The sequence below is a fragment of the Cryptomeria japonica genome, chromosome 2 (genome assembly GCF_030272615.1).
Source record: "Cryptomeria japonica chromosome 2, Sugi_1.0, whole genome shotgun sequence".
Lineage (NCBI taxonomy): Eukaryota > Viridiplantae > Streptophyta > Pinopsida > Cupressales > Cupressaceae > Cryptomeria > Cryptomeria japonica.
This window is the reverse complement of record NC_081406.1, coordinates 603,293,517-603,365,605: the sequence shown is the minus strand read 5'-3', so window position 1 is coordinate 603,365,605 and position 72,089 is coordinate 603,293,517. Positions and strand designations below refer to the sequence as shown.

General features: G+C 35.3%; 1 pseudogene; it reads left to right on the top strand.

Annotated features, from left to right (window-relative positions):
* Positions 1-13,694: 13,694 nt before the first annotated feature.
* LOC131062967 (2-oxoglutarate-dependent dioxygenase AOP3-like) lies at positions 13,695-70,204 on the top strand (annotated as a pseudogene).
* Positions 70,205-72,089: the final 1,885 nt, after the last annotated feature.

Below are 72,089 nucleotides of genomic sequence, written 5' to 3'. Positions count from 1 at the left end.
ATACCAATATAAATGATGAGCATGTATGTACAATAAAATACTGTAGCGTCCTAAAATTGTGGCACTTGCAATTTTGACTGCATTTGGGTCTTAACGATGGCGGCGCAATGTTGAACCTGAATGGAGACCCCGAAACCTATTTATAACACCAAAAACTGCATTTTTCTGCACCCTGGCCTGATCCCACCTTGCACCCTGCTGTCCCGGGAGGTGGGACCATGGCGCCTAGCACCCTGGTCCTTCAGGACTAGGGCGCCCAGCGCCCTGGTCCCCCAGGACCATGGTGCCCAGCGCCCTGGTCCCTGGCCCTATTTTGGGCCCGGTCTCTTGTGGGCATCGGGTCTTTAAGTTTGCAAATTGGAAAATAATGTTTCCTGGTCGGCCTAAGGTTGAGAAAATCAGTCTCTCAACCCTAATTGACAAGTATATAAACTACTTTTCCTCTCCTAGAAAGGGAGGTAAGAAAAAGGAAGGAAATAAGAAAGAGCAAGACACGGAAACGATATTCAAACATTCAAGCATTCAATCATTCCTTCAAGCAATTGAGCATTCTAAGTCTCCATTCAAGGCTAGGTGTTGCATTCAAGACAAGGATTCAACCATTGAAGAGGAGATCACATACAACATACTACATACATTACACCTTCGCATGTAAGAACACAAACATTCTTACAATAAGGTATCAGTACTTGTTTACATTACAAACATTTACATTTACAACATTCTCATTTCTTGGTTAATTCCAAAACCGGGGTTTGACCTAAAGGCAAACCCCTCATCCCTAACCCCCCAATCATCCTCTCTTTTCTATGTGTAGGTTGCAGGTACGCGGTTGTAATTGAAGATCTGGAATCCTTGTGCAGAGACGAACAGGTCCCCCTTCGTTTCGTGGATTTTTTGGAGGACCGTGTGCACGTCGGGCACCATCGTCCTGTCAACTTTCGCTCAAATTTGCAGAACAGCATCATCTCGACATTTTACTGCTAATTCCAAGTCCGCAGCTTCATCCCATATCCCTATCTCTGTTTATAAGCGAATCTTTCCTACTTTATATGCATTCCTAGTTCAATCATTCTATCTACATTCTTTACAAAAGAGGGTATCCTTGATGTCTTACCCCTTGAAACTCATATAGAATCCAATCTTGCATTGCGTGGGATTGGATCTTGTGGGTTTCAACCCCTCTTTTGAATGTAAAGTCTCCCCTAAGTGAAAACCATCAACCCTAGTGACTCTCCCTTCTCTCTCCTTGGAGTTGGGGAGGGGAGAACAACTAGGGTTCGATTTTTCCGCTTTACATTTTGGTGAACCCGACGTGAACATCCTCATTCTGATTATTCATGGTTAGATCTGAAAATTTTGCTTTCCTAATTATATTTCCATGTTCGATCTTTTGCAAATTTTAGAGGCTAATTGCTTAAAAACCCTAAAATTTTCTTTTTAGTAATTAAACTTGTGAAATGTTTAATTGTCAATGCTTGTTTCAAATCTACCCTTCTATTGCAAATTGTCAATTCATATTTGTGCTTTAATTCTGAAAATTAAGTGGTTAAATGTCAAAACCCTAATTTTTAAGACCTTCTTGATTCAACCTTTGACTGATAATTTCACTAATCAAAACACCTCCAAATCGGCTGTAACTTTGGATTCCGTAATAAAATCACAATATCTTTCATCACTGAAAATTTGGAAAAAAGTTGCGAGGACCGTGTGCACCCCGAGCGCCATCATCCCCGACATTTTTTTCGAAATTTCGAGAGCTAGATCTTACTGTATTTTTCTGCTAAAATCCAGAATTTTGGTTGATTTTATCAATTTTAACACTTTCAAAATTAAAGTCAAAGTTGGTCTAGCGATTGCTTGGATTGAGGCTTCTAATCATTCAAAAATTGTTGAAATTGAAATTTGTATCAAAATTGTGTTTCTTACAGTCCTAAATCTGAAAAGTGTGTTAGCATTCATTCAAAATTTTAGTGTTTTATTAAATTTTTGCAGTTTGTGACTTTTGAAATTAAGTGTTTAATTGCAACAACCTTGATTTCCACTTTCAAATTCGAATTTTGCATGAAATCGGGTCAACTTTTAAATTTCAAAACTTGCATTGCTTTCAGTTTTCCCTCTAAAATCATAAAATTCAAAATTTCAGTTTGCCTCTCTTTTTCAAAATTCAAATTTTGCATTTTTTCAACAATCTTGGTAGGGTTCAATTTTGAGATTGCAACTTTAATTTGGCCTATCTACAGATCGTAAAATCACTCAATTTTTTCAGATTAGCTTTAAAATCATCATAACTTTCATCCTTGAAAATTCGAAAAAAGTTGCGAGGACCGTGTGCACTCCGTTCGCCACGGTCCTGGACATTTTTTCCAAAATTTCAGGAGATTGTCCTGATTGCATTTAACAGCTTAAATCTAGGAGATTGGCTGATTTTATTGAAATTTGCTACCTCTAAAATTCAAAATCTTCTCCCTCTTTAGTGCATGAGTTTTACAACAATAAGCCCTACTTACACTATTCTCGTTAGACGAAGCCTTAGAATTAAGTCTTTCCAAGGTGTAATTACCGAGGAGATGGAACCTAATTTGAATGGCCTTTTTAACGAGGACATGGGTAATTCCTCTAATCCTCTTAATGATGAAGAAGCTCTCCATGAGGTTTCTGTAGAACAACTTTCAAAATTGGATAACCAATTTGATGATTTTCGACAATGGATGTCTCAAGAATACCCCGATAGTCAAGCTCTTCCTTTAATTGAGGGTCTAAAATGTATGGTTCAAAGTGATAAGAATGGAATTGATATTTTGCGTGGTATTGCACACATTGTGGATTCGAATGTGATGCCTATGAAGAGTTGTGCCGAAACTTTAGGTTATACACAACCTCCTACTCAAGTCAATCATTCTATTCCTTTGACAACTCCTATTGCTAGTATACCTACTTTCACATCAAACATAATGACTACTTCAATACAAGACATTCCTCCTATGATCACAAGTCATGGGGGCAATCCCTCTTCTTCAATCAACCCTCTTCCTTCATTCAATCCAACTTCTTCATTCATTCCTTCAATGAGTGTTCCTATTACATCTCCACAAATGAACATGACGCAAGGGGGCAATTCATTTAACCCTTCCATTCCTCCTTGTAGTGTTCCTCCTTTCCAATCATCTCCTATGACTAACTATCATAGTGTCCCACCACCTTACTCTCTACCTTCTTTCAATAACATAACACCTCCATCACAATCTAACACGTCTAATATGAACTCTTCGACTGAAGTGACCATCAACAATCTTGCACAAACTGTCTCTTCTTTACAGCAACAAATTGCCTCTATGAATCAATCTAAGTTTAGTGTGCCCACATTTGATGTCGCGAGCCCACTTTCTCTTGACATTGTTCGAGCTATCCCCCCTAAACATGTTGAAATTCTGCATTTGGAGCTTTATAATGGTAAGGGTGATCCTCTAACACATGTTAAGACCTTTCAAACAATATGTACTGATTTTGCTTATGACCAAAGGTTGCTTGCAAAACTGTTTACTAGAACATTAAGAGATAAAGCCCTACAATGGTATTGCTCGTTGCCTTCTTATTCTATTACTTCTTTCGAACAACTTGCAAATGCTTTTATTCAACAATTTCAAAACAATATAAGTCCTAAAGTTACTTTGATCGATTTAATGCATTGTAAACAAGGTGTTAAAGAAAAAGTGACTAATTTCATTGGTAGATATAAGCATTTGTATGCTCAAATTTCTTTTCCAGTACCTGACAATGATATTCAAAGAATCTTTATTTCTAATTTACAAAAAGATATTAGAGAAAAACTTCTGTTTTCTGAGTTTACTTCTTTCCAACAGTTGTGCGCAACTCTTCACAATTGTCAACTGACTGTGAGTCAAATGGAACAAGCAAATCCTATGGCTCCGAGTGATAAGGGTGATAGTAGTCAACAACCATTTGGGAAGTTTAAACCGAATAGAGAGTCCATTAAATTCAATGAAAAAATCATCAACAACAATGTGAATGCGGCATCAGGTGTGCCTCCTATTTCTAAGTTTTTCAAGAAAGAAAGAAAGTTTACTCCTTTGAATGAATCATTGCATAGTATTATGAATAAGTTATTGGAACAAAATGTGCTTACTCTTCCTCCTATAAGGCAAATAGATCCTGCAAAGATTAATTCACCCTATTTTGATAACAAATCTTTTTGTCAATTTCATCGTCATCCTGGGCATGATACTGAAAAATGTTTTGCTTTAAAGGGTAAAATTCAAGATTTGATTGATAATAATACTATCTCTGTTTCTGGTGTGAATGATAAAGGCAACACATTTGTAGCTCCTCCTAACCAAAATCTTCATATTTTTACTGATCCATTACCTTCTCATACCTCTAATGCGATTGATACTAGTGATTCCTCTGTCTCACCTGATGATCTTGTGTCCATGACTCCGAATGTGATTAACTTTGTAGAGCAGCCGAAAATCCCTAAAGAACCTTCCATCACCTTTGATTCTAGTGAAACTATCAGGGCACCTGATGGTCCTTTATATATAGTTGCAAAAGTCAAGAATACACCTTGTCGTGGAGTTCTTATTGATCCTTCTTGTATGGTTAATATCATTACTGAAGAATTTCTTTTTACTTTGCAATTGAATCAAGTGATCTATGATGAAACAAATGTGGTTGTGAAACTATTTGATGCATTTTCTTCTCCTGCAATTGGTTCTGTTACATTACCTATTGAGGTCCATAACAAATCCCTTGATGTGGACTTTGCTATTATTCCATCGTCCGAACAATTTCGTGTGAAGCTAGGCTATCCTTGGCTATCTTCCATGAAAGCTATTGCTTCTCCTATTCACAAGTGTTTGAAATTTCCCCATAATGGTGAAGTTGTTACTGTCAATCATAGTCTCTTTAAACCAGCTGAAAGAACTTCTAGCGTTCCTATTGATTACTTTTGGCCTAAACAATTCCAATCTCTTCCTCCGCGAAGTGATCATCTTTTCAAATCTTATCAAAAGTGGAAAAAAGATATGATCCTATCTCTAAGTGAACCTAGAACACCCAAACTTGACATTCCTATCATTCTTGAGAAGGAAGTTCTTCCTTTGAAAGATAAAACTAATGTCTTTCCTCAAGAAGATTCCCAACCCATCCCTATGGATGTGACTATGCCTATATCTAATAAACTTCCTAAAAGTAGACCTATACCTCCTCGTCATGAGGGGCTTGGTCTCCTTCCTAAACCAAATATTCCTCCCTTATATGGAGCAGTTCCTCCTCCTCAATCTTCTCAACTTCCTACTAAGACTAGATGAAATCGTTCTGCACGTGAACGCTGACGAAAGCGTCGTCTTAGAGCCCAGGCAGCTGCTTCTCAAACTTTGCAATCCCCAAAAACACCTTCAGCCAATATTATTCCATTTTCTCCTCAGCCGACAATTGAGCCGAAATCTCCTAAACATAAGATGCATGATGGTCTTGATCCTGTGCGAGTTAAAGATCCTAGTTTTATAAATCTTGATGATGATATAGATGAAAATGTTATTCATGATGAAAATGTTACTCCTGTTCATTCTGATAGTGAATATGAATATGTTGATGTTGATAACCATTTATCTAACGAATTTTCTAAAGCACTTATCCTAGCTCCTAGAGAAGAACACCGTGGCTTGGGATATGAACATAGCCCTTGTTTGGATCTTGTGATAGCTCCATCTGTTGTGTTGGATGTTCCTCCTCTAGCGTGTTTCCTACCTTCCCGAAATATTGATCAGCAAGATCGGGGGGTAGATGACGTGCTAGACTAGTTCATTAGCATAGCAGACTCTCTCCTCCTCTCTTGATCTCTTTTGTTACTTCTTCTATGTGTTATTCTCATCCTTCTATTTGTTGTCCTTAGTGTTGTCTACTTGAGGACGATGCAAAACATTGAGATCTCTTTTGGTCTCTCTCATGTTGACTCAAAAGACACATGTGTTCCCTTCTTCTAGGTGACCTTCCTTGATTGGGGAATGAAGAACAATTATGCATACATACATATGATATACATGAATTATCATACAGCATACCGACCTCGAGGAAAGCGAAGTCACCTTGTGCTTTGTGTTTTGTGTCTATTATCCTTGGGCTTATCTCACACTTGGGGGCTAAATCCTTGTGATAACGTGCTCCTTTCCTTTCTCATTTCTTATATGTATCACTACCTTAAAGCAATCACCCCGGGTGAGGCGTGTGCGATTGCTTTAATGTAGGGGGGCATACATCCCGTTCATATCTTTTCAAGATACTTGAAAATTTCTTGATAAATTTAGCTTTGCCTTAAAATTTTTTGATATCTTTCTTGCATGACTCATAGTAAGGGAACCTTACTACTGACAGTCATGGTTCTCCCTCGTGATCTTCCCTTTTACTTTGTCAATCGAAGTCGTAAGATCCTTAGTCCACTGGGGGCTTGGTGTATCTTGCCTCCTTGACGTGGTGAAAGTTTTTCAATGTTGTTTCCTTGTACTTTACCAGAAGTATGAGCGTACGCTTATACTCCCGCTAAAGTGGGGGCTAAGTGTAGCGTCCTAAAATTGCGACACTTGCAATTTCAACTGCATTTGGATCTTCACGATGGTGGCGCAATGTTGAACCTGAATGGAGACCCCGAAACCTGTTTATAACACCAAAAACTGCATTTTTCTGCACCTTGGCTTGATCCCTCCTTGCACCCTGCTGTCCCGGGAGGTGGGACCATGGCGCCCAGCGCCCTGGTCCTTCAGGACTAGGGTGCCCAGTGCCCTGGTCCCCCAGGACCATGGCACCCAGCGCTCTGGTCCCTGGCCCTATTTTGGGCCCGATCTCTTGTGGGCATCGGGTCTTTAAGTTTGCAAATTGGAAAATAATGTTTCCTGGTCGGCCTAAGGTTGGGAAAATCAGTCTCTCAACCCTAATTGACAAGTATATAAACTACTTTTCCTCTCCTAGAAAGGGAGGTAAGAAAAAGGAAGGAAATAAGAAAGATTAAGACACGGAAACGATATTCAAACATTCAAGCATTCAATCATTCCTTCAAGCAATTGAGCATTCTAAGTCTCCATTCAAGGCTAGGTGTTGCATTCAAGACAAGGATTCAACCATTGAAGAGGAGATCACATACAACATACTACATACATTACACCTTCGCATGTAAGAATACAAACATTCTTACAACAAGGTATCAGTACTTGTTTACATTACAAACATTTACATTTACAACATTCTCATTTCTTGGTTAATTCCAAAACCGGGGTTTGACCTAAAGGCAAACCCCTCATCCCTAACCCCCCAATCGTCCTCTCTTTTCTGTGTGTAGGTTGCAGGTATGTGGCTGTAATTGAAGATCTGGAATCCTTGTGCAGAGATGAACAGGTCCCCCTTCGTTTCACGGATTTTTCGGAGGACCGTGTGCACGTCGGGCGCCATCGTCCCATCAACTTTCGCTCAAATTTGCAGAACAACATCATCTCGACATTTTACTACTAATTCCAGGTCCGCAGCTTCATCCCATATCCCTATCTCTGTTTATAAGCGAATCTTTCCTACTTTACATGCATTCCTAGTTCAATCATTCTATCTACATTCTTTACAAAAGAGGGTATCCTTGATGTCTTACCCCTTGAAACTCATATAGAATCCAATCTTGCATTGCGTGGGATTGGATCTTGTGGGTTTCAACCCCTCTTTTGAATGTAAAGTCTCCCCTAAGTGAAAACCATCAACCCTAGTGACTCTCCCTTCTCTCTCCTTGGAGTTGGGGAGGGGAGAACAACTAGGGTTCGATTTTTCCGCTTTACAAATACAAACGACTAGGTGCAATAATATATGTACCATCAAGCTATCAAGGCCAAATGAAATGGCCGACAAGGTGCCCTCCTGAATCTGTCTCAACTCCTCCTCGGTCATCAACTGTTAAATAGACCATGTAAATAAAAATTAGTACTTAATATTATCTAGATTATAAATATTAATTTAAAATATATGAACTATGAAAAGACAAATCTTACCACTACATCATCAATGTATGATGATGGTGCCTCCTCACCTCTAGCATGTGAGGACTCCCCAGGGTATCCTCCAGTCTATGTAATAATATCTGGTGCATCATGCATCTCATGCACCTCATAATCTGCACTGCCCGCAGGAGGATCAACGGGCTGTCCAACTGGACCCAAGCATATGTGCCCACACATGACACAACTATGGGGCACACATATGTGTGGAGCCGAGGATGACATGTCAGTGCCACCGGATGCACCGCTACCATCAAAAGTAGGCTGAGGTACTGACCCAGCCTGAGAAACCAAAAGGCTACTCAAAGAGTGAATAGATGATATGGTCCGTGGCCGCCTCACAAATGATATAAGGATTCTGCACTGCAGGTGGGGGATCAACAGGAGGAGGGGGGACATATGGGCCTTGAACTACTCTGACTGCCCCAGGTCTATTTTGGGGCATACCTAAACCTACACCCTGGAAAGGTTGAATGTCAAAGTAGCTAACATGTTTGCATAAAACAAACTCAGCATACAATTTTTTTATGAAATAGAAGGGGATATCAAGATTGTTGTTGGGTGGTTTGTCGAAAACCATCCACCAACGATCCCCAAAGTTTTTCACAATAACATCATTTGTGCATCATTTAATAGAAAGTTTTGTTTTTTTGGGATCTATGGGTTGACCAGTGTGGGGATTCACAAACAATGAGGCGATATTGGTTTTGGATATCTCGAGATCCTTGATATCCTTATACGACAAGCCATCTGCATATTTTTCCCTCATAGAATCTCGCCACAAAAGGGCGGCATTGTGCTCCTTAGTCATGGTTTTCATACTCTTTATGATCGATGTCAGAGGATCAAACATTGGGTTTAGACGAGGGATCCTATGATATACTTCTGCAATGCCCCTCAATTCATTCGAATTTTGTGCAATCAAATCCTGAATTGAGGGGGGGTTTGGCAAAGGAGGGTTTGGTTGTTGCAGTTGTGGTTGATCAATGTTTTCATTGTTATCCCCCATTTTTAACCTAATTGAATGTAAACAATTAAATTTAGTTAACAAATTTAAACAATTAGGTATTTGATTTTAAAAAACCTAGTTTTCATGAAAAAAACCATATTTTCAATGAAAAATCAAATAAACATTAACAAAAAGTACAAAAAATGAATGAAAATGATTGAAAACAATAAAATTCTTACCTTTCAATCTATTTTTTAGCAATTTTTGGCCAAAACACTAGATATCGGGTGCACTGGATATCGGATTTTTATAAAATCGCTCAGCTCATGAGTTAAAGATGACTCACGAGCTGTCACTATCGAAATATATTTGTCTCAAAAAATCGGATATCCGATTTTTATACTTAAATTATTTTAAAATAACATATATAATATAATAATATATTATTATATTATATAATACGTATTGTATTATATTATTAAATATAATTATATATTATATAATATATAATATAATATAATAATATATTATATAATACGTATTATATAATATATAATATTATATTATATTATATTATATATATTATATAATATTATATTATAATATAATAATATAATATATTATTACATTATATATATTATATAATATAATAATATATTATATATTATATAATATGTAATATATAATATATTTTTTAATTTAAAATTACAAATAAAAATCGGATATCTGATTTGCATAGGTAATTACCATGTCAAGGTGTACTGACACCTAGGCCAAGCAAAAAGTCAATACGGATTTTTGCATTTTTAGGCGAGTGAAGAAGGCTATTTTTTTCACATCACCACTTTTTGGCCCCCCATGATCCTGCACTAACCCTAAAGGAGTTGTTGAAGTATTGTTGTAGTAGTGAAGTAAACTCTATAACATAGATTTGACATAATAGACTTGGTTTTATTGCATTATTTCCCTAGCATTGATATTTCACAATCTAACACAATGGTCACTCTTGCACAAGCCAAGTATACTCTTTATCAACTTGCTAAACTTCACATGGCTAATTGCAAGCCATCTATCACTCCCTTTCTATCTAGATTTAATCTTGATGTTGACTCTATTACACCATTGCATTTTTTAACAACTTGCAAGACTTTACATTAGGTTGTTGACTTTTTTGCTAACTTGAGAGGATGCTCATTAATCTATGCGATCTTCTTAGAGTGTGATGTACTTTAGAGGCATCATACTCTTTAGGGGGTGAGGCTTTCTATTACTCTTCATCTACATTCTCCTCTTTTAGGGGGAGTATTTTCCTAATGAATTTTCTTCCTTTCTTCATTTCATGAGAGATTTACTTGTACTCTTGTACCTCATCAAGCCTAGTGTCCAAGAACTAGTTTCATTATGGCCACCTAAGTTATACTTAAGGTGTGGTGTTAGTGTGGAACATTCCTATGATTCTCTTTTACATGGATTACTTCAATTTTGGAGATAATCTTTCATAGCTTTGTTTTTCTTTTCACCCATAGTTGCATTGAAGATTGTCTTCTATTGTACTCATATTCAAACATTCTCTTAGGGACATCAATCACTACCTATTGTCGATGATCATATTATTGAATATAGCGACGAAAGTTTGCCCAACAATAGACTTATTTTTTACCATAGTCAAGCATTTGTTCGACACCTTGCTCTAAAAAAGAAAAAAAAGTTTTTTGGAGACAAGGCATTAGATGAACAAAACTTCATATCCTTCAAGGTAAATAACAAAATTTTGATAGTTGTATATAAGACATGTCAACAACCAACAACAAATCTACTCAATGTATTCAACATCCTAAGTTAATTGTCTTCATACATTGTAAAAACATTGTATATTACAAAAACATTTTGCCATAGCCTACCGATTTAATTATAAGATTCATTTATTTATATTAAATTTTTTTCCATCAACTCAATGGTATTCTAAATAATTACTCCTAACAAAGGTAATGTTCATTTTGATAAGTAGGAGGTATTTTCCACAACAAGTCAAACTATGATATTGCTATCAGGGTTCAATTGTGTAATTTTTGAGTCAAACTCATTGACCCATGTTTCATGAGTAGTGGTTCACAAGAACCCATGTCTCATGAGAATGAATGGTCCACTTAGCACTCATTGCATCTAGGTGATTCTCATAGGGGTGAAGCATTAACAGTTCTAGGGATGCCACCCATCCCAGTACTACTCCAACTCAAGCACACTTAACACTTGCTAAAGGTTTTGCAAATGGGGTTGCAAGCTTAGTGGGTTTAACCTTGAAGGGAACTCTATGGTTAAGCGTGCTTGAGTTGGAGTAGTATTGAGTTGGGTGACCTCCCGAGAAGTCCCAATGCTTCACCCCTGTGAGCATCACCTAGATGCAATGAGTGCTAAGTGGACCATTCATTCTCATGAAAGATGGGTTCTTGTGAACCACTACTCATGAAACATAGGTCAATGAGTTTGACTAAAAAAGTACACAATTGAACCTGATAACATTATTTATTTCATCTAACTTTTATTACCTACCCTTTAATATATTACTCAAACCATATCTTATTATAAACATAACCATCACATAACCATTACAGTACCGTCTTAGACATTGCCATTTCCTTGGGTTAATAGCCGCTGCCGTCACTAGCTGAGATATAAGTAGATTTCATGGAATCTTTGGAACATTTCAGCATGCATCATGCTTGCTGGATGCACGTTCCCATAATTTTGTTGACCAGAACACGGCAACAACAATTATGTGTTCAAACGTCAATGAAGTAGATTGGCTATTGCACTGTGGGACGGCGACTTTAATCATTATGTTTATGACACGTTCATTACTCCCCTTTGCGCCACTAAATGGCCAGAAATCTGCTAGGTCGGTGTAGAATGAGATGTAATATGTGTTGACTTTTCTATTTGTCCTTGATGACAAGGCATATTCGATGATAGCATATGGGTTTTTTATTTGCCACGTCATGTTAATCACTACAGTCTTTAACTCACGTTTTATGGTTGAGTTTGTTTTGAGTCAGTTTACTCACATGGCTGGCATTATGAGTTCCTTCCAGATGTCAAAAAGGAATCTATTATGTTTTGGAATATTTCGAAAGCACCAGTTCGTTGAAGCCCGTGTTGTTTTACCACTCTCAGCTGCACTTGCTCGGTGATTTGGAACTGGGAGAATGTTTTTGATGATAATGGGTTTCTTCTATCTCTTGCTCCCGGTTTTTCTCTGGGCATTGATGGGCTTCCTAACAACAATGCATACTGTTTCGGTTAGATCTCTGATCATGCTCGCTGCTGGTAATCTTACCGTTCATTTTTAATCACAGGTATGCACAGTAAACTTATTTTTGAAGAGAAATGATGAATGTCAAAAGGAAATATGAGGCAAGTGTTTTCTTCTTTGGTTTAGTTGCAGATAACTATTTGTTCTCCCCTTATCTTCCGGCGTTGTAAAGCTTAGTAACTGTTTTTATTGTTTTTAAACAATTTATCAAAAGGTTAAGGGTTTGTTACAGTTTCAAAGGTAGTTAGTGAAATCATGTTGAAGATTCTTGTTAACCCTTTATGGGTTTGTTACTATGATTATATCAAGTGTTTTTTACAGGATTTTTCGGAAATTATTTTTGAGACTTATTAAACCAGTTTTAACGACTGTTCAGTTGGTTACCCTATATGAGGGTTTCTTTAGAAGATCTTATCATTCTCCCTCGAGTTGGATAAGAGTTATTGAAAAGTTGATATTTAATTAAAAAAAAAAAAACCCCTACATGGGTTGTGGTCTGTTAACTGAAATCAAAATCAGTTTTTTTTTTTTTTGGCAGTGGTTAACTGTCTGATTCTGTTAATGCTTCGGGTACATTTACATGTATGTGTCTCTTTCAAAACATAGGGATATATATATATGTAAATGTAGGAGAAGCAAGTGGACATTTGTTTTTGATGAAAAGAAAAGAAAAGTTGTATTATATATTTTGAGATCTCTGTTGTTGGCGGACTCACTGGATATCATATTTTTGTGTTGTAATAAAGGTTCATGATACAACAGTTTTAGAATAGATTGAAAATATGTCATCATGAATCCACTCAGAAACTATTGAAAAGGGTAGGGGTTGAAGCTCCTTGCAGCAGGGCTGCTAAATTGGATGTATTGGTTGGTGGTTAAGATTAATAAAAGGATTGGAGTGTTTTTTTCCCTATGATGAAATCTAGTTGGATTTCGAGGGTTTTCACTCAGCACAAAAACTGTGTCATCGTATTGGTTTCTCAATTATGTTTAGTGCTCTGATACACTAATTTCATGTTCTCTTAAGCTCTTTTCACAGTCACATGTTGATGCAAGCTTTTCAAATGGACTCTTAGTTTTCAGTTTTTTTTTGTGGCCATCTTAGTATTTGTTCTTTTGAGTTTAATGATTTAGTGTACTCTGATTCACCCCCTCCGCCTCTCAGAGTACTTGTTACTTCCAACAATATCTGTTGTTATGCGATATACTAATCCACAATTTGAACGCGGTACCTGTCAGAATTTTATAAAAAATTCGACCGCCATTGTCACCTATGGGTGTAAATTCAATGCCTAGTGTTAAAATATAGAATATCGCAGTGGAAGCTTACTTTGTGACTAACAAGGGCGGCGCCCCATGGCTCCTGCAATGGATATTCCCGTGCTGGATGGATATCTCTTGCTGCGGAGAGGAAGAATGTTTACAGACGGTGAGAGAGGCTTGTCAACAACTCGGCTACTTTCGTATTGTAAATCATGGAGTCCCACTAGATCTTCTCTTCAAGGCAGACCAGGCATGCCGGGAAGTGTTCAAGCTTCCCATAGAGACCAAGAAGTAAAACATCTCTCCCATTCCTTATGCTGGTTATAAAGGCAGAAGAGATCCGTTCAACTCCAGCACTCCTGATCCCCAGGCTATCAAACACTTCTCTCATCTCATGTGGCCTCACGGAAATCAAAATTTCTGGTAAGAGTTTCTTTCTTACATCTATATACAGATCGTGGGTATCACAGAAAAGATCTTTTCTTTTCTTCTCTTTTCTTATTGATTGTGTAAAATTTTTAGTATCAATATTTTAGGGAACTGTTTAAATCACACATATTAAGTTTATATTTTTATGAAAAATTTGTTAAACATTCAGAGTTGTTTGACATTTTTTAAGTTTGATATATTGTTTAATGCGTGTGTTCATATTACGAATAACACTCAAAATTGACTGACATTATTTAGACTTAATATTTTACTTAAAATATATGATTTAAAACTGATCATATTTTAGATCACATGATTCTTTTATCTTCTTTTATCTGTTAATGTAATCCATTCACCCAATGGAATCTCAAATTTAGGAAAGTTTCATAACATTGAAAGCCCTTTTTCTATTTGAACGCCTTTGGGAACAGCCAAACCATGGAAGACTATACGTGTAAAATGATGGAATTGTATAGTAAAGTGCACCAAGTAATTGTTGCGAGCATCGGCATGAGCAACTACTATGACAGTCACTTGAGCAAAGGGAATGTGCACTATGAATATGTATGATGTCACGTCTGAGCTCTCCACCGAGATAATCGGTCTTCAACCTCATATGGATATGGGTAGTCTTACCATTCTCCATGAAGATGACTGTGGCGGCCTTCAGGTTTGCAATAGGGCAGGCCATTGGATTGACGTGATACCCATCCCTAACTCGTTCGTTGCCATGATGGGTGGTTGCTTTCAGATATTATTTATAACCATCTCCAACGTTTAACCTTTTCACTCAGTTGAAGGATATTAAGGGGCTGCTAGAATATTTAGTGATTTTAAAAATAAAATATTATTAATATTAATATATTTTTATCTGAAAAATCAGGCATGGAGTAATGGAAGGATTCTTAATGTAAAACATCGAGTGATGTTGAGAGGATAACAATTTCGTTTATGTGTGAGTTTCTTTAATGATTTTTCGATGACATGAATATGACGGCATTTCCTGAGTTTATTGATGATGAGCACCCACAATGTTACAAGGCATTTACATTTGGAGATTTGGTTAGGAGAGGGAAGTGGGGTAGAAGAATGTTTGCAATCATTTGTAGGGATTACTAGGTAGTAGAGGAGGGAGGCTCCCTATTGCTATCAATGTTTTAGACTTTCAAAATTCGAACTTTTTTTTAAATGAATGGTGATTATAATACAAATGTATTGTGCAAATTTCATTTTGAATATTTTGAGTGGTCCAAGGGGTTGAGCTTAGTTGGTTAAAGCATTGAGTTCTCAATGTGGAGACCCAAGTTCAACTCCCATGAGGGACACCTTTGTGTAGAATTCTAAGTTGTGACTCTTGGTCTTCCATTGGTTGTTTAAAGTGGATTTCTAAGTTGTGACCCTTGGTCTTCCAATTGTTGTTTCTAGTTTGGTGCTTGAAAGGAGCTAGTATTTGTAATAAGTTTGCTCGAAAGGAGCTGGTATTTGTAATAAGTTTGTAACGTGGAATGCTCGAATGAGCAAAAAATGAGCTTTGTGATTCTATGATACTTAATACAAAAAAATATTTTTAGTCACCCACAATGTTACAAGGCATTCAACACAAAATGTATATGCTCTCAAGTGGGGACCACTTGTGTAATTTTTCATATGCCTTCCCTTCTTTACATACTAAACTATTACTTTCAAATACTCTATGTAAGAACTTTATATTATTTTTTGGTGGTAAGTCATAATCGTTTATTTGTTAGCTAGTTTCTTTTATGTTGTGATAGAAAGGAATGACATATTCAATTATGAGAATAAAATATATATAATATGTTAGGATTAAGGTGCCATCTATCTTGTAAATCCTGTGACATGGTTCCAACATCCGTAGAGTGTCCCAAGGCACTTAAGATGTATTGGAAAAATAATTTGCAATCTTTAATTCTCACTATTGTTTGCAATACATTCATAAAAGGGGTGATGGGCTACACTAGCAACAGTAAAAGTGGGTTGTGGAAACAAATAATTAATATCTTTTTCCCTTTATTGATGTCTAGAATAAGATATTTAATGACTTAAAGAAAGTGGGAAAAGAGTGACCTATGGGCTTCTCCAAGTGGGAGTATGGAAGAGGCAATATATGTCTCTTGGTTCTTGGTCTTTTATTACATTTAATGTAATGTTTATCTTGCAAGTATAGGTGTCCATCTTGGAGGAAAGGTATTGGAAGCTAAACCAATGTATTTTTGAGTTCCATGTAGGCATTCCAAGGTTGTCCATATGAGTAATGAAGAGTCTTATTTGTGAACATTTATTGGCTATTTTGGAGCTTTTGCCATTCTATAAATTCAGCCTTTGGTTATAGATTTTATGTGCAACAGAATGGAGAACAATTAAATGTAATTTTCTTTGCAGGAATAAAGGATGGATGAGAGGCATAAGAAGTCTTTTTACATGTACATAGGTGTTACTATGGTGGAGGTAAAGAGGAGAGTGGAAGTGATTGTATTGTAAGAACTTTTATTGTTGTTAATAGAAACTTGTCCTCTCTTCTTGGTGGAGTATTTTCTCGCAAGAGTTTCTCCATATAAGTCTTGTGTTATGTGTGGATGTTATGTTCCTTATTTATGCCTTATTAGTATTTATCTTATGTTGATGTTAATCATTTTTATCGTTTCTATAAGTTCATATAAGATAAGTTTATTAAGCATGGTTAATAACTTGATCTTTGACATCATAAAGAAGAAGGATCTAATCATGGGTTTTCCACAATTAAGGCAACTTAATTTTCAGATTTTGATATGAGTTTTAGATTTTCATGTTGCTGCTATCTAAGCCTTAAATCTGATCCTTTGATTAGTTCATTGGATACATATTGATCTTCATAATCTTTGGTATTGAACCTACTTATTTCCCAACATAATATTATCTATTCTAATAAAATGATCCATTTGATAGGATAATCTTTTCTTTTACATAGTTGAATTTGTTGAAATTTGAAACAAAAGCTCAAATATAACAATTCTTCATTCATCAAAATTATTACATTGTAATATGATCTTATAAAGATTTTCAACCAACTATTCCTAATAACCTAACAAATAAAAATTAACTAATAACTAATCTTTACTATCATATGTTAAGCATTTATTTTCTAACACCTCTTTTTAATGCCAATATAAGAAATTTTTATGATTCTCTCCTTTCAATTAAAAAAAAATCATTAAATGTCAATTTCCACTGATAATACATCCGTACACCTTTGTAATAAGAACATTTCTATAACAATTGTTGGCACTTCTAAAAGGGTTCCATTCTCACATCTAGACCAGAAATAACTGAATAACTGATTATATTTGCAATGCTGATAGAAAGAGATCCTCTCGGAAGCTTTAGTTCTCAAGGTAGCTGAGAACCTGCATGGATACCAATCTTCTCAAGTAGGGAGACAATCCAGTGACCACGACTGGGACGGATATAGTGCCCAACAAATAAAAATGTTATTCTATCGTTCAATGCACATCTCATAATCTTGGCATAGCTGTGCAAATATGATTCAGGCCTCTTCTATCTTCCTATGATTGGTAACTACTCCTATCTTCTCACACAAGATACCATGGAGAACGTCCTTGATTTTGCAGGCCGTATTGAAACTGTATGATGGCATGTGTTTTTGAAAACCAAAATTTAATATAAATGGTAGCTACACATAGCCACATCATGCTTCATGTGAATCACCATTAGTCAGCCATGTGTCATGAACAATTGTTACAGTCGATAGTATATGATTCTGTACGCCATGGGTATCATATCTACACCTGTCGAAGCTATCACAACCAAATGTTGACTGCCAATAAGCATCTGCTTTCTGTAAGTGGATCATCCACGCCAACCTTCTTGCAGTAGAGATTGGAATCATGACAAATCTTGATATTCCTCTTGTCCAATATTCATCCCCATGATATGAGGATCTGGTATTCAAGGTTAATCATCCATGCCACGAGACAATTATTAAGATATTGATGAAAAATAAAAATCTAATAGTCTCTACCATTCCAAATGACATGGTTCTTTCGGAGTGCTAGATTGTTAGCATTGAAACTCTATAAACCCTTGCAAAACACTAAATTTCTCCATTTCCAACTGCTCCAACCGTAGCAAAAATAAACCAAAATAAAATTATTCGTAGGGGCTTTTTGATGGACACCAACCATAAAACTAAATCTAAGCATGATCACAATGAACAAATCGATGAAAGAAATATAAAAAGAGTAAACATAATGAAAGAGAAAGATGATGCAAATGAATGGTGGACATGTCAATGAGTTTGCTGTGAGGAGTCTGATATTCAAATGAGTATCACTGGCAAATATGAAAGAAGTGCAATGATTTAACTTGAGCTTTGCATTACCCTTTTCCTCTTCTCCTTCTTCCTCCCCTATAGATGTATCCCTTCAACAATTTAATCGAGAAACATCAGGAACAAAAGAAGAATTATGATCTTCCTCGGCCTTGGCATTGTTTTGCTTCTTTACGAGAAACTTATAACATACAGAGGAAAAATTTAGTGTTTTAGAATATCTGAAGAATCCGTAATTGTTTGCATAGTAGATGGCGCCATTGCTGCTCTCTTTCTCCTACGATTGGGAATTGAAAAGGTTGGCCATTCCTGATGTAAATCTTTTACTTCTCACACAACTATAAGCTTCTTCACACACAAGGGAACACAGAAATTTATATTTCATTATTGCTTGATTGGCCTTTAAACCCTGGTGTGGTTTTTTCTTCTGCCCCAAGCTACTTTAGTTCCAAAAATAGATGAAGTCTTATTTATTTAATCTAATATTTGGTCATACTTTCTAAGTTTTTAAACTTTTATAATAAAGAAGAGAAACATAACATAATAATGTTTTGATTAATAAAAGTGGGATAGGCTCATACCATTACGTAACAGCAAGGGGACACCAAGAGTGCATGAGGGATGCGCAACCGGCAAGAAAACCTTGCGCTAAAACACAACAAAAATCCCACAGGGCAACTTGAAAGCCAACAATTAAAAATTTAATTATTTCTAGATTTATATATGTTTTCATTAAAATATTATTCTAAATGGTTGTAATTTAGTATTATATGAATAATATAGGTTAATTATAGACATGATTAATATATATAAATTAATAAAACTAGATAAAATAATTATAATAAATGGGTGAAAATTAAATATTATAGATTAATTGATGCAAGAGCATCCTCGGTTCATGGCAATCTTGCATCCACCAAATACATTTTCCTTTGTTATTTTGCTTCCTGTTTGTAGTTTCCGTGTTTCTTTCTATGTACCGGTTTTGGCTCACTAGAACCTATGGAGTTGGATTCTACTTGAAGACTTGATCATCTTCCTTACTTCCAAACCACATCGCATTTGGATCACTTTCTAGCAAGATATCGCTATTGGTTCCCATGATAGTTTCTTGCTATCGGTTGCTCCTTTGTTACTGGTTGCTTAAGACCTATTCTGGTGACCCACCAGAATCCATTCCGAAGGTTGTGGAGCCTTGGACGTTGATCTCGATGTTTCTTGGCATGTGGCCGACCTTCCATGTTTCATCCTTTGGATTTTCCGGAAGTCTCTTGGTGGACGCCGACCTTGTTGGTTGTACACGTTAGGTTTTGTTCTTCGGGATTTGACCCTTTTGGTTGACTTGTTTTCCTTGGATTGTGTATATATATCAGTGTAATTGAGCATTGGGGAGCAGCAAACAATAGATAGCGAATAGTAGAAGATAGGAGATAGAACTTAGAAGATAAATCTCTTGATTCAAGGTCCCGGTTGTGACCTATTCTGTATGTTCTTGTAGGCCTGTCTGTCAACCTATGTAACCCAGATAATTACCAGTTGATTGTATTAACAATTCATGATATAATTCCATTAGTTCTACATTGCCTCCATCATATCTCTTTGTTTCCGTTGTGTTTACTCTTGCTGACCAGTAGGACAGATATCTTTGAGGTTTCTCCTTGCTGGTGGCTGCACCAAGTTGTATTAGAGCGAAGTTTCATTCCGAAGGTTGTGTGTCTTGAATTTTTTTGTAGGGTGGCGGATTATAGATCCAACCTGCAATTGCAGAGGACTAGCATGAATCGATGGCGTGAAGAGGAACTAGGAATGGTGGAGCACATGGGAATGCAGACCCAGCAGTGATGGAAATGTTGCGAGGTATAGAAGGCCAGTTGGAAGCCGTGGAGACAACATAAAGAAGAGGTCGACATATTGAAGATCTAAGTGAAGATGAGGCAGAAGAAGCCCCGACAATACAAACAAACCCACTAGCGGTTGATCTGGATGAGGAAAGGTTTTTGAGGGTTTTGAGTAGGGTAATACTAAACCCCATTTTACCCCACTGGAATATGATGGAAAGATGGATTCCAATGAATTGATGGATTGGATCTTAGAAATGGAGAAGTATTTTGATTTTGAAAACACTGTAGAGGAAAGGAAGGTGAAATATGCCTGTACCTGGTTGAAAGGTCATGCATCTCTTTGGTGGGAGCATTTGCAAGCTGATAGATAGAGGAGAGGTAAAGAGAAAATTAAGACTTGGTATCAGACGGTTGCAAAGTTGAAATCAAAGTTTATACCAGTTGATTATCAAATAAACCTATTTCGGAAGTTGCAGAATTTGAGACAAAAGGAGTCTAGTGTGAAGGAGTACACCGAAGTCTTTTATAAGTTGAATATCATATCTGGACATGTAGATGATGAAGTTGAATAAGTTGCTAGATATTTGAATGGATTGCGGATGTCTATACAAGATGAACTCAGTTTGATCAAATTGGAGAGTGTTGAAGAAGCTTACCAGTATGCCTTAAAAGTAGAAGAGAAGTTAAATAAGAGACATGAGAAGAGACAGAGAGGTAGAGGTGGAAGGTTTATCGGAAGTAGATTTCAAGGAGGAAGAGGATATTTTGGAGGAAGAGGTACCTGTATAGATCAAAGCAAGGATAAAGAAGTAAGCAGGGAAGGTAATTCATACTAGAAAGATGGTTCATACCGAAAGGATGATAGAAATTTCTACCATAGAAGAGAACCGGATGGCTACCGGAATGAGAATTTTGGAAAAGATGACAGAAGACAAGATAAGATAGCATTTAGAGGAACTTGTTTTAAGTGTGGAAGAGAAGTACATCCTGCATTTGAATGTAAGAAGACTGAGAGTACCAGAAGAGAAGCAGCGGTGGAAGAAGGCCCCACTGGATCAGCTAACAAACCGAAAGATGGAGAACTGTTGATGATGAGGAGAGTTTTGTGTCATACCGGAGAAGAAGAGGAACCCTTGCAGAGGAGAAATTTGTTCAAGACCAGATGTAAGGTATCTGGTAAATATTGTAAAGTTGTTATTGATAGTGGTAGTTCAGACAATCTTGTTTCAGAAGAGATGGTGAATAAGTTGAATTTGGAAAGATTGAAACACCCTAAGCCTTATCAGATAGCATGGATTCAAGATGAACACAAGTTGTTGGTAAGTGAGCAATGTTTGGTGAAATTGAAAATTGGGAATTATCAGGGTGAAGTCTTGTGTGATATTATGCCTATGGATATTTGTCACATTTTGTTGGGTAGACCTTGGCAATTTGATAGGCAGGCAATACATGATGGAAGGAAGAACATATGCACCATTGTGGCAAATGGGATGAAGTTTGTATGAATGCTAGGATATGTTTGGTGGATGGAAGGAAGTTCCTAGATGGAATGAGACATGAGAATGTGTGTTTCACCATGATTCCTAGGAAGACAGAGAGACCGGAACTGGAAGAAGAACAACTGGATGAGATAAAACATTTGTTGATAGAGTATGAAGACATCATTTCAGATAATGTGCTTGATGGATTACCACCAGTAAGAAGTATCAATCATTGCATGGATTTGATTCCCAGAGCTAGTTTTCCTAACAAAGCTACACACCGGTTGACATCAACAGAGAATAAGGAGTTGAATCGACAAGTGCAAGAACTATTGAAGAAAGGTTTGATCAGAGAAAGTTTGAGTCCCTGTGCAATATCAGAAATATTGGAACCTAAGAAGAATGGAGAATGGAGAATGTGTACTGATTCCAGAGCAATAAACAAGATCACAGTGAAATACTGGTTTCCCTTACCTATAATGGATGACATAATGGACTGTTTGAGAGGAGCAAGATACTTTACAAAGATAGATTTGAAGAGTGGATATCATTAGATTAGGATCAAAGAAGGAGATGAGTGGAAGACAACATTCAAGACAAATGAAGGACTGTATGAATGGTTGGTGTTGCCTTTTGGGTTGACTAGTGCACCTAGTACTTTCATGAGGTTGATGAATGAGGTATTGAAGAAATTATTGGGTAAGTTTTTTATTGTTTACTTGGATGACATTCTGATTTTCAGTATGACAAAAGAGGAGCATGTGTTGCATTTGAGACAAGTTTTGCAGAGGTTGAGAGAAGAAAAGTTGTTGATAAACCTTAAGAAGTGTACTTTCATGAAGGAAGAGTCAGTCTATTTGGGATTTGTGATATCTGTCGATGGATTGAAGATGGACCCTACAAAAGTGAAAGCAATCATTGAGTGGCCTACACCAGAAAGCATTGGAGAGGTAAGATCATTTCATAGACTGGCTAGTTTCTACCGGAAGTTCATTAGAAATTTCAGTTCAGTTTGTAACCTTATGATTGAGACCATGAGAGGAGACAAGAAGGAATTCAGATGGACCATCAAAGAAAACAAAAATTTTGAGTTATTGAAGCAGAAAGTGACAGCGCAGCCTATGTTGATTTTACCGGATTTCAACAAAGTATTTCAAGTTGATTGTGATGCAAGTGGAACAACAATAGGAGCAGTCTTGAGCCAAGAAGGAAGCGCAGTAGCCTACTTGAGTGAGAAATTGAATGATGTTAGGAGAAGATATTTAGTATATGATTAGGAATTTTATGCCATAATTCAAGCCTTGAAGAAGTGGAGACATTACCTGTTGCCTAAGGAGTTTGTGTTGTATACAGATCATCAAGCTTTGCAGTATTTGAATAGTCAGAGTGAGCTGAATCAGAGACATATGAGATGGATAGAATTTTTTCAAAGTTACACCTTTGTGTTGAAGCATAGAAGTGGGAAATCTAACAAAATTGCTGATGCATTAAGTAGGAGAAGGAATATGCTGACAAAGATGAGGGTGGCAGTATTAGGTTTTGAAGAACTGAAGACCTTGTATGATGATGACCCGGATTTTGGAGAACCTTGGAAAGCATGTAGAGAACCGGTTATGGTAGATAGGAGTAAGTGGTTGGACTATTTCATGCAGGATGGAATGTTGTTCAGAGGAGTTTCATTGTGCGTACCTATGAGTTCTATGAGGGAGAATCTGATTAAGGAGAAACATAGTGGAGGTTTAGCTAGACACTTTGGTATTGACAAAACAGTAGCCTTGGTAAGTGAGCAGTACTTTTGGCCTCGGATTCATAAGGATGTTAAGAGATACATGTAGAGTTGTAGAGTTTGTCAAGTTGCAAAACGTAGTAGTCAGAATGCAGGATTGTATTAACCTTTGAAAGTACCGGTTAGACCTTGGGAGGATATAAGCATGGATTTAATACTAGAATTGCCTAAGACATAGAGAGGGAATGCTTAAATATTTGTGGTGGTGGATAGATCTCTAAAATGGCTCATTTCATACCTTGTAAGAAGACATCAGATGCAGTTCATGTAGCAGACCTATTTTTTAAGGAAGTGGTGAGATTGCATGGATTGCCTAAAAGCATAGTTTTAGATAGAGACACTAAGTTTGTTGGCTATTTTTGGAGGACACTTTGGAAGACAATAAAGACGGATTTGAAATTCAGTTCTACTTTTCACCCACAGACTGATGGACAGACATAAGTAGTTAACCCCATAGACTGATGGACAGACATAAGTAGTTAACCGGAGTTTGGGAAACTTGTTGAGATGTTTAGTGCGAGATAAAACCAAAAGTTGGGATTTAATCCTTCCACAAGAAGAGTTTTCCTATAGCAATTCAGTGAGTAGGAGTACCGTAAAAACACCTTTTGAGATAGTTATTGGAATGCATCCTAGAGGTATATTAGAATTAAGGGATATTAGAAGTGATGACCGGAGAAGTTCAGAAGCAGAGGATTTTGCAGATCACATGGCAGCCTTGCATAGTCAGGTTAAACAACATTTGGAGGACATGAATGGTAACTATAGGGAAAAGGCAGATGAGAAGAGGAGACATAAGGAATTTGAAGTTGGCGATGAGGTGATGGTATACTTAAGAAAAGAAAGATTCCTGATTGGAACCTATAATAAGTTGCAAATGAAGAAGTTTGGACCTTGTAAGATCTTAAGGAAATTTAGTTCGGGAAATGCATATGAAGTGGAGGTACCAGATAGTTTGAGTATTTCACTAGTGTTCAATATTGCAGACCTTCATCAGTATCATGATCCAGAACTCAGTGAAGACAGTGTAGCAGACTGGGAGAAATAGTTGCCCCAGAAGGAACCAAATCAGATTGAAGACATTTTGGATAGTAGGATTGGGCACAGTACCCATAGAAGTTAGTATCAAGAGTACTTGGTAAAGTGGAAAGGCAGACCAGTTGAAGATTCATCTTGGATTTCTCAGGAAGAGGTAGATCGCATTGGTTTTCCTCTGACACCAACAAGTGAGAGACTCACCTTTTTTTTCAAAAACCCCGGATGTCTGATGTAGGAGCATCCTCGGTTCATGGCAATCTTGCATCAACCAAAAACATTTCCCTTTGTTGTTTTGCTTCCTATTTGTAGTTTCAATGTTTCTTTCTATGTACTGGTTTGGCTCACTGGAAGCTATGGAGTTCGATTCTACTCGAAGATTTGACCATCTTCCTTACTTCCAAACCACATCACATTTGGATCACTTTCTAGCAAGATATCGCTACCGGTTCCCATGACAGTTTCTTGCTACTGGTTGCTCCTTTGTTACTGGTTGCCTAAGACCTATTCTGATGATCTACCAGAACCCATTCTGAAGCTTGCGGAGCCTTGGACGTTGATCTTGATGTTTCTTGGAATGTGGCCGACCTTCCATGTTTCATCCTTTGGATTTCCTAGAAGTCTCTTGGTGGAGGCCAACCTTGTTGGTTGTACACATTAGGTTTTGTTCTTTGGTTTTTGACCCTTTGGGCCAACCTGTTTTCCTTGGATTGTATATATATATCAATGTAATTGAGCATTGGAGAGCAGCAGATAACAAATAGCGAATAGTAGAAGATAGGAGATAGAACTTAGAAGATAAATATCTTGATTCAAGGTCCCGGTTGTGACCTATTCTGTATGTTCTTGTAGGCCTGTTTGCGAACCTATGTAACCCAGATAATTACCGGTTGATTGTATTAACAATTCATGATATAATTTCATTAGTTCTGCATTGCCTCCATCATATCTCTATGTTTCCGTTGTGTTTACTCTTGTTGACCGATAGGATAGATCTCTTTGAGGTTTCTCCTTACCTGTGGCTGCACCATTAATACATTTAGTTTTGAAATTGATGATGGAAGAATGACGTTGAAGTTAAATGAAATGACATCATGCACCTCCACTCCATTAGTTCAACTCATAGTCTCTTGTATATGACTTATCAGTAAAATTTTCTTCACCCTCCCATGCAGTTAGATCACTCACTCATACAATGAGTTAACTCCTAAATTCAGCCTCCATCTCATCTCAATTGCTATTTTCCATTGATTATTTTAATCAATCTCCATGATTGACCAATATGAGGTAAATTTTATAAATACAACCATCTTCAATCTCAATAATCCTTAACTATCTTTGAGCATTCCTACTATCATTGTGAACTTGCAATCATTGTGTTATCATAAGTTTATTGCTGATTGCTAAAGCAACCCATGTATCTACATGCTTTAAAGTATACATTGGAGAAATATGGAAGCATGAGAAGGTATTATTGTTTCATTGTATTATTATCATGCTTTAATGGGTGAATGTTGAATGTGAGCTAGTACTTTTATTACATTGTTAATGTTATTTCATATTTCACGATTCAACATCCATAGCTAGAAATGGGGTCATTTGATATAAGTAAAAACATGCTTGGATGCCAAGGAGTTTTCACAAGTTGGTATCATATAATACATAAGTACCCTTGCATTTCTGGCCAATATGGCTTCAATTTGACTTACTCTAGTTGTTACCATAGCACATGGGTGTGATGTGGACTAAATGGATGGGGATAATGCCTTTCTTTTTTAGAGATCTTGAGTTGTAGATCTACATGGAAAATCCAATAGAGTTACAGTTCAAGATTCATCCTTTATTTACAAACTTAGGAAGTCCCTCTATGTCCTCAAACAAGCTCCCCGAGCTTGGTATCCTAAGATGGATTATTGCCCTCCTAGCTTTCAATTTCGCTTGATGTCATTCAAATATTGATGTTTATCTCTTCCAACAAGATGATTCATTATTGATATTGGTACTTTATATTTATGATATTTCGATAACTAGGAGTTGTTGAAGTATTATTGTAGCAGTGAATTAAATTCTATAATATAGATTTGACATAATAGACTTGGTTTGATTGCATTATTTCCCCAACATTGATATTTCACAATCTAACACAAGGATCACTCTTGCACAAGACAAGTATACTCTTTATTAACTTGCTAAATTTCACATGGCTAATTGCAGGCCATCTATCACTCCCTTTCTATCTAGATTCAATCTTGAGGTTGACTCTAATACACAATTACATTTTCTAATAACTTGCAAGTCTTTACATTAGGTTTTTTACTTTTTTACTAACCTTTTACTAAGAGGATGTTCATTTATCTATGAGCTCTTCTTGGGGATAATCTACTTTAGAGGCATCATACTCTTTAGTGGGGTGAGGCTTTCTATTACTCTCCATCTTCATTCTTCTCTTTTAGGAGGAGTATTTTCCCAATGATTTTTCTTCCTTTCTTCATTTCATGAGAGATTTATTTGTACTTTGGTACCTCACCAAGCATAGTGTCCAAGAACTAGCTTCATTATGGTCACCTAAGTTATACTTAAGGTAGGGTGTTAGTGTGGAACATTCCAATGATTTTCTTTTACATGGATTACTCCAATTTTTGAGATAATCTTTCTTAGCTTTGTTTCTCTTTTCACTTATAGTTGTATTGAAGATTGTCTGTTATTGTACTCACACTGCAATATTCCTAGGGAAATCAATCACTACCTATTGTTGATGATCATATTATTGAGTATAGCGTAAAAAGTTTGCCCAACACTAGACTTTTTTTTTTAACTACAATCAAGCATTTGTTCTACACCTTGCTCTAAAAAAGAAAAAAGAAAAAATAAAATTTTAGGGACAGGCCACCAGATGAATGAACCTACATATCCTTCAAGCTAAATAACAAAATTTTGTATCTTTCCCAAATTGTGATAGTTGTATATAAGATATCTCAACAACCAACAACAAATCTACTCAATGCAACCAACATCCTAAGTTAATTGTCTTCATACATTGTAAAAACATTTTATATTACAAAAACATTTTGCATAGCCTACCAATTTAATTATAAGTTTCATTCTTTCATATTAAGTTTTTTTCCACATTTTAAAATCAACTCAATGGTATCCTAAATAATTACTCCTAACAAAAGTAATGTACGTTTCTTCCAACTTTTACCTACCTTCCAATATACTACTTACACCATATCTTACTATCGACATAACCATTATACCTCATTAAAAGGCAAATACTAATTAAAAATCTCATTTTTCATCCCGGTGTAGACAGTACCCTCTTAGACATTGTCATTTTCATGGGAAAATAGCCGCTGCCGTCAATAGCTGAGATATAAGTAGATTTCATGGAATCTCTGGAACATTTCAGCATGCATCATGATTGCTGGATGCACGTTTCCATTATTTTTTTGACCAGAACACGGCAACAATAATTATGTGTTCACATGTCAATGAAGTAGATTGGCTACTGCACTGTGGGACGGCGACTTTAATCATTATGTTTATGACAAGTCAATTATTGCCCTTTGCGCCACTAAACGGCCAGAAATCTGCTAGGTCGGTGTAGAATGAGATGTAATTTTGTTATTATGCGATATACTAATCCACAATTGGAAGGCGGGACCTGTCAGAATTTCATAAAAAAATCGACCACCATTGTTACCTATCGGTGGAAATTCAATGCCTAGTGTTAAAATATAGAATATAGCAGGGAAGCCCATTCTGTACTAACAAGGGCGTCCTCCCTTGGCTCCTGCAATGGTATCCTACGAGTGCGAAGCAAAGCATGACGATATTCCCGTGCTGGATATCTCTCTCTCTGAAAGTTTAATAACATTGAAGGCCCTTTTTTCTATTCGAATGCCTTGAGAAGAGTATACGTGTAAGATGATTGAATTGTATAATGCAGTGTATAAAGTAATTGTTGTGAACATTAGAATGAATGAATGAATGTTTTTAATAATGTTCTCACGTCATAAATTATGGGATCTATAGATAGCTAACAAGAAACATGCAAAATTTAAACAAATCTAATTGTGAACATTAAACCTTTTTCTCCTTCTACATCTTAGATCTTCTTCTGATATATCTTGATTAAAAATGAACCAAGGGAAGGTCTTCCCACCTGCCTATGAACCAAGGGAAGGTACACCGAGATATGGGTGGTCTTAACATTCTCCATGATGATGACTGTGGCGGCATTCCGGTTTGCAATAGGGCAGGCCATTGGATTGACGTGAAACCAATCCCTAACTCGTTCGTTGCCACGATGGGTGATTGCTTTCAGGTATAATTTATAACCACCTCCAACATTTAAACTTTTCACTCATTTGAAGGAGATTAAAGGGCTGCTAGAATATTTAGTGATTTTAAAAAAATATATTATTAATATTAATATATTTTTACACGAATTTTGAAAAATCAGGCATGGAGTAATGGAAGGATTCTTAATGTAAAACATGAGTGATATTGAGAGGACAACAATCTTGTTTATGTGTGGGTTTTTTAATTGAGTTTTCAGATGACATGAATATGACGACATTCCTTGAGTTTATTGATGATGAGCACCCATAGTGCTACAAGGCATTCACATTTGAAGATTTGGTTAAATATTGGTTAGGAGAAGGAAGAGGGGTAGAAGAACGTTTGCAATCATTTGTAGGGATTACTAGGTAGTAGATGAGGGAGGCTTTCTTGTTGTTATCAATGTTTTAGACTTTCAAAATTCGAGCTTTTTTTTAGATGAATGGTGATTATAATGCAAATGTATTGTCCAAATTCAAGTTTGAATATTTTGAGTGAATGCACTTATTGGAATCATGGTGAGAATGATGGTACATCTCTGTTTTAAGTTGCCTATATAGCTATATATGGTAGGATTGGAAGATGGAGTTTGATGACCACCCACAATGTTACAAGGCACTCAACACAAAATGTATATGCTCTCAAGTGGGGATCACTTGTGTAATTTTGCATGCCTTCCCTTGTTACATACTAAACTATTACTCTCAAACACTCTATGTAAGAACTTTATATTATTTTCTGGTGGTAAGCCATAATTGTTTGGTTGTAAGCTAGTTTCTTTAATGTTGTGATAGATTAAAGGAATAAGAAAATCAATTATGAGTATAAAACACATAATATGTTAGGGTTCAGGTGCCATCTAGCTTGTAAATCTTGTGACATGGAGTGTCTTAAGACACTTAAGATGTATTGAGAAAATAATTTGTAATATTTAATTCTCACTATTGTTTGCAATACATTCATAAAGGGGTGATGGGTTACACTGGCAACAGTAAAAGTGGATTGTGGAAACAAATAATTAATATTGTTTTCCCCTTATTGATGTCTAGAATAAGATATTTAATGACTTAAGAAAGTGGAAAAAGAGTGACCTATGGGCTTCTCAAAGTGGGAGTATGGAAGAGGCAATATATGTCTCTTGGTTCCTGGTCTTTTATTACATTTAATGTAATGTTTACCTTGAAAGTATAGGTGTCCATCTTGGAGGAAAGGTATTGGAAGCTAAACCAATGTATTTTTTAGTTCAATTTAGGCATTCCAAGGTTGTGGTTATGAGTAATGAAGAGTCTTATTTGTGAACATTTATTGGCTATTTTGGAGTTTTTACCATTCTATAAATTCAGCCTTTGGGTATAGATTTTATGCGCAACAGAATGGAGAACAATTGAATGTAGTTTTGTTTGCATGAGTAAAGGATGGATGAGAGGCATAAGAAGGTTTTTCACATGTACATAGGTGTTACTATGGTGGAGGTAAAGAGGAGAATGAAAGTGATTGTATTGCAAGAAGTTTTATTGTTGTTAATAGAAACTTGTCCTCTCTTCTTGGTGGAGTATTTTCTCGCAAGAGTTTCTCCACGTAAATCTTATGTTATGTTGCCGATTTATGCCTTATTACTATTAATCTTATGCTGATGTTAATCATTATTTATCGTTGCTATAAGTTCATATAAGATAGGTTTTTTAAGCATGGTTAATAAGTTGATCTTTGACATCATAAAGAAGAAGGCTCTAATCATGGGTTTTCCACAATTAAGGCAATCTAATTTTCTAATTTGCACGAGTTTCAGATTTTCATGTTGCTGCTATCTAAGCCTTAAATCTGATCCTTTGATTAGTTCATTGGATAGAGATTGATCTTCACAATCTTTGGTATTGAACCTACTTATTTCCCAACATAATATTATCTATTTTAATAAAATGATCGATTTGATATGATAATCTTTTCTTTTACATAATTGGATTTGTTGAAATTTGAAACAAAAGCTCAAATATAACAATTCTTCATTCATCAAAATTATTACATTGTAATATGACCTTATAAAGGTTTTCAACCAACTGCTTCTAACCCCTAACAAATAAAAATTAACTAATAACTAATCTTTACTATCCTATGTTAAAAAACACACCTTTTTAATGCTATATAAGAAATTTTTATGATTGTCCCCTCTCAATTAAAAAAAATATCATTAAATGTCAATTTCCATTGATAATACATCCGTACACCAAATCTCCGACATCCTTATTATCATTGAAAAGAAAAAATCATTCCCTTATAACTATATGAATGACCTCAATCTCCACTAGCATGAAATTGATTTCTAAATTTTGTATTAAGAAAGATCGAGCACTTCATCTTGAATAGAAGATGTGTTATTTGTAATAAGAAAATTTCTATAACAATTGTTGGCACTTCTAAAAGGGTTCCATTCTCACATCTAGAGCAGAAATAACTAAATAACTGATTATATTTGCAATGCTGATAGAAAGAGATCCTCTCGGAAGCTTTATTTCTCAAGGTAGCTGAGAACCTGCATGGATATCAATCTTCTCAAGTAGGCAGACAATCCAGTGACTACGACTGTGACGGATATAGTGCTCAACAAATAAAAATGTTATTCTATCTTTCAATGCACATCTCACAATCTTGGCATAGCTGTGCAAATATGATTCATCCCTCTTCCATCTTCCTATGATTGGTAACTACTCTATCTTCTCACACAAGAAATCATGGTGAAAGTCCTTGATTTTGCAGGCTGTATTGAAATTGTATGATGGCATGTGTTTTTGAAAACCCAAATTTAATATAAATGGTAGTTACACATAGCCACATCATGCATCATATGACCATTAGACGGCCACAAGACATGAACAATTGTTACAGTCGATAGTATATGATTCTGTACGCCATGGGTGTCATATCTACACCAACCTTCTTGCTATAGAGATAGGATGCACCATCGACTATAGCTTTTGACACAGTTTGATATTCCTCTTGCAAAATATTTATCCCCATGAGGATCTGTTATTCAAGGTTAATCATCCATGCCAAGCAATTTGTAGATATTGATGAAAAATAAAAATCTAATAGTCTCTACCATTCCAAATGACATTGTTCTTTGGGAGTGCTAGATTGTTAGCATTGAAACTCTATAAACCCTTGCATAACACTAGATTTCTCCATTTCTAACTACTCCAACGTTACCAAAAACTAAATAAAAAAAAAGTTATTCATAGGGGCTTTTGATGGCTGGCAAGCATAAAACTAAATTTAAGCATGATCACAATGAACATAATGGATGAAAGATCTATAAAAAGAGTGAACATAATGAAAGAGAAAGATGATGCATATAAATGGTAGACATGTCAATGAGTTTTCTGTGAGGAGTCTGATATTCAAATGAGTATCACTGGCAAATATGAAAGAAGAGTGGATGCTATAAACCTCAAATTTTGTGTGAGGTGTGGGAGATCTCACTAGTCCTTTGTTCGCATTGCTTCTCCTTACAGCAAGTGAATGTATACAAAGAAAGTTAGTAGGGTTGCGGTGGAGTGCAAGATTCACAAATCCATTGCCTTAATCAATTTGACAAACAAAACACGACTAAAGTAAAATATCAAAACTTGCTTTGATAATAAATGTTGAAATTTGAGACAAGGGCTCAAATCTAATAATTCTTCATTCATCAAAATCAACAAAACCATTACATTGCAACAACTTTATAAAATCATTTTAACCAACTATTTTTTTTAACCACCTAACAACTAACAATTAACTAGTACCTAATTTTTACTATCCTATGTTAAAGAACTATTTTCTAGCAGGATTTAGTGATCTTAATGTTACTAGAATTTCGACTCTAATGTTCCTTTTCTTGTGACTTTTGAGTAAACCCAATTGTATTAGTAAAGAAAAAAATCATTTATAAAATTGAAGTTTAAAAAATGTAATATATCTTAATTATACATTAAATTTATTTAAATTAATTTATAGGTCTTAACATTTTCAATTGTCTCTTATTCTATACCATTTTATTAATAAACATTTTGTATGATATGTTCACCTTAAAATTTAAGGTATTTCATATACAATGACAAAAATTGAGAGTATCTTTCATATGTTTGGAATTCTCTTCATCCTGATGATGAATCACAGAGTGTGATTCGAAACGTTGATGGGAAAAAAATACACACAATTGAATGCAGAAAAATAAACTAGTATACAATATGGATTGTGGAAGTCTCATAGCTTTAATAGTATTATAATTTTCATTGAGTAAACTTATATTGTGTATTTTATGTAGTATATATGTTAGCATATTACATTGTTTTGTTGTTACACAATTATATTCATTATGCTATTAAAATTGCAACATTTCTCCTTTATATATTTGTACACTATTCATCAATTAATAACAAAGCATTTTTACCTTGCTCTTCATATGGTATTAGAGCACGATGTAAACTCTTGTGCACCTAGAGAAATTTACAACACTTGGTGATGAAAGAAGAGGATTGTGTAGATGTTGTTGGATGTAATAAGACCTACATTGTATAAGAAGCATGAGGCTTTTGATTTCTCTCATAAATAGTTGATGAATATATGTTGGCATTCAATTGAATGAGGCTCAATTAAAAATCCATGATTGTGTCTGCTTGAAAGTTTCTATAGTTTTTTTTTACTTTGCAAGCATATTGTAAATTGGTTTTCTTTTGTGAAATCTCCTTTTCGTTTATTGATATTTTTTAGCAACTTTCCAACAAAGAATACCTTTAGAATTTGAGTCAAATCCATATGCCAAGTTTTCCTCTTCAAAACTCAATACAAAATAACCTTGGTCAAATGAACTACAACATAGGCACTCAAGATGATCTGTCCTTGGACATCGAAGTTTTTGAAAGTCAACACCTGCTCTCATCTCATCACATGATCTCCATAATGCAACTCCTAGTGGCATAGTACCGATTGTTGTCCCTTGATTGTCCTTGACAAAAAAAAGGGTGACATCATGGGCATTTGTTATATGCATCTTGTCATGGTTACATTCATTAATTATTAAAATGCTTATGACTGCACTCTTGTCATGTGAGTTAAATAAAAAGGCACTTTGTATAGTGCTATCGACAACTTGAGGAGTGGGACATGCGCTGGAGTTTGCTTGACGTGGCTTGGCATTTCAATGACATATTTTTCTATGGAATCAAAAAAATCATTTCAATATTGCAAAAAGTTTTGGTATTTGTGTAAAGCAAGAAGTAAGGTTTATTTGTTGGTCTATTGCGAATCCTATCGGGCTGCCGCCATGAGATTCATGCTTATAGTTACAGGGCTCGTTGTGGTCAGAATCTGGTCATGGATTTTTGTTATGTTATTCCTCAGGGATAGACAATTATTGTGGTGGTCTTGGTTACCGATTTCAGTGGAGTTAGTTACAAATTTTCAGGGATTATTAGGTATCATCGTTCCATTTCATTTCTGAGGTAAAATCGATTGAAAATGAAGTTTCATTTTTTGAAAATGTTAAATGAAGAAAGATGTTTAGTTTTTAGTTTCTTTCTTCAACGAAGTTTGCAAAGTTAAAAAGTTGTTTTTGGATTAATTGCAGAATGTTGTTGTTTTAATACATGGTTTATTCTGCAACCACTTTTAATTAGTTATAAAACCCTAACCGAGGGTTGAAAATTTTGAGCTTTCAAGGGTTTCGTTTGTTTATATAATGTAATGGTCATCTGAAAAGTGTAAGAAAAAATGAGGAGGAAAAACAGTTTTGAAGGTTATAGATGTTGACAGATAGGGTTAATTCACTGTGAATAAAAACATTATGATCTCTGGATAACAGTGTGTATAAGTTCCTTTATACGGCATAAGTTGAAAATAAGGCAGTATTGATTGCATTTTCAGTCTTTAACAAAACAATGAATTGGAAAGATGTATTGTACGGTGATAACAGTATCTTGAAATTGAGATTATTGGATATCATTGTATTTTGAAATATCGTTCAAATATTGGTAAATTTGTAGATGCACTAATATAGTGTAGATATAAGTTTGGTAGTACTTGTAACTTGAGATGCAAAAGAGAAGTTGAGAAATGTAGGGGTGGGTGCTCCTTGAAGTCTTCTAAACACTATGTATTGAGTTGGTGCTCATTGAGTTAATAAAGGAAATTCATTGCTGAGTGGTTTTTCTACCCCAAGAGGGTTTTCCACTCATGAAATCTATTGTGTTATGGGTTTATATTTGTATCATTCTGTTTTAGTTGAGTTAATGTTCTGATATATTAGTTTTGTTTATGGTTTGCAGTTTACTATTCATATCTTACATATTCTCTGCTTTAAGCAAAATAGTTCAAGTTTTTTTTTATTCTGCAAAAATTAGTTATTGTTATAAGAATGACAAGGGTTATTCAAAATGAATAGTGGATAATCAACTTCATATGCTTTTTCAAAGTCTGTTGTCTTAATCACTAGGTTTGATTTTTCACATTCATTATCTTCAAATTGTCTCAAAGTTGCCCAGTGAGTTTTCTTGTTAAAATTGGGTCTACATTTCACTCACTCCGATTCACACCACCCCCCTCTCAAAGTTGCCCAATGAGTTTTCTTGTTAAAATTGGGTCTGCATTTCACTCACTCTGATTCACACCACCCCCCTCTCAGAGTGAATCCACTTCCAACACCGATAACATTAGAAGATGCAAATCTATTTCGAAGATCGATAACATCTCGAGGGTGACAACAATAAATACTACGTATATATATTTGGCAAAGCATTGTAATGTCTATTGGGCTTATTAATTCTACAGTTTCTTTTCTTGACTTTCTTGTATGTATTTACTAATGCAGTTGTATTATTGGTGAGTATGGCTATGTACCATAATGTCATCTCTCTTTTGATTATCTATATAATAGATGCCCTCCTTCTCATTTCATCAAGACAATTTGAGCTTTCGCATATTTACTTGTTTGTGATCAGCAAATCACCACTATTTTTCTTTCATCTGATATCAGAACAAGTCTAAGAGAAATCAGCCCATGAGCCCATTATTCTAGGAGATCCAGTAAAGATCAGAGAGCAATTTGATTTGTAGGTCAACAAAAAATTGCTTGTTGCATGTTGCTTGCTATATGCTACGCTGATAGAATCTCTCCCCATTTGTGAACAGAGGAGATGAGAGGAACCTACTATAAGAGCTCATTTGTAACATTAGGTTCAACCACTTACAGGAAAGAAGTATTGCCCGCACTTTTCATGCACACCCAGATTTTGTCTTTGGAACCTATCAAAGGAAGCTGCAAGTTTCATAAAAAAGAAAGAAAGAATGAAGTAGTAGCAAAGTGTGGAAGCAGGCATACAAACCAAAAGGAGAGTTGCGTGTGAAATTTCCCCTCTTTAAAGTCCACTCCGAAGTCAAAGTCTTATCTAGCTTATAAGAGTGCTTTAAAAGTTTATCACTTTAGCCTATTAAAAATGTTTATCACTTAGTTTAATAAAAAAAGTATATAAAAAAGTGTGAAAATTGTTCTTTCGAAGTGAAAATATATATGAATACAGAAAAAAGTGTGAAAATGTTTCTTTGGAAGTGATAATGTATTTTAGATATTGGATTTTTTTCTTTTTTATTGTCTTTCAAGGACTTTCAAAAAGTTTTTCCTGTAAGAGATATATCAATCTTTTGTAATAAAATGTATTATCGGTTGCAACCAACACTTATTTTGAAAAATAATAATAAGAAAAAGATTTATTTTGTGTGGGTCTCATTTGAAGGGACAAAGGAGTATTCATTTGCATAAATCTCTCCCAAACTTTGCGTTGAGCATTTGGGTCATTTAGCATATTTTTATGCCAAATATGGCAGTAAATGCAATATCTAATATGTTAATTCCTATATTTGAAGGAAATAATTTTACATATTGGTGTACTAAAATGAAAACCCTACTCATCTAAAGATTTGTGAGATATATTGTTCAACAAGGATATGAAGAGGTAGAAGATGTAAATGCATTGAATGACTATTAGAAGAGGGAATATAAATCAAATATTAAAAAAGATAATGAGGCTTTGTTTTTTATTCATGGTGCAATTAGTCAAGTCATTTTCCCCAAGATAAGTGGTGTTGTTCACTCTAAGAAAGCATGTCAAATACTTGGCAATGCATATCAAGGTGAACAAACTGCTAAATTGCAAACAATGAGGAAAAATATTGAAAATGTAAAGATGACTACGAGTGAATCTGTCAACAAGTTTCTAACAAAGATAGAAGGTTTAGTGAGTCAAATGAAAGTGCTAGGGGAAAATGCAGATGATAGACATGCCATTGAAAAAATATTGAGAAGCTTGACTCCTAAATTTGAAGGTGTGGTCTCTACAATTGAGATTTCAATGGATCTCTCAAGCATAAAAATAGATGAATTAAGTGGAATTTTATTAATCATTGGAGAAAGAATGAAAGTAATGAAGAAAGCTTAGAACAAGAATTTTCCTCTAAAAAAAATATAAGAGAGAAAATAAACTTATTCTCCAATAATCATTGTAAGAGTGACTATGGGAATAAAAATGAATATAAAGGTGAATCTAGAAATTTTAGAGGAAGAGGAAATTATTTCAGAGGAAGAAGTTGCAACTTCAATGGAGCAGGAAGAGGAAGAGGTAGAAGTAATGTAAGTGACAATGATAAAAGGAATGTCCAATTCTCTCCTTGCAATAAGTTTGGACATTATACTTTAGAATGTTGGTTTAAACAACGTGAAACCAAAAAATGAAATGTCCATAGTACTATTGAAGATAAACAAAATTTGTTTTTTTCTTGCTTCAATACAAATGTTAGTGAAAATAATGTGTGGTATATAGACTCCAGATGTTCTTCACATCTGACATCTAATGAGCATCTATTTGTTAATTTGATTCAAAAACATCAAATTAGAGTAGTACTAGGAGATAATAATTCCCATGGAAGCAAAGGTAAGGGTACTATTGCAGTTACAATAGAATATGGTGAACTAAAACATATCAATGAAACATTATTGGTTGCAGTACTCAAAAAGAATTTTTTGTCTATTGGACAAATGTTAGAGCAAAAATACCAAGTACTTTTTTATGAGAATGTGTGTATGATAAGAGATAAGTTAAAAAGGAATGTAGTTGTTGCAAGAGAAAGGATTATAGGTGATAGGATGTTTCCTCTTCATTTCACTCAGGGAAACCTAGCACTAAGGTCTAGTGAAATGAATGAAAGTAAAATTTGACACAAAAGATATGGTTAGCTCAATTTTAATGGGTTGATTTTGTTCAAAAGATTTAAAATGGTTAAAGGTCTACCCTTCATTGAGAATATAGAAGATGTGTGTGAAATATGTATTCTTGGAAAACAACATAGGATAAGTTTTCCAATTGGAAAATCTAGTAGAGCAAAGAAACATGTTGAGATAATTCATACAGATTTGTGTGGTCCCATGGAAACACCTTCTTTGAATAAATCTAAGTATTTTCTAACCTTGATTGATGATTAGTCAAGAAAAACTTGGGTGTATTATTTGGTTACAAAAGAAAAATTCTTTGACAAATTTGTAGAGTTAAAGAGGATGGTTGAAAAGCAAAGTGGTAAGTATATCAAAGTGATAAGATTAGATAATGGAGGGGAGTACAAATCAAATAAGTTTCTAGATTTTTGCAAAAATCATGGAATGAAGAGAGAATTCACTAATTCCTACACTCGATAGCAAAATGGTGTTACTGAAAGGAAGAATAGGACAATTGTTGAAATGACAAGATGTATGATGAAAGATAAAAATTTGGATTAAAATTATTGACTAGAAGCATTGTGCACAAAAGTGTATCTTCTAAATAGAAGTCCTGCAAAAGTAGTTAAAGGAATGACTCCCTAACAAGCATGGTCTAGGATCAAGCCAAGTGTTGATCAATTGAGAGTATTTGACTGTGTTGCTTATACACATATACCAAAATAAAAATGCTCTAAATTAGATGATAAAGGCCTAAAATGATTTTTTATTGGTTATGAAATTGAAAATAATGCATACAGGTTGTATGAAAGAATAGGAAAAAAGCTTGTAATAAGTAGAGATGTGGTATTTGATGGAGCAACATAATATACCAAAGAAAATGAAATAAAGGGAAAAGTGATAGTGATTGATGAAAGTGAAGAAGAGGAACAAGAAAAAGATGAATCTAAATCATCTAATGCAGGAGAAAGAAGATATTAAAAATATCAAAGAAGGAAAAAAAAGAATCATCCCACAACTCTTATGTTGGATTCAAATTTTGAAAAACTCATAACAAGATCACAAGCAAAAGTGAATTATGCATTAATGACTCAAGTCATGGAGATAAATGAGCCAAAAACATTTGAACATGCTCAAGAAAAAGAAAAGTTTATTGAACCAATGAATAGTGAAATAGAAACAATTGAAAGGAATGACACATGAGATTTTGTCCAGTTACCTCCTATAAGGAGATTATTGGTACAAGAAGGATGTACAAAACTAAGTACAAATATGATGGGAGCATTGATAAATATAAGGCTAGATTGGTAGCGAAAGTGTACACTCAATTAGAAGGTATTGATTACACTAAAACATTTGCACCTATCGCATGAATTGATACTATCAAATTGGTTTTGGCTTTTGTAGCTCAACAAAGTTGGATAGTTTATCAAATGGATGTAAAGAGTGCTTTCTTGAATGGATATATTGATGAGGAAGTGTATGTTTCAAAACCAAAAGGTTTTGAAATCCCTTCTAAAAAACATTATGTTTATAGATTAAAGTAGGCCTTGTATGGTCTCAAGTAGGCACCAAGAGACCATTGGTATTCAAGGATAGACTCAAACCTTCAACAAAAAGGATTTTCAAGAAGTCAATCAGATCAAAATCTTTAAATCATAAGCTTGGCTAGGGATATTTTTATCTTAGTTATCTATGTAGATGATCTTATCTACACAAAAAATAATTCAACTTTATTTGTAGAGTCTAGAGCAGTAATGATTGCTGAATTTGAAATGATAGATTTGGGACAAATGCACTACTTTATTGGTATAGAAGTATGGAAAAGAAAAGATGAAATATTTGTGTCTCAAAAAAGATATGCTTTAGGTTTCCTACAAAAAATTCAAATGAAGAGTTGCAAACCAGTTGCAACACCAATTGAAGTTGGACTTAAATTGTTTAACTTAGATGTGTCAGATCTAGTGGACCCCACTCTATATAGATAGTTGATTGGATGTTTGATATACTTAACTACTACTCATCTAGATATCACATATGCAGTGAGCTTGGTATCTAGGTTCATGTCAGAGCATAAGAAAACACATTGGAGTGCAACTAAAAGAATTCTTAGATATGTTAGAGGGACATTGAGTCATGGTCTCAAATTTCAGCATTTAGAGGATACTAGGTTGGTTGGATATATAGATTCAGATTGGGCTGGTTCAATAGATAATCAAAAGTCTACTTTTGGTTACAATTTTAGTCTTGGTTCTATAGTATTCTCTTGGAAGTCTAAGAAACAACCAACTGTATCACTTTCTAAAGCAGAGGCAGAATACAAAGTGGTAACATCAACAACTTTTCAAACTGTGTGGTTAAGAAGACTACTAGAAGATTTACACCAAATATAGAATGGACCTACCCTGTTGTATTGTGACAACAAGAGTTCTATACAAATGACAAAGAATCTAGTATTTCATAATAGAAGCAAACATATTGAGATACAACATCACTATATCAAAGAATTGGTTTAACAATGCTTAATAGAGATCTTCACAAAACCTTTGGCTGCTTAGAGGTCTACTTCATGTTGTTCCCAATGATCATTTTGGGGGAAGATATATTTGACAAAGTATTGTAAAGTCCATTGGGCTCATTAATTTTGCAGTTTCCTTTCTTGACTTTCTTGTATGTATTCACTAATGTAATTGTATTATTGGTGAATATGATTGTGTGCCATAATGTCACCTCTCTTCTGTTTATCTATATAATAAATGTCCTGCCTCTCATTTCATCAAGGCAATTGTGCATATTTTCTTGTTTGTGATTAAGATCACCACTATTTTGCCTTCAGAGGGGCCACTTGGTTCTTTTCAGGCTTTAGAATATCCTTCAAACTACAAGCACATTTTCTACAACTTGCAACCAAGCACTCTCTAGTCTTTGTTCATCTGTTATTGAACTGTCTCTTATTTTTAAATCTTCCTCTGTTTCACCATGCATAACGTCTGGGCCACTATTTTCCCCTGTTTATGTTATCAGTGGTAGAGCGAGTTATGGAACACTTTTTGGGCTCCAATGCCAGTTCTCGAATTCATGCAGAATCCCGACACTCCTTTTTGTTCTCCTACGCTAACACAATGGTCTTTTGATGGTTTCTAAAATTGCATCAGGAGCTGCCAGAGGTTACAAACTATCCATGAATGCCACCAATCACTTATTTTTGACTCTTTAAAACCCGTGTATCAAGTTTTTGTGTCAACAGAAAGAAGTAATAAAACATTTCGTTCTGCACTTGTCAGTCTTTAGTAATGGTTCATATAACCGGTGCGGCTATCGAAGAGGTCCATAGAATCATGTGAATCTCCAAAAAGTTTGATGCTAGGGAGAGCAACGGTTCTGTGACGATACATTGACCCAACAAAGAGAAGTCGTGCCATTGAAACTATTTTGGGTTCCAATAAAGAAAACTCGAGCTTATAGAGTTTGGTTGTTTTGAGCATTAGTTTCAAAACTAATTTGAAATACCAAAATTACTTCATCTTTTTGTGTCAGGTTTTGGCTGCCTGCTTCAGAACCAATGAACCATGTCACCGACCTTCCAGACTTTCAGTCTCCTTTTCCTAACATGTCGGGATTTCAATTGTATTTCCAATCAGTGAGTCAGGCTCCGAAGAGAGACTCCCAAAAACTTTTCACTTTGTCTTCATAAATGTTTGTCATATTAAACATCCAAATCCTTTTCAACAAATCATTAGGAGATGTTAGAAAAGGTTAGAAAATATATACGACGATTAATCCGCTCATACGAGTTATTTCCCATGGGGTGGTGGCAGGGCCTTAAATTTTAAATTGGGCTAGTTTAAAAAAAAAATGGGTTCAACATATTGAAAATTAAGTTCCAATTACAACACCTGTTATTGTCACTCACTTTTCTTTGGCACTCGACACTTAACATATTTTTATGAGTTCTTACATTCCATTATGTTTCAATTTCTAAACAACAATTTGATTAAGCTTCACCCCGTCCACCCATATACACCTCAAAACCTGTATCTCCTTTGTTTAATCCAAAGGTATTTTGTCAATATCATCATACTTTTGGGCATGATATTGAGTGATGTATGCATCTAAGACATGAAGTCCAAGAACTCATTGATTCTAATATCGTATTGGTTGATGGTGTGAATGATAAAGATAATAAATCTATAGCAAAGCTCCTAATCAAAACTTGCAAATCTTTATCGATCCTTTGCCTTCGAATTCCACAAATGTTCCTGAGCCTAATACTGGTTATATAGACACTAATGTCTAATCCAACAAAATTTAACATCTAGTGAATGTGATTGAATCTTGCCCTAAACAAGAGAGACCTAAGCCAAAGCTTTAACCTAGTATCACCTTTACCCAAAGTGATAAATCAATGCATGCACTTGATGGACCACTATACATTGCCACTAGAATTAATTAAAAACCCACATGTGCGGTGCTTATTGATCTACTATGTACGGTTAATGTGATTACAAAATAATTTATTTGCACACATGAATTATATTAAGACACTTATAATAAACATGAAGTCTTGATTAAGGTGTATGATGGTTTTACTTATCCCACAATTATTTCTACAAACCTTTGAGTTAAAGTTGGATCTAGAACCTAAGATGTTCCTTTTACCATTATCCCTTGCTCAGAATAATTTATTGTGAAGTCGGGTTATCCTTAGAGGCTTAAATCCATAAAGTAAATCCCTTCCATTGTCCATAAGTGATTGAAATTCCCATTTGAAGAACAAGTGCAAAATATATTCATAGTGTATTCTAGCCCTTGTCTAGACATGGAAACTTTGCACTTGACTACTTTTAACCTCAACAGCGTCAACCCATTTTACCTCATAAAGATACCTTGAACATTCATTTCTTACAAAAAATTTAAAGACAAGAGAATAGCGAGAAGGAGTTATCCTTAGGTATTTGGTTGGGACCCACTCTAACTACTACCCTTAGAGATCCTTCAACATCTAGGAATATTGAATTAACTCTTCCTACTCCACAAGTAACAAGTGAACTACACCTTGATCTGGGAATCCTTCCTCTTTTTAGAGTGTCTAGTGTGTATGCTATGGTTCCACCTCTGCCATCTTATAAAGGATAGTAAGACAAATTGTTGACTCCATTTAGATCTCCTCCTATCTTTCAACCCTTAGTGATTCCTTTTGTTCCTCCTCATATTCATAGATTAAGGAAAGAAAAGGAATTGATGTTGAGCAATAACTAACCTCTTTCTATAGATTCTCTAAATCATAACCAATGAAATCATAGTGTGAGAGAACACTGTTGAAGATGGTGTGCTAGGGCTCATGAGCTTGTTACAAAAATAATGTCTTCCCCTAAGAAATTAGATGTTGATTTGGCCCCAACTTATCAACCTTCCTTACCTTCACCCACTCCTAGAGATAATTATTACCTTACCCAGCCTTGTCAAAAGTTGAAGTTGTAAATTCCAAGGGATTCTTCTCCTCCCCTCATATTAAACTACCTACAAAAATAAATTTGGATGATGATTCAAATCTCATGGTTGAAACTATTAAAAATAATTCTGAGTTGTCCTTGATGTTTTTTAAAGCATTGATGCTAGCAACTAGTGACACACATAGTGATTCATCATTAGAGAATGGTCCATGTTTTGAACTATAAATAGTTCCTTGTACTATAATAGACATAGCTCATTTAGCATCTTTCCCATCATGTCTTGATAGTGATGAGTGAGATTTGGAGCCAAATGATTTTTTAAGCTCATTTGTGCAATACTTCTTTGTGTTTGTTTGTTTGCATGTATATAATGTGATTCATTGTAATATGTTTTCTTGACAAATCTTTTGTTTGTTAGGTTCTCTTTTGACGACCCTTGAGGATTCCTTGGCGCAAGGATACAAACAGATCAATTATGTTGTGACATTTTTCTATTTGTATCTCCATTCTTCTATATGTTGTATACATGTGTCATAAATGTACTTTTAATGTAACTATTGTTTTGTTTTGTCTTTTGGGAATGGTGCAAAGAATTGAGGCTTTTTTGGCTCTTCCATGTTTATGCAAAAATACCCTTTGTACCTTCTTATGTGTTCTTCCTCCTCTGTATGTTGGCATGTTGGCATAACTATTGGAGATGATGGTGTACCAGTAAAGGACTGTTGATGATGATATATTAAAGGACTATTGGTGATGACATAATTATGATATGATCAGTTATTTGTGTTGTCATTGATGGAAACCATATGTTTCCATGTTTTTTTATGATTGGTATGCCATCTAAGTCTACTGGTTAAGTCTAACCAGTAATGGATTGAATTGAATTGAGTTGGAAAGAAAAAATCCCAAGTGACAGTGAATCGGTAACCATGAACATAGAAGGAGATGGTTGTGGTAGTGATCCGTGTTGAGTCAGGTGTTGCAGTTTGGAGTGTGTGCTTATGATATCATAATGAGGCTATGAATTGAACCACATCATTTTTGGAGAATCAGAAGTCATGTTTGTAATTGACTATTGTATAATCAACTAGGGTTTGAGAAGCGATAACAAGATCCTTTGACTGGTGATGTTTTATGGTTTGGCAGTGATTCTTATCATGTTCATAAGCTAGTGATGACGTGTCAGAATATGAGTGAAGAGATAAGATATTTTTTTAGGGCATACAAGGATCAAATTTCTTGGGAAGCAGCGAAGTGCTTAGCAGAATGTGTTAACGGTTTGATAGCTTATCAGATCGATATGCAGTGATGAGTTATGATCATTGAATGACTGTAATTGTCTTGTAATTTGTTGTAATGATATGTATGATGATATGCAATGATTTATAATGATTTGATATGATCTATGATGTAGATATATTGTAAGTTAGGGTTATATAACCGACCTAATTGCAAAGTCTATTTAGGTTGAGTTTTAGAAGGTTTATTGTGTTAGTGATCAAAGATGTGTGTGTGTGTGTGTGTGTGTGTGTGTGTGTGTGTGTGTGTGTGTGTGTGTGTGTGTGTGTGTGTGTGTTTGTGTGTGTGTGTGTGTGTGTGTGTGCTGAACCAGATTGAGATGTTTGCACGAGAGAAGCAGATTGGAGCTGACAAGGATCTATAATAGCAAGCTATGAAGTGCTAAGTCTAGATCATTTATTTGTTGTTTCCTAACAGTTACAACAACATTAAAATCCCTTAACTGGGTAGTTCCTAATAGGCGTGATCTTGTAAATCCCTTCATCAAGTGGCTAATTAATTTGGGTTTAAATCCTCCAGTGAGGTTACTCCTAATAGGGTAAAGCTCCTAAGAGAGCTAAGTTGTAAAATCCCTTCACCAGGTGGCTCATTAATTTGGGTTTAATTCTTCTAGTGAGGTTACTCCTAATAGGGTAAAGCTCCTAACAAAGATAATTTGTAAAATCCCTTGACCCGGTGACTCCTAATAGGGTTTTCTCTTAACCGAGCATTGTTGTAAAGCTCCTAATAGGGCGCATTCTGAAAGAGTGCATTTAAATTGTGGGTACCAATTCCCATCGTGGTTTTTCCCATTTGGGTTTCCACGTGAAAAATCTTTGTGTTCATGTTGTGGATGTATTGTTGAGTTATACATTTGATGTCTTTACTATATTTGCTTAATGATGAACACTTAAGTTTCCACTGGTAATGTTTTGGTAAATCTAATTTGGAGATTGGTTAATCAGCTACCGATATTGGTTATGAATTGTTTTGTGAAGTATTTTGTAGATTGGTGAAAAGTTATAGTTTATCCTTATTACTGATTCAACCCCCCCTCTCAATAATAACTGGATCCTCACAATAACACTGTACTCATAATTTTGCTACATTTGGGGGATGAGGTCAATTTTTAAAAATCATGTTGATATACATTATTTATATTATGCACATATTGACCCCAAATCTATGGATCCCTATGTACTCCTAGTTGTATGTGAATATCAACATGACTTGCCTAAATTTGGAGGCAATTTAGTGTTGTGATGTGCTCATAATTTTTCTACATTTGGGGGATGAGGACAATTTTAAAAAATCATATTGATATACATTACTTATATTATGCACATATTGACCCCAAATCTGTGGATCCATATGTACTCCTAGTTGTATGTGAATATCAACATGACTTACCTAAATTTGTAGGCAATTTAGTGTTGTGATGTTCTTATTTTGAAATGTATACTAACTTAAAGGAATTTCTCCTAATTGGCATACACAATTACTTTAAAGTGGGAGCATACAATCCTTTATGCATTTCACTTTGTGCACATGCCATGCAAGATTGGTTGTACACTTTGATCACACACTATGAATTTATTTATTCTCTTGAAACACCTTTTTGCAGTCTCCTATCAAGATCACCCAAAATAGAGAATATTTCTTAGCCTTGTAATCTCCATTGGCATGAATCTCGCCTAGAATAACACAACTCGATAGTTTGTGTGATATCATCACTTGTTTATGAGCTACCTAGCATAATGAAACTTGCTAGCCTTTTGATTCCTTGTGGCCATGGATCCTAGTAAGTATTTGAGGATCATACTAGCCCTAGGGACCATACTTTGTGTGTTCTATCCCTAGAAGTCATAATTTGTGTGTTCTAACATGAATCTTAGTTAGTGTGTGAGGATCTTACTAGTCCTCTATGTCATCCCTTGTCTTTTTCATATGGCTCCTAGTAAGCTCTTTTAGATCTTACTAGTCTTAGATGCCATACATTTGTGTTTTGCATGCTCCATGTGTACCACCAATGTAGATCATATTTCTCACTTTGTACTTGCATTTTGTCTTGAAATTGTAGATTGATAGATATTAAGTCTTAGGGGCTATCACCTTGCCAAGCTTAGTGTTGTCTTGTCTCTTTTATGTATTGATGAAAGAATATTTGGCTTCTCCATATTTTAACGATAGTATGAGAATAAACTAATACTCCTACTAAAGTAGAGGATAAATGCAACATAGTAAATTGTATTCCTTATTATTTCACACTTAGTTTGAACACTCACTTTGGAAGTTGTTCCTAATGTGTACCAAATTCATGTCTGATTGTGCTTAGTTTTAGGACCATTTCCATTAACTGGGTGCATTCCCCTATTCATGACCTTATTTTTTGCCCAAAATGATAAGAATAGGTCGCTAGTGCCCTTGTCCTAAACTAGGAAACTGAACACCCCTATCCATGCATTTTGACCCCAAAATTTGAATTTTGGATGGTGATTTTGCAAGTAGCAAGAAATTGCCCTCTAATTTTGACCCTCCCTAGAAATAAAATCTGAAAAGTTGTATATAAATACAAATCGCTCTCCCACTTAAAACTCATATCAACTATAAGTCTTATTATGAGCATTCAATCAAGCATACACAAGGAAATTAAGCATAGATTTGCAATCAAGGAGCAAGAAACATTCAATTCTACATCTTTATTTCTACAAGCATGATCAACCATATTGTGTTCCTCCATGATGAAAGAATGCATTATCATCTTCTAAGCAACATCAAGACTTAAGTGAGAGTTCATGCAAAGGATTTCACACTTAAGTTGATATTTGTCAGTTCAAGCATTTCCATTGTTTTTTAGCCTATGTCCTTCTAAGGTCAAGCTCTCTTTTCAGTCAATCATAGTTGTAGTGAAGGTGGGAGCACCAACACAAGTTTTGACTTAAGTAAACCTATACATAATACAACCCTTCATTCCCATTTTTCACATGTCAATATTTAGATTCAACAATAGAGAGTGTTATAGGTGCGTAGAGAAGACAACAAAAAACATTCCTAGATTTGAGATAGGCGAAATTTCTTGGACTAGGATGCCCAATACATTAACCCTACAGTATTTGACTAAATTTTGGAGAGATAAACCTATAGGACCTCTTGACTATGAACCTACTTTATTCCTTTTGTACAAACACCATCAGACTAGGTACCAAGAACACTAGTATGACATTTTATGTTCAACTTGCAACTACAAGTTCCTTTCTATGTCTAATTTCCATGTCTGAGTTACTATGTTAGTTTTCTATTTTGTAATATACAATTAGTGTTGAGGTTATCATTTTCCTATTATTTAACCTATATGTTAAACATCTCCTAATTTCAAATCCTTTCCATACAAAAGATGAATATTAAACCAGAGTGTTTATCTCTCCTATTAGGGCTAAAGTTGAACCTTATTAATGTTGTCAATGATATGTAATAGCAATTTGAGATATTAGTTTGCATCCATAAGATGACAATCTCATTTTTGTACCTATCAATTAGTATTTTTCTTCTATGAATTAAACTATACTTCTCAATGTTCAAGAAAAATATCTTCATAACACATATTAAAATATAATAAGTTAAAATTTATAGAGAAACCTACCAAAAGGAATTATATCTAAACTCAAAATTAAAATCGCTTTGGAAACTAATAGTGTCCTCTATAAACATATATAAACACCTAAGCACAAATAAATACTTGAACATCATTCCTTGGAAAACCAACCAAAAAATGATACAAATTATTAGTTTTTATGTCAAAAGGTACCAATAAATTATCTTTATCCATTTACAAAGTTCATATTTTTATCATTTGTAACTCTTTTTATAAAACTCAAAGTAAAAGGATGACAACAAAATAGCTTGTATTTGTAAGATTTGGTTGTAGGGGAAATGGTCTAGTAGCCAAGCATGTTCCAATGACGGTTCACTCCTTGCTCACCCAACTTCCCAATTACCAACTTTAAAGAAACCAAAAAATGATAACTAAAAGCTCATTAATAAATTTCACATGTACCAATAGCCACCTACTTGTACCCCCAATACTTAAAATTTGTACTTTAATTGGAGGAGTTTTGCAATTTTACTATTACCCATAGCGCACGACTACTACGGAATTTGTGCATAAGTATTGACAATTTTTGTACATGTTGATTAGGGCATGTGTAAGTAGGTATTAGGCAACACTTCTAAATGATCATTTTTTGACCCTTATGCACATAGCGGATCACATAGCATTCATCTTTACTACCTAAAAGTCAGAACAATAGCTATAAGTAGTTAAGTCACATATGAAAACAATACAAAGTAAATCATCAAAATCCTATGTACTATTTAGAATAAGTGAATACACAAAATTAACTATAATGAATATGATGCTCTTCCCCTATATACCAACACATATGTGTGGTCAAAATCCATCACGATAGAAAATGACAAGATTGAAGTGTACCAATTAGAAGTTATTTTAACTCTCAATAACAAGATTGAAATGTACCCCATTAATAACTATTATAGATCCTATCAGCATAGATGGCGATTGATCATGACACCATATGCTGTGTCCAACGCAAGTTGAAATCTGGTATCATGCCTTACGCATGCAATTTTTAATGGAGAATAGCGGCTGCCGAATGTGTTCACTCCTGATGGTAGAGAGAAATGGAAATTATATATTAGGTTAGTTAGTCAACCCCACCTCTCTCGTCACTCGTCACTCCTGATAAGATCCCCCCTTGTCGTTAATGCCATTATCAACGTCAGTGATTTTACGTTATTGCTCTTTACGGGCTTAAACCACACCAAAATCTCCGTGGAGGTGTGAATGAAACTTTTGAATCTTATCTAATTTTTTTCTCCGTGGAGGTGTGAACGAGACTTTTGAATCTTATCTATTTTTTTGGAAAAAAATGGGCCAAGTGCAATGTGGGACCTATATGTTAAGAAACAGCTGCCCTTACGATGGAAATTCAACGCAATCGTGTTGTTATATCAAGTGTAGCCCACTCTGTACGCCATGGCTCCTGCAATGGGATCTTATGAGTGTGAAGCAAAGCTGGAAGATATTCCCATTCTGGATCTCTCTCGCTGCGGTGAGGACAAATGTTTGCAGGCGTTGAGAGAAGCTTGCCAAGAACTGGGCTGCTTTCGAATTGTAAACCATGGAATCTCACCAGATCTGTAAAAACAGTCCCAGAAAATAAAAACATAACAGCAACCATAAACAGATAAAAAACAGGGCAAAACAAGGTTAGAAAAGATATATATATTCAATTTCCTCAATCACACACATATATAGCTATTACAGTCTTTGAAGCCTAGAATCTTCTTGCTTTCTAGAAAACTCTACACTCTGGAAACTTCTTTTTACAACAGCTCTGTTTTTTTAAAACAGCTCCTGGAAGACTCTAGAAATATTCTATTATTTTCTAGACAATCTTAATTATTCCTAACATCCCCCCTTAAGATTGGTTAGAAGAATACAAAGAAAAATCAAAAGAAAGGGGAACATTATATTACTATCCCCCCTTAATGTTCACCTCAATCATGCCTAGCATACCCCGTAATTTCAGAAATTTGGCCTCAAGCATACTCTTAGTAAATATATCAGCTGCTTGGTCTTCAATTGGACAGAATTGGAGATTAACAAAATTGGCTTGAACAAGATCCCGAATATAGTGAACATCAATCTCAATGTGTTTTGTTTTAGCATGAAAAATAAGATTATTTGCAACTTGTATAGCACTTTGATTATCACAATACAAAGGAGTAGCTGAACTTTGTCCAAAATTAAGCTCAAATAAAAGGTTGCGAATCCAAACTGCTTCCTTTCCAGCTTCTTTTGCTGTTCTATATTTTGCTTCACATGAGGACAATGATGTAGTTGTTTGTTTTTTGTTGCTCCATGTAATTGGACTTGACCTAAGCTGAAAAATATAACCACCGGTAGATTTCCTGTCATCTATATCACCTCCCCAGTCTGAATCTGTAAAGCCAATCAAAGAAGCTGAAGACTTGTAACTATAATGTATACCATAGTAAATGGTTCCACAAATATATCGCAAAATCCTTTTGGCAGCCAACCAATGACTTTCTTTTGGTTCTTGCATAGATCTAGATACCATATTGACTACAAAACAAATGTCTGGTCTAGAATGTGTTAGATAAACCAAGCTACCAATAAGCTGTCTATATAAAGTAGCATCCACCTTCTTGGAAGTACATTCCTTAGTAAGCTTAACTCCAAATTGAAAAGGAGTAGGGGCTGGCTTGCATTCAACCATTTGAATTTTTTCTAAAAGATCCAAAGCATATTTTGTTTGAGAAATAAACAACCCATCATGAAGCCTACTAACTTGCAAGCCAAGAAAATAATTTAGTTCACCCAAATCACTCATAAAAAATGTTCCCTTAAGATCTGATTTTAAGTCATTAATCAACCCAATATTTGATCTAGCTATAAGCAAATCATCTACATAAACTGCAACAATAATAATGTCATTTTGCACTTTCTTCACATAAAGATTTGGATCTGATTTACATTTTTTAAACCCATGACGCTGAAAATACTTGTCAATCTTCTCATTCCCCCTTGGTGCCTGCTTAAGTCCATAAAGTGTCTTCTTTAATCTGCAAACAAGATTAGGATGTTGCTGATCTACAAAACTTGGTGGTTGATCCATATATATTTCTTCATATAAATCTCCATTTAAGAAAGCATTTTGACATCCATTTGATGAATATGCCACCGAAGACTAGTAGCCAAAGAAAGAATAATTCTAATTGTATTCTTTTTAATGACAGGAGCAAACGTTTCTTCATAATCAACACCCACTTTTTGATTGAATCCCTTAGCCACCAATCTAGCTTTAAATTTTTCTATAGCACCATCTGATTTAAATTTTGTTTTATAAACCCATTTGCAACCAATCACATTCTTACCTTTGGGAAGTGGCACAAGTTCCCAAGTTTTATTTTTCACCAAAGCATCATATTCTTCTTTCATAGCTTGCTCCCATTCTTTCTTCCCACTAGCTTCCTCATATGATCTTGGGTCATTTACATGCAATACTTTGGCCATGAGAGCACTACCATTTCATGCTTGGATCCTTGAGCCTTGCCCATATATTTCTTCAACACTCCTTGTCTTTTGTCTAGCTGAAAAATCATCTTCTTCATCATCACTACCTACAGAAAATGACTGATTACAAGCATTAGTTGTTTCATTTTCAATAGTATTGTCATCATTTGTATCCTTATCAATGTAGTCACCATTGCTTTCTAAAATATCTGAAAAATGAGAAGCATTTGTTGTTGTAGAGTGAGAGGGAGTGGTTGTAAGTTGTGAATGCTCATCAAACTTCACATCTCTACTAACAAAGACCTTGTTTGTTGTCAAATCATATAACCTATAAGCCTTTGATTCTTCACTATAACTCATAAACAAACACTTATGACTCTTTGGTTCTAACTTTTTTCTCTTTTCATCAGGAATGTGTGCTCAAGCAATAAACCCAAAAACTTTAAAATAACCAATGTGAGGTTTCCTACCACTCCACGCTTCTTCAGGAGTGATATGTGTGAGAGCTTTAGTGGGAATTCTATTTATAATATGTACAACACAAGAAACAGCCAAACCCCAAAATTTATTATGTAAACTTTTAAAATGCAACATACAATGAGCCATTTCTAAAAGAGTTCTATTCATTCGTTCAGCCACCCCGTTTTGTTGAGGAGTATAAGGAATTGTTCTTTGCACCTTAATACCATAATTTTCACAAAATAACTCAAATGCATAATTGCAATATTCACCCCCATTATCGGTTCTTAAGCATTTAATTGTTTTCCCACTTTGATTTTCAACTAATACCTTAAACTTCTAAAAAACTTCAAATACTTCATTTTTCCTTTCAAGAAAATAAACCCATACTCTCCTGCTGTAACCATCAATAAAAGTGAGAAGGTACCTAGCACCTGAAAGTGAAGGATAGCCTGGTTCACATAAATCACTATTAATGAGTTGCAAAGGATGATTAGCTCTCCATGCTTTACCTGAATCAAAAGGATCTCGATGATGTTTCCCTAACACACAACCTTCACACACACCTTCACAATCTGACATTTTTGTTAATCCTCTAACCATATCCATTCTAACCATATCATGTAATTTTCTATAATTTATATGTCCAAGTCTAGCATGCCAAAGTTTTGACATATAATCAGTTTGAGCAATAAAAGCATGAGAGAGTGTGAATTTATCATCAACAAACCCCACAAATTTAAATAGATTCTCTTTATGGTCAATTTTACCAATAGCAATTATATTGCTTGGGTTTTTTTATCTCTAACAATAACTTGATCAACAGACACAACAAACTCATATCCAGCTTGAACTATTTTATATACTGAAATAAGATTCACCCCCAATCCTTCAACCAGTAAAACATTCTTTAAAGATCCATTTGTTATATTAACAGTCCCTGTTCCTAAAACTGGAAGTTTCATTTCATTGCCAATAGAAATCTCTTGATCTGAATTCTCCCCTTCATAAAAATCAATAAACAAAGATCTATCCCCAGTCATGTGAGATGATGCCCCTGAATCTAAAATCCATTCTTTATTAGAATCTAAAGCAAAGTATCCCCCCTTAACACTAGATTTACTCTTGGGTGTAGCAATTACCTCCTCATTTGATTTCTCTTGCCTTTTTAAAGAGATGGCTATGAAGCTATGTTTATCCTTCTTCCCATTCTTAAAAATTTCTTGCTTGGACTTATATTGTTGTCTTTCATTGTCCCTCTTCTTCAAACAAAATTTCTCCATGTGATTCTCACCTCCACAATGCCTGCAAATAATGGGTTTTCTTCCTGCTTGTTTTTTTGCACCATCATTTCTAGAAAAAAGGTTAGAACCTTCATTATTTCAAAATTTATTATTTCCTTTCCAATTCTTTTTTCCATCATTTCTAAAAAATTTACTTTTGGCTAAATATGCATGATTCTTTTTAATATGTCCTTCTTTAATAAGCTGAACTTTTTCATCTAAAATAGACTTGCAAAATTGATCAAAAGTTTGTTGGGGGGTATTGGGATTTAGTTGAAGAACCCTTTTCCTTGATTCCTTAAATACCTTATATGGCTGAGGAAGCTTACTTTCAACCATTGCAATCAATTGAAAATCTTTTTTGGCATATTCAACACCTATTTTTTTGAGCTGAGCATTTAAAAAGGTAACTTCATTGAAGTAATCAGACATTTTAAATTCATCAATTTTTCTTCTATACTAAACATGCTAGCAATGTCTGCATCTTTATAATCCTTTTCTAAATTCTCCCACAGCTCTATTGGATTATCAACATCAACAAATCTTCTATTCAGATTGGGGCTCAAAGCTTTACCAATAATACCTCTAGCTTGCTCCAACTTGCATTTCCACAACTCCTTTTCTTTGTCATTTTGTTGAGGTTCTCCAATTTCTTTATTCACTATCCGCCATAAAGCCTTCTCTCTTAGAGCATTTTTGACTGCAATCTTCCAATCTGCAAAACCACTTCAATCAAAAATAGGCAAAACTTCATTTGAAGAACCCATGTTAGCAAAAAATCAGCCTTCAAACAGATATTACTCTAGCAATATAACAGCCTTGCAACCAAATATCACTCCAATAATATATCGGACCTGCAAACAAACCACTTCCAGCAATATCTAGCAATGTTTTTCTAGCTCTGATACCATGTAAAAACAGTCCCAGAAAATAAAAACATAACAGCAACCATAAACAGATAAAAAACAGGGCAAAACAGGGTTAGAAAAGATATATATATTCAATTCAAAAAACTGTGTACAGCAGCTGTCCTCAATCACACATATATATAGCTATTATATCTTTGAAGCCTAGAATCTTCTTGCTTTCTAGAAAACTCTAAACTCTGGAAACTTCTTTTTACAACAACTCTATTTTTTTTAAAACAGCTCCTAAAAGACTCTAGAAATATTCTATTATTTTCTAGACAATCTTAATTATTCCTAACAAGATCTTCTTCTCAAAGCAAAGCAGGAATGCCGGGAAGTTTTCAAGCTTCCCACAGAGACGAAAAAGAAAAATGTCTCTCCCATTCCTTATGCTGGTTATCTAGGCGGAGTAGCTGCAGTCCCCTTTTATGAAAGCCTTGGCATCGCCCTCCCGAGCACTCGTGATCCACAGGCTATAAAAGACTTCACCCATCTCATGTCTCCTCAAGGAAATCAAAACTTCTGGTAGGAAACCTGCCTCTTTATTCTTTCCTTTAAGGCTGCTTTCTTTTCTTTTATTTTTTAGGGTTTCCTCTGAATTGTTCATGCTTTTGGGACAGCGAGACTATGGAAGAATACACCAGTGAGATGATGCAACTGTTAAATAAAGTGCACCAAGTAATTCTTGAGAGCTTTGGAGTGAGAAAATACTATGCTACTCACTTCGACCATGGGAAGGGGATCTTCCGTATGAATTTGTATGACTTGACTTCTGAGTTGTGCACTGAATCGACTGGTCTCCCAGCTCATACGGATGGGAATAGCATTACCATACTACATGAGGATTCCTGTGGTGGGTTACAAGTTTGCAACAGGGAAGGCAATTGGATTAACGTGAAACCCATCCCCAACTCGTTTGTGGCCATGGCTGGCGATAGCTTCCAAGTGACGCTTGTGGCTCTCTCAAGCATTGGTGTTATTATTTGCTTCTATAGTTTCTATTGTTAAGTGTTGTTCAAACCTTTTGTGTCTTTATATAACGTTTATTCTTATAATTTTATGGCATGATGCAATTATTGTTTTATGTGATCAATTTAATCTTTTATTAATACAATTTTCTTTTATGACTTTTTTGAGAAATTAGGCATGGAGTAATGGAAGGATTCGTACTCTGAAACATCAAGTGATGGTGAGAAAACAACAATCTTGTTTATGTTTGGGCATTTTCAATCTTTTTCCAGACACCAATTGAGTTTGTTGATGATAAACACCCACAACAGTATAAAGGATTTAAGTTTGGGGATATGGTTAAGTATAGAACAGGAGAGGGAAAAGGAATACAAGAACCTCTACAACGATTTGCTGGCATTTATGTGTAGTAGAGGAGTTTCTTCTCTATTTTTGGTTATTTTCAAACTATTAAGCTTTTGTTTCATTTATCAAAATAAATGGCAATTATATGTCAAATTTGATAGATGTTTAACGTGCCCTGTCAAAGGGTTGTGGGGTAGTTGAAAGCCTTAATGATCTTGTTCTTTTCAAAGTGTGTACTTTTTGTCGATGAAGACTGACGTTTATATAAAGAACTGTTGACCATTTTTCTAATACACTTATGTCCTATGTTGATTTTAAGCATAATTTTTGTTTGTAAATGTTTTCTATTTTCTAGATTAATCTATATGATTATATAAAAGGTTACGGTATCTTCTAAAATTCTTTATTGTTTATAATAATAAAAAAATATAATATCTATTTTAAAGTATCAATATCATTATATATGATATAAGATTGTGTGAATGCCTTCCAAATGCACATTGTCTAAATTAAACTAGGCAATATATAAAAGTACAAATTACATCATACTTATTTTAAGTGAATATGTTAGAAATTTTTTTTACAACAAATGATATTACCTATTTCTTTTAATATATCTATAAATTTGAACAAATTAAAAATGTATTTAATATGCAGACATTAAATGTGGAAGCATTTTATGATTAATGAAATTGATTATTGTGATTTTGAAATTATATATTTTTTATTTAATTATTTATAAAAAGTAATTACATTATTATTTAATTGCATACCAATAAATTCTTTAAATTTTTCAATCATCAAGCATATAATAGCATACTTGAACCTTGATTTTACAAAAGTTGGGGTAAATTCACATTCAAGATTAGCAAAGATTTATCATCATACTGAGGTCAGGCAAGATGACAAGTAACTATAAGTTCTTGATAATGCAATCGGTTCCAATAGGATTATGTTTTTTTCAATAAGGGTAAACAATAGAGCTCTGCAAATAGAGTGCAATTCAACAAATTTGCCTTCCAAGCTACATTCAATCTTCATGCACAATAAGAAAATAGATTCCCATGAAAACCTGAATAATCTAAACAAGCAAGTTGGATGCCGTAAATATGCCCTATGTTAGATGCCAAAAAAATCTTTCATATCGTTGGGTTTCTCTGCCTATTCAGATCCTTGTTGGAAGACGGTCTGGCAAATGACAAACTTTTCAAAAATATAATAAAGTCAATCCAAGAAATAGGCCTGCCAGAACAAGAAAAGTGTTCGTCCAAATCCCTAACCCTTCTCAAACTCGCAATCAGCAGCTTCAGAATGGCTTTCTTCATTCAAGGGGATAAAGACATAATAGGGCCAATAATGGACAACAACAAACCAGTCATGATTATTGGAACTATATGGTTTGGAGGAAGAAGCCCCAAGATTTGTTGATGCTGGGCCTTTCAAGAATGCACATGGTTTCAATAATTTCGAGTTACAGCAGACAGTAGTGTTTGTTCAGGTGTGGGACTCAGATATACCCATTTCCTCTTTTCACGAGCACGTATTAGATCCTTGGGAAAAAATCTCTGATGTATCTGTTGTATCTTCAAATACATTATTTCTCATATTTGATAATGTAATGGCCAAAGATAATGACCCGCAGTTAGGGTTTTTCCTTTTTAAAGATTCTTTTTTCACTATTTCTACCTGGTCCCCAAATTTTGTACTAGATTTGGCTAGACGGTCTGTTTTCCTAGCCTGGGTTGGACTTGGTTGTTTACCTTTTGAGTATAGAGAGGCCTCCATTTTGGAATATTTGGGAAATATTTTGGGTAACCAACAAAAAAATAGAGTTGAAGATGATGAATGGTCAAATCATTACCAGGTTGCTAGTCATTAACAACAAATCCATTGTCCTCGAGACACATATGGTTATCAAATAAAAGAATGGGACTTGGCACTAACCTCCGAAATATTTTTGGATTTCCCTTGCCTGTTTTACTTCTATCACCAACTTTTCCTAGCGATTTGTTCAAGATGGAGATGATAGGGAAAAAGCAACTAATGCCTCTCCTGTGCGGGCGCAAAATAGAATTTTTGGCCCGAGACAAAGCCCAGGTTTGCAAGAAGAGACAGTGCCAAAGAATTAGAGATCAGGGAAAGTACCCGATCATTAGATTATTGGTACGGTAAACGACCTCTTGGAAAATGTGAGAATTGAGGTCACAGGTTTGGTTGATGAATATCTTGACGAAGAGCAGAATAAAATCTTGGATGAATTTCCATGTCATCTAGCTGAGACTAATAAGGATAAGGAGGATTTCGTCAGTCCTTTCAAGATTGATGGTATGAATTTTGGTGCCAATGAGAACAGTAACGCTACCCTAGAAGAACTTGATTTAAATAAATTGGGAGATTTGGCAACCTATGCAGTAGTGGATTTAGGCAAATCAGGAGGGTTAGAAAAGTTGACACCGTCTATACAGCCTCTACGATGCATCGAAATGCAGTTATATGTATATGTAACATGTATTGTATACATAAGATGCTGGTGCATCGTAGGGCTGGGTAGACGATGCCAGGAAAGTTAGCCTTTAGGGACCTAAAGTTGACACAGGTTGATGGTGGTGTTCAAGTCACTCAGCTAACATTCAATCCGAGCACATTGCTACCAAGGGAAACCTCTACATTGGTCCCAAATTTTCAAATAGAAAGAGTGAATGAGTGTTCTCCTTTTGTCAACGTAAAATAAAAAAGATGAAAGAAATCTAAATTTGCAAGAGCTTAGTAGGAGATTATTGCAGGTATACAAGCAACAATTGAGACATCATTAAGATCTAGGAGAGTGAGGAGATCTCCCAAGAATCAATGAGGCTCCTATCAATGAATGTTAGAGGCCTCAATGCCCCTAACAAGCGGTGCTTGGTTAAGCATCGGTTAGACATTCTTAATCATGACATTCTTATTTGTTTTAGATTAGGTGGATCTATTTTTTAAATAGTGGTTGAAGTGGAGCTACATTGGAGTTGGTGCACAAGGGGCTTCGAGTGGCCTAGTGATTTTATGGAATAAGAAGGTGGTTAATGTTGAGCACATTGCTTCTAGAGATAATTAGCAACTAGTGGTGGTCAAGTCATTGAATTTATTATCATCCTTCTGGTTGTTTAATGTATATGGACTTAATAGAATGAGGCTCAAGAAGTAGTTATGGTCTTTTTTTAGCGTGTTATTGACTCAATTGAGAACAGTTTCGGTGGTCATTAGGGTATATTTTAATGCAGTATTGCATGAATCTAAGAAGTGAGGTGGTAGTATTCCTCCTCCAAGAGTCATGGAGGATTCCAAGAGGTTTGTGTGTACTAATGGGATTTATGATTGTATTTCGGATAATGGTAGGTTCACTTGGACAAATAGAAGGAAGGGGTTCTTGTAGATCTCAGAGAGGTTGGATCTTTTTTTTTTTAATGATCATTGGTTAACATTTATTCATTATTTCCATTCATCTATTTTATCAATCCCAAGGTCAGACCATTTCCCAATTTCTTTATCTCTATTTGAGGATAGGCCAAAATCAAGACCTCCTTTCAAAATGGAAGCTATGTGGTTTAGGAATCCTACATTCATCCCACTGATTAAGAAGTTTTGGGAAGAGGTAATTTCATTACAGGATCTCATATGTGTTAGTTGTGTTGGCAAGAGACACTGTACCAGTAGAGATTAGTGCATGAGAGAATGTTGAAGAGGTAAAGGATCAATACAAGAAGATGTGGGCTAAAAAAAAAGATTCAAATGCAGCAAATGGGTCTGCATCTGATTATGGTGTTGGATCCTCATCCGATAACTAAAGCATTTGGCCTTAGGGGGAAGCTTTTCATGCAGATGCTTAAAACCCCCTTTCTCAAATCTGTAACCGGCTGTAGATGGTTGCAAATGATGCTGAGAGATATTTAGAAGATTTGATGCTCTGGTACAATATTCATGAGTTTTCGAGCATCCAGAAGAACTTTAGGGTTGAGCATTTATTGCACCTTAAAATCAAGTATGAGGAAGATAAAAAGGAATTTTAACATTCACTTTTCACATTGTGTACAAAGAGAAAGAGCAAAAGAGTGTGGTGAAGAATTCTCTGCAGTGAAAACAGAGCTTGTGAAGATTCGACAAAGATTTCTTGCATTGGACTGAAGTCAAAAAGGTATTTTCTGGACTTTGAAGCTATTTGTTCATAACCTAGATTTCGATAATGGCATCATTTGGTTCTGGTGTGGCAACTTCACTTATTTTTGAGATAACTGATAGGGAAAGGCATCAATTCAAGAAGCATCCATACAAATCAATGGAAGATGATCCAAATGGTACATTCTCATCTATTTCGTACGGGGTATTGCATGTTGAGGACATTAGGACATATATCGACTGCAATATTGAGGAGCTCAGTAACACATAAATTTTATCACTTTACACCAAGCACATGATTGACAGTATGGGCAATCTTAAACCCAATTTCAATTTTTTGTAGGATAAGGGTTTCATTTAGCTCATGAACTTTTTAGTTTTCAATGAACTCGAATGGGTTAGGTATATCCTGAGCAGAGTACATGATGAATTTATATGGCTAGATGTAAACCATACAAGATCACCAAGAGTGCTATCCAAGTGGTAACATATTTGAATGCAATTGGTGAAGTCCTCGATTTGAGAAATGTAAAGAACACAACTATAATAGAGGTAACCGATTCACAACATGATAGAAGATCCATGATAATAAGTGATATTATTGAGTATGATGTGATATTCTCATCCATGGTGATAGGATATAAGATATATCAATCTAGCAGAGCTAATTCAATCTTCGGTATAGCTATATATGTAGCATATCAAATTCTAAAAGAGGATAAGTTATACTATTTATGTGGAGTACTACTGAGTGAGCTTCTGAGCAATTTGAAGAAGATTGATCAAGAAAAGAAGCATATCTTTAAGTTTGGCACTTTACTTCTTGAAGGAGATCCCCGGTGTAGGTAAAAGGTACAATGGGCATATGATAAACCAGTGGTTTTGTAGATTAAGGAATCTTTGCAAGGATTTGATGATGCTCAAGCACAAAAAGTTGTTATGTGGGGATATTTCAAGTCTTTCCAAAACATCATGTTGACTAGGGAAAGGATCTTGAAGGAGATTGTAGAAAAATATGAGAACACCATATGCTTCATGGTGGAAATTGATCAATGTCTAATGTAAGCAGTTGAGCCAAGAACGGTATGGATCATGACCATAGGGTATTAAGTTGATGCTAATACTCTTGACATGTATTCTCAACACCTTTTGACTAAACCGATATGTAGAAGAGAGTAAAGTAGTATGTAGAAGAGAGTAAGGAAAGAAGTTGAACAGCTCACGGAAAACATGGGTATAACAAAGGAAGTTGTCCACTGTTGAAATGTGGCGACTGATCAGCAAAGTATTTTTTTTGCCGTTTTTTGTTGATGAAAACCGACATTGTAATAAAACCCTAAAAAAGTCCAACTTTGTTTGTTGCCCTAAAAATGCATGTTATAAGCGGCTGGGATGCTTAAGGCATTGTAAGGTTGATGTACTATTTTTTGCTGGATAATAAGAAAGATTGGACGGCTGTGTATGGTGGATGTAACCCATTCTGGGTGAACCACGTTAAATCTCTATGTTATCTGTGTCCTGTTTTATTTCTTTATCTTTTGTATTTAAATCTGCATATAATTGTTAGTTCATATTTGCTTCAGATCTGCTTGAAACCCTAACAATTGGTTTCAGAGCGAGGTTTTCTGTAAATTGGCAGGACTTTCAGATTTGAGTGGGAGCAATGGAGGATTCCAAATTCAAGGTCGAAAAGTTTAACGGCTAGAATTATCAGTTATGGAAAATGCAGATGGAGGATTACCTGTATCAAAAGGATTTGTGGCGGCCATTTGAAGGAAAGGCAAAGAAACCGACCACAATATCAGATGAAGAGTGGGACATTTTAGATAGAAAGGCATTGGGATCCATTCGATTGTGCCTTGCGTCATCTGTAGCATTCAATATAATAGAAGCAAAAATGACTGTAGATTTGATGGCAACATTGGCTAAGCTGTATGAGAAACCCTCAGCTTCGAATAAGGTATTTCTTATGAAGCATTTGTTTAATTTGAAAATGAGGGAGGGAGGATCTGTAGCGGAGCATTTAAATGAATTTAATACCATTACCAGTCAATTGTCTTCGGTAAAAATTACCTTTGCAGAAGAGGTTAGGGCTCTCTTGATTTTATGTTCTTTGCTAGAAAGCTGGAATAGCTTGGTTATGACTGTAAGCAACTCTGTCTCTGGTAAAAATACTTTGGTATTTGATGATATTGTTGGTGTTATCCTAAGCGAGGAAATGCGATGGAAAAGCATAGGCGAGACTCCAACATCATCGGGTAGTGTTTTGAATGTGGAGAACAAAGGAAGATCAAAGGAAAGAGGAAAAGGCCCTGGGAATGAGAAGTCACGAGGGAAGTCAAAGAAAGGACACTCTCAATCTAGAGGAAAGAAAGATTGCTGGTACTGCGGAAAGCCTGGTCATCTAAAGAAAGACTGTTGGTCTCGGAAAAACAAAGAAGGAGACAAAAATGAAAATGACAGTAAGGAAGCTAATATTGCAAGTAATACTTTACAAGATGCTTTAATCTTATGTTTGGATAATGTTAATGATTCCTAGGTAATAGATTCTGGGGCTTCATTTCATGCTACACCCCATAGAAAATATTTTCTAGATTATGTTCAAGGTGATTTTGGACAGGTATATTTGGGTGATGATGAGCCCTGTCAAATTGTTGGAAAAGGAAAGATAAAGATCAAGTTGCAGAATGGTAATGACTGGTTTCTACAGGAGGTAAGACATGTTCCTAATTTAAGAAGAAATTTAATTTCTGCAGGGCAACTAGGTAGTGAAGGTTGCATAGTTACCTTCTCAGACAGTATGTGGAAGGTCACTAAAGGATCGTTAGTAGTAGCTAAAGGTGTGAAGGTAGGCACATTATATCTGTGTACTGGTAACACTTACTCTACCTTAGCTGCTACAGATAAAGTTACTGCAGGGACAACAACAATAAATGTTGCAAGAACAGATTAGATAATGTGGCACCATAGGCTTGGGCACATGAGTGAGAAAGGGATGAAAATCCTTCACTCCAAAAATCTATTGCCAGGACTAAAGAAGATTGATTTAGAGTTCTGTGAAAACTGTGTTTATGGTAAACAGAAAAGAGTTAGATTTCTCAAGGTTGGGAAAGAGAAGAAGAGTGAGAAGTTAGAGCTTGTACATTCAGATGTATGGGGACCGGCTCAGGTATCATCTCTTGGTGGCTCTTGTTATTATGTTATTTTTATTGATGACTCAACCAGAAAAACATGGATATATTTCCTAAAACAAAAATCAGATGTTTTTGAAACTTTTAAGAAATGGAAAGCTTTGGTTGAGAATGAGACAGAAAAAAAGTTGAAGTGTCTCAGATCGGATAATGGAGGTGAGTATTGCAGCAAAGCATTTGAAGATTACTGTTCCTTAAATGGGATTCGAAAGCAGAAGACAGTTCCAGGAACTCCATAGGAAAATGTTGTGTCAGAGAGAGTGAATAGGACCATCATGGAACGTGCGAGGAGTATGAGATTGCATGCTAGATTGCCCTTACATTTTTGGGCAGATGCTGTACATACTACTGTCTATTTGATAAATAGAGGACCTTCAACCCCTTTGGATGGTGGTATTCCAGAGGAGGCATGGACTGGTAAAAAGGTAAATTATTCTTTTCTAAAAACTTTTGGTTGCGAAGCTTTTGTCCATGTTGATAAAGAAAACAGAACCAAGCTTGATGCTAAATCTCAGAAATGTACCTTCATTGGATATGGGATAGATGAATATGGCTATCGGTTATGGGATTTTGAAAATAAGAAAATAATTAGAAGTAGAGATGTTATATTCAATGAGAAGGTTATGTATAAAGAACAAATGCAGGAAAAGAAGCATGAACAAGACAAACAAGAATATGTGGTGTTGGATGAGATTCCTGAAAATGAAATGCCACAGGTACCTGATGCTTGGCAACAATAGATTGTCCCACAAACTCTTGCAAGTGTTAGACGTTCTACGAGGACAAGTAGACCCCCTGAAAGATTTTCTCCTTCTTTGTATTCTATTTTATTAATAGATTCTGGTGAACCAGAAGAATATGAAGAAGCAATGCAGGTAGATGCCAAACAACAGTGGGAGCTAGGCATGAAAGAGGAGATGGACTCCTTGATGAAAAATAAGACTTGGAACTTAGTTCCTTTACCTGTAGAAAAAAGAGCCTTGTCTAACAAATGGGTTTATCAACTGAAGGAGGAGGAACGAGGTCAGAAAAGATATAAGGCCAGACTTGTGGTAAAAGGTTTTGCACAGAAAAAGGGTAAAGATTATGATGAAATATTTTCTCCAGTTGTAAAAATGACTTCAATTAGAACTGTACTTAGTCTTGTGGCTGCAGATGATTTACATCTTGAACAATTAGATGTCAAAATAGCTTTTCTCCATGGAGATTTGGAGGAGGAAATTTACATGTTGCAACCACAGGGATATGAGGTCAAAGGTAAGGAGAACTTGGTGTGCAGGTTGAAGAAAAGTCTGTATGGCCTAAAGCAAGCACCCCGACAATGGTATTTAAAATTTGATAGTTTCATGGCTGAACACGGTTATCATAGATGTCATTATGATCATTGTGTATATTTTAAGAGATTTGATAATGGCAGTTATATTATCCTGTTGCTTTATGTTGATGACATGCTTGTTGCTGGGTCTAACATGCAACATATAAATGATCTTAAACAGAAATTAGCCAGGTCATTTGCTATGAAGGATTTGGGTGCAGCTAAGCAAATTCTCGGTATGAGGATTACACGGGACAGGAAAAATAGAACCTTGAATTTGTCCCAAAGTGAGTATATAAAGAAGGTGTTGAAAAGATTTAACATGCAGGATGCAAAAGCAGTTAGTACACCTTTGGCTAGTCATTTCAAATTGACTAAGGAGATGTGCCCAAAGGCACAGGAAGAGGTTAATAAGATGTCTAACATCCCGTATTCATCAGTTGTTGGTAGTCTAATGTATGCAATGGTATGCACAAGGCCAGATATTGCACATGCAGTGGGAGTTGTGAGTAGGTTTATGAGTAATCCGGGTATGGAACATTGGAATGCTGTGAAATGGATTCTTCGGTATTTGAAAGGAACTACTGCGAAGGCATTATGTTTCAAAGGATCTAATGCTGCTCTAAGTGGATTTGTTGACTCTGATCTGGCGGGTGGTATTGATTCATGGAGGAGTACTATAGGGTATGTTTTTACTATAGGGGGAACTGCAGTCAGTTGGATTTCTAGGTTGCAAAAGGTTGTTGCACTTTCAACCACTGAAGCTGAGTATGTTGCTGCTACAGAAGTCAGCAAAGAGATGATTTGGTTGCAATGTTTTCTGAAGGAATTGGGTCAGACACAAGAGGATAGCCCATTGTATACTGATAGCCAGAGTGCCATTCATCTTGCGAAGAACTCTGCTTTTCATTCAAGGACAAAGCACATTCAGCTCAGGTACCACTTCATCCGGACTATTTTGGAGGAGGGTCAATTATGGCTTGAGAAGATTCACACAAGTGAGAATCCTACTGATATGTTCACAAAGGCAGTTCCACAGGAGAAGCTAATTTCTTCATCAGTTTCTGTTGGTCTTCTTGATTGATAATTGTGGAATTTATGCCAGTCAAGTCCTAGTGTTTTATCTAGCGGATGTTGCATGTACAGTGGTGTCATGTAGTATCAGTCTCCAAGTGGGAGATTGTTGAAATGTGGCGACTGATCAGCAAAGTATTTTTTTTGCCGTTTTTTGTTGATAAAAACCGACATTGTAATAAAACCCTAAAAAAGGCTGACTTTGTTTGTTGCCCTAAAAACGCATGTTATAAGCGGCTGGGATGCTTAAGGCATTGTAAGGTTGATGTACTATTTTTTGCTGGATAATAAGAAAGATTGGACGACTATGTATGGTGGACGTAACCCATTCTGGGTGAACCACGTTAAATCTCTGTGTTATCTATGTCCTATTTTATTTCTTTATCTTTTGTATTTAAATCTGCATATAATTGTTAGTTCATATTTGCTTCGGATCTGCTTGAAACCCTAATAGTCCACATGGCTAGAGAGCAGAATATCCTAAAGGAGGAGGATATGATCCAACCCAAGAAGACTAAACTGGTGACTCATATGAAGCCAAGGAAAATGAAGTCAGCACCTTCCTCCAGTGCTCAGAAGCTTGTCCCTCCACTTAAGCCCCAAACCAAATAATCTGGTGGAATAGAGAAGAGGAAGAAATGGAAGACTGAAAGAGTCTATGCGGTAGCTATTCTTGAGGAAGAGAAAAAATCTAATGAAGTAGTGTGGGAAGTAAAGAAGATTGCTACCTCTGCTAGGGTAGTCAAGAAGCCAACATGCTATTACATGAATACAATGTCCTTCACAACAAGGAACATAGCATTATTTATATTATAATTACATCATGAATTAATACATTCATTGCCATATAATTATTTACATCAATCTACTACAAGAATCCATCCATGCTTAAGAGATAAGATATCCACAACTACGCAAGAGCATCCAATGAGGAACATCCCAATGGAAGAAGGCATCAAACCATCTGACCATGTGGAGCCAAAGGAACCACCCCCCATTCTAGGGGATGACACAAGATCCCACTCATACTCTATGTCTAAGATGACACCTAATAACTGGGGAATAGACCAAAACAACAACAAGAAAACCAAACATATAAATTAAATACGAAAACCACAACACAAGACCCCAGAGGCGACACATCAAAGAAGCTTAAGGCACTAGGACCTACATGTAGGGAAAATAATTTCATCACATGCAACATGTGGGTACTTGGGCACTAGTCCCAGTTATCCCAAAGCACATGTGGAGCCATGTCCCTTTGTGGAGTGAGGAAGATTAGCTTACTTGGGTTGCGAAGGACTTCCCAGTCCTATCCTAGTCCTCTACCGCAAGGAAAGGCAAAGGAGATAACATATTTTATTATCTTATTAAGATTAACTAATCTACCCAACCTAGGTATTTTAGTTAGGTTATCAATTATTTACGAGGAAAAATTTCCGTGAGATACCCAATGATCTAGACCTCCGGCACACCTTGCAACCCTCTCCATGTGATCCCAATCACTGACTAAGAAGCCCACTCTCCCCCTTTCATGCACCTAGACCTTAGGATAAAATGTACATCATGAAAATATCTCAACGAGACCATGGGCTTAACCAATGCACAATCAAGAACCAACATAAATAATTCAATCAAGAGCCCAACTTATAATAATCTTACAAATATGCCAAATAAACCAAGTATTGCATCAATCAACTCATACAACCTTCCTGACATAACTCAAGCATCTAATCACAACCTTTGGAAGTCAAAAATTAAAGACAGAAAACTCAAAAAGTAGTCAAAACTATGAAAGTGACTCAAACTGACAGTTTAGGGCATTTATTCTGCAGAACAACACATTTACAAAATCCTACAATGCTTTTACTAATTCCTATAGCGCATATATAAAACTCTGAAGAGCATTTAGAACAAGTTGAAATGCATTTATAAAATAATAGTGCATATGCATAACAACATAGCACATATGCATAACAACATAGCACATATGTAGACAGTTTCACACATTTGCTAAATAGAATCTTGCATATGCCAATAGTTTTAGCGTATATGTTAAAATAGCGCATTTACTTAGACAAAACAAGAGAAAATGATAAAATTATGATAGCAATATAAAATCAAAGGCATGAAATAAATCCCAAAAATATAATAAAAAGAGATGCAAATCCATTATGAAGCTAAGGGATATAAAATCCAAACCCAAAATGAACTCTTAAGGACACGATTCGACTTAGAAATAGTAACTCCTGGCAATGTTCAGCCATAAAAAATCACAGGAAAAGGAAAACAAATGACCAAACTCCTGGCAAACTAGGAAACCGACTAGCTTCCAAAAAACAAAACCAATCTGACAAACTCAACTAGGATCTACACCCAAGAAATCAAATACGCAGACCCAATAAATTGGAGTGTCGGTCATGCACGACTAACCAAAAATGCAAAGAATATAACTCCCAAAACTATATTATAAAACTATAGGTTATAATTATTCCATGAAATATTAACAATCCAACTATATAGAAACTTTATGGAATATCTATATATTTTCCCAACAAGCCCTAAAGATAATCTTTCATGAAAACACAATGCAAATAATCTTTTTGAAAATAAAACACACAGGAAGAAGATTTTCCCCAACCTTGATAATAGAAGTAATGGAAGAAAATTGAAGAATCACAATCCACAATCCAAGTCAAGAAATCTTCAAACTTCAAACCCAAAAATATTCAAACTTCAAACACAAAACTTGTAGAAGAAAATCCAGATAGTAACCCGGAAAAAACATAGCCGGCCCAATAAATAGAAAATCAAACCAAAACTATAGAAAATATCGACCAATCAAAATAATGCAAAATAATATATTTCTTACCTACCTTTCACATAAACCAAGGTAAGATTAATAAAATATTATTTAATTAACTTACCCAAAAGAATAACTAATAGAATAATAGGGTAGGTAGAAAGAATCTACTAATTAACCCAAAAGAGTAACAAGAGAATAATAATATAAACAACTGATAAAATCATGGACACAAATAATTATAAAAGCCCAATTATAAATAATCAAGGGGCATCAATAAATACCACAAATAATTAATAATCAATAAATAATAATTAATCATTAATATCAATAAATAATCCTCAATAAACCAAGAATAAATAACAATAACAATAATAATCTCACATTAATATTTAATTATTTATACCAACTAATTATTTATTTTATTATTATAAATTATATTAACCTATTAATTTAATTTAATATTATTAAAATGTATGAATCAATTTAATCAATTAATTAATAATTTAACCAATCAATAAACACAACACTACACAAGCAAACCAACATAGGATAGCCCAAGGAATCACTAGACGCCAAACAACAACTCACAACAAGACACTAAACTGACAAAGGTGATCAACTTAAACCTAGAGTATAGGGTGGGTTCTCATGTCAACTCCAATCAACGTGCCATTGGGATAAGACACACTCAGACCTGTGAAGATAGGTCGAGTCGATGTCTAGTACCTGCAAACCTGTCACCACCAACACGTATACAACAACATATACAATAATATATCATGAAATAAAAAGACAAGTGAAAGGAAATCACAACATCATATCATGCTCACAAATGAGTGATATGACATCATCCCTTATCATGAACGCAGTAGAAGATACTCACAATCAACAAACATTAACATTGCCATCATCATCATAGATAGGGTTAGTACACAATAAAATACTATCAAATCATCATTAAGTAGACCACGTTGTATTAAAGAGATCTATTGTTATTTAAAAGAGATAGATGGCTTAGGGAGAGGCACTATAAAGCCTAAGTCTGAGCTTGATGAAGCTCTAAAGTGTAGAAAAATAGCAGGCACCTATATTGTTGTGCCCCCTATTTCACTTAGTTAGATTGTTGACGAAGTAGTGAAGGAAGGAAATTTGAAGAATATATCAGAATACTATGAGAACTGTGATGAAAATGATCAAAGAGCAATAGAGGAAGTTGTTATATAGTATATGAATGTATATAGAAAAGCCCTAATAGAATTATCATCTATGATTCCGAAGGGTTTATATGAAATTTTGGATGCTAGAAGGCATAAGGCTAGTTTGGAGGATGAAAGAATAAAAGAGTATATATTGGTTAACTTGTGTGCTATAACTTAAAAGAGTAAAGTTGATAGAATCCTTAACCTTCTGAGGAGCATATTTAGAATCAAAAAGATAGTTAACAAGATCATGCTCAGAAAAATTAATGAGGTGGTTAAGGAGACATAAACAATTTTGAAAAAAGTTTTGGAAGAGAACAAGTATGAAGTTAATCCGACAAAAGATAACACCCCTCTGAAAATGCATGTATAGGATGATACCTCCACGCTATATGTTCAGACAAATGTACAAGATATAGTTGGAGATGACACTGTTGATAATGAGAAGGTTACTGACTCTGGTGAAGTTGATGAGAATCCTCCAGTGACAAATGTTGAATCTGAGAAGGAAGTCGAGGAGGTTAGAGATGAAAAGGGTAAAGATGAAGAGGAAGGAAGAGAAAGAGAAGGATGGAGAAAAGGATAAATAGGTTCCAGTGGCAAGAGACACTATGACTGTGGACAAGGGAAAGCAAATAATCACTGACACAATTGATCTCACTCAAGGACCTATAGATCTTAGCTCATTGTCCCCTATTCAAGCATTGAAACTTGCAACTCTCGCACAAGCCAAGGTGAGGGAAGACTTATTGAAATATCATTCTGAAGACAAAGAACTAATATCTATGGCTACAAATGTGTTGGAGAAAATTTTGCCATCATTCAAGCAACATTTAGAGGACTCACCCTCTGGGAAGCTAAGGTGTATGCTGAAGACAATTGATTCTCATTTTGTACCTTTGGAGAAAGCGACTGATGGAAAGGTCCTTAAACAATTCAATCCCATGTGGCTAAGGAAAGGTTTGAAAATGGTTGAAGGCAATAGAGTTAGTTTGATCTCTAGTTTGAAGACTATTCAGGAGGCATTAGATGAAGGCAGTAAGATATACAAATCATGTCTTATTTTGCCTAAGTTTACAATTGAGATAGATAAGAAGATTAAGGAATGTGAAGGGCAATTAGCTGATATATCTCAATTTTATGTCTCTCAATCAATTTTTGCTAGTAACTACGAAGCACAGGTGATGGCTCTACTAGACAAAATCAAGAGCCTTAATCAAGAAAATGATAGAGTAGACTCCAGAATTTGATCTCCTCAATTAGACGCCTTGTTGAGCAGTCAGTAGGATGCCATGAATGCTGTGAATAAGATTGTTCCGAAAGATCTAAGAGGAGCACAGAAACACACTTATCTTTTTAGTTCTCTGATCAACATTTTGGAGAATTTGAAGAAAGTTTAGGATGATCACTTGCAGTCCCTAAAGACAATTTTTGCAATCATTTTCAAATTCTTGTAAGTTATTGAGCATATTCTTGTATGTAAATTTTGGAAAATTCCTATCTTTGGCATTGCTGTCAAAGGGGAAGAGAGAGGTATGAAAAATGATGTACATTCTCAGAGGGAGCTTATTGAGTTGTTTCAGTTTTGAAGTTTTGTAGCTATAATGTCATTTTTCACAAGTGTTGTCATCAATGCCAAAGGGGGAGATTGTTGGCAAGAGACACTATATCGATAGAGATTAGTGCATGAGATTTGTTTTTGGGTTTTCATTGATGGAAACTTAGCTCAGAAATTCTATCCATTATATGTAAAATTGTTCTACCAGAAGTTTGTTATTCATTTATGCTTAAGTCTGGAAGGTGGAATATAGTATGCGATAGAGCATGTGTACATTGTACAGATCTCCATTTTGGTTGCGGTGAAAGAGTTAGTTGATTGGTTGTTTGAGGTAGTTTATTTTGCAATCCTAGTCTCTCATATTAATTCCTATGCAAGATTGAAGATTCAGCAACCGGTAATGCTGGAAGAACTGAGTTATTTTGTTGTAATGTATTGTGAAGAATCTTTGGGATGATTTTGGTGATTGGTTTTGAGTTCGAGGTGATCGAGCCAACATGTGGGAATCTTATTATCGATTTTTTAGGTCCGCATATGGATTGGTAATCGAATTGAGCTGACTTATGATTAACATGTTTCATGTTGCGTGTTATGTGGTTTTTGGAAGCCGACATGTAGAAATTGATTTAATTTGTTGATGTGGTTATATAAGGCCGATTAATTTGAACATTTTGTGATATGGTATGGGTGTGGGAGGATTGTATGAGTGATTGTGTGAATTTTTGTTTGTGTGATTGGAAGTCTTTGTGCTTTGGTATATGATAGAGTAGTAGAACAGAGTAGAGAGATAAAGCAGAGGAAGAAGACCTTTTGTGCCCAACTGGAATTACTTTTTAGCATATGTAGATGCTACTATTCAATTCAAAAATTATTGTTATCCTTTTTAAGCACTTGTAAGGTAATAATCCTTCCT